This window comes from Neoarius graeffei, chromosome 15, assembly GCF_027579695.1.
Source record: "Neoarius graeffei isolate fNeoGra1 chromosome 15, fNeoGra1.pri, whole genome shotgun sequence".
Lineage (NCBI taxonomy): Eukaryota > Metazoa > Chordata > Actinopteri > Siluriformes > Ariidae > Neoarius > Neoarius graeffei.
Genome location: NC_083583.1, coordinates 37,192,701 through 37,264,499, shown reverse-complemented (window position 1 = coordinate 37,264,499; position 71,799 = coordinate 37,192,701). Strand labels below are relative to the sequence as shown.

General features: G+C 41.0%; 2 protein-coding genes across 2 annotated transcripts; one reads left to right on the top strand and one right to left on the bottom strand.

Annotated features, from left to right (window-relative positions):
* Nucleotides 1–15,469: 15,469 nt before the first annotated feature.
* On the bottom strand, nucleotides 15,470–22,347 carry mrpl54 (mitochondrial ribosomal protein L54). The gene is made up of 3 exons (XM_060940504.1): nucleotides 22,186–22,347; nucleotides 21,673–21,823; nucleotides 15,470–15,932 (listed from the first exon to the last, which is right to left on the bottom strand). The coding sequence occupies exons 1-3, from the start codon at nucleotides 22,319–22,321 to the stop codon at nucleotides 15,800–15,802; spliced, it is 420 nt and encodes a 139-aa protein (XP_060796487.1). The 5' UTR covers nucleotides 22,322–22,347; the 3' UTR covers nucleotides 15,470–15,799.
* A 228-nt stretch (nucleotides 22,348–22,575) lies between these two features.
* Nucleotides 22,576–32,688, top strand: fam32a (family with sequence similarity 32 member A). Its single transcript, XM_060941239.1, has 4 exons — nucleotides 22,576–22,681; nucleotides 28,225–28,366; nucleotides 28,833–28,886; nucleotides 31,872–32,688. The coding sequence occupies exons 1-4, from the start codon at nucleotides 22,608–22,610 to the stop codon at nucleotides 31,938–31,940; spliced, it is 339 nt and encodes a 112-aa protein (XP_060797222.1). The 5' UTR covers nucleotides 22,576–22,607; the 3' UTR covers nucleotides 31,941–32,688.
* Nucleotides 32,689–71,799: the final 39,111 nt, after the last annotated feature.

The following is a 71,799-nucleotide window of genomic DNA, read 5'->3' as shown; positions in this document are numbered from 1 at the left end:
GTGTGTGTGTGTGTGTGTGTGTGTGTGTGTGTGTGTATACAGTATATACATACAGTGCCTTGAAAAAGTATTCATACCCCTTGTGTGGAAAAATGTGAAAAAGTTCAAGGGGTATGAATACTTTTGCAAGGCACTGTACATACACATATATAATATTTTTTCCCCTCCACATCTGGGAGGGCGGCGCCCGAGCGCCCCCTATGGGCCAGCCGCCACTGCTTTATATCCATGTGCTCATGTTTACACCTTACCATTTCCATTGTAACTTGTACAGCAGATGCTCCATGTAAACTGATTAAAATGCGTGTAATCATTGATAGGGTGAAGTTTTCTCTCAGATATTTATTTAATATTTCTAGAAGTCAAGTTTGTTTGTATAGCGCTTTTACAGTGCCTTGCAAAAGTATTCATACCCCTTGAACTTTTTCACATTTTTCCACCTTACAACCACAAACTTAAAAGTTTTTTATTGAGCTTTTATGTGTTAGACCAACACAGAGTAGCACATAATTGTGAAGTGAAATGAAAATGATAAATGGTCTTAAATTTTAGACAAATAAAAATCTGAAAACTGTGATGTGCATTAGTATTCAGCCCCCCCTGCGTCAATACTTTGTAGAGCCACCTTTTGCTGCAATTACAGCTGCAAGTCTTTTGTGGTATGTCTCTAACAGCTTTGCACATCTAGACACTGACATTTTTTCCCATTCTTCTTTGCAAAATAGCTCAAGCTCAGCCAGATTGGATGGAGAGCGTCTGTGAACAGCAATTTTCAAGTCTTGCCACAGATGCTCAATGGGATTTAGGTCTGGACTTTGACTGGGCCATTCTAACACATGAATATTCTTTGATCTAAACCATTCCATTGTAGCTCTGGCTGTATGTTTAGGGTCATTGTCTTGCTGGAAGGTGAATCTCCTTCCCGGTCTCAAGTCTTTTGCAGCCTCCAACAGGTTTTCTTCCAGGATTGCCCTGTATTTAGCTCCATCCATCTTCCCATCAACTCTGACCAGCTTCCCTGTCCCTGCTGAAGAAAAGCATCCCCATAGCATGATGCTGCCACCACCATGTTTCACAGTGGGGATGGTGTGTGCAGGGTGATGAGCAGTGTTAGTTTTCCGCCACACATAGCGCTTTGCATTTAGGCCAAAAAGTTCAACTTTGGTCTCATCTGACCAAAGCACCTTCTTCCACATGTTTGCTGTGTCCCCTACATTTCTTATGCCTGTCTTTCAACAATAGCTTTCTTCTTGCCACTCTTCCAAAAAGGCCAGATTTGTGGAGTGTACAACTTATAGTTGTCCTGTGCACAGATTCTCCCACCTGAGCTGTGGATTTCTGCAGCACCTCCAGAGTGATCATGGGCCTCTTGGCTGCTTCTCTGACCAGTGCTCTCCTTGCTCGCTCTGTCAGTTTAGGTGGACGCCCATGTCTTGGTAGGTTTGCAGTTGTGTCATACTTTTTCCAGTTTTGAATGATGGATTGAACAGTGCTTCTTGAGATGTTCAGAGCTTGGGATATTTTTTTTATAACCAAACCCTGCTTTAAACTTCTCCAGAACTTTATCCCTAACCTGTCTGGTGAGTTATTTGGTCTTCATGATGCTGTTTGTTCTTCAGTGTTCTCTAACAAACCACTGAGGCCTTCACAGAACAAGTTTATTTATGCTGAGAGTAAATTACACACAGTAGGACTCTATTAACTAATTAGATGACTTCTGAAGGCAATTGATTGCACTGGATTGTATTTAGAGGTATCAGAGTACAGGGGGCTGAATACTAATGCACACCACATTTTTCAGATTTTTATTTGTTTAAAATTTTGAAGACCATTTATCATTTTCGTTTCACTTCACAATTATGAGCTGCTCTGTGTTGGTCTATCACATAAAATCTCAATAAAAAAACTTTTAAGTTCGTGGTTGTAAGGTGGAAAAATGTGAAAAAGTTCAAGGGGTATGAATACTTTTGCAAGGCACTGTAACAATAAACATTGTCGCAAATAGATCAACAACAACTGCTCAGCATGTACCCAGCATGTGGGTGGCGTTTGTCTAATGGTGTCAAGGCGGTATGCCAACTGTATTCAGTCTGCATCCAGGGTGTCAGAGAGGATCTTATCGGTCTCCTTCAATGGCAATCCGCAGGTAACGATCACAGTGGTATATGCCCCAACTGAGAGTGCTGATGAGCCAGATAAGGACAGATTCTATAAAGAGCTCTCTGAACACATTGAACAAACTCCAGTGCACAATGTCCATATCGTCTTGGGAGACTTTAATGCATGCATAGGAGCTGACAACCATGAATCATATCCAGAGGTGATAGGAAAACATTGCTTCCATCAAGACACAAACAGGAATGGGGAAAGACTTGTAAATCTAGGCACAGAGCTAAGATTCAGACCAGCACAAACAAGATTCCTTCAACCCTTGGGTAGACTGTGGACCTGGCAACACCCATCTGGAACAAAAGCCCAGCTGGATCATATACTCATCAACAGCAAGTGGTGCAATTCTCTTCATAACTGTAGAGCATACAATACAGTTGAACTGGACTCTGACCATCGCATCGTCAGTATCAGTCTTGCCATTAGCCTCAGAACATCAAAGGCAAACACATGCAAAATGAAGCATTTTAATTGGGAGACACTACAACATGAGGAGACAAAAGCCGAATTCCAGCTGGAACTGTCAAACAGATTCGCCTGTTTGTCCACAGATGAGGGAACTCCAATAACCTCTTGCTACAGTGAGTTTGAGAATGCAGTTCGTGAAGCTGCTGAAAAGACCATTGGCAAACATGTCCCCAGTGGTATGCCGAGCTGGGTAACTGCAAGGACCCTGGAGCTTAAAGCCAAGAGGGACAATGCCAAGACTCAATACTTGGCCCTTAAAAACCCGCATCAAATGCAGAAGTGGAAGGACCTGGCAGATGAACTATTAGCCTCATACCAGGAAGACCATGCAGCTATCCTAACGAAGAAACTGGAAGACCTCACCACAGCTGAGAAGCATGGAGACCACCACCTGGAAGATCATCAATGACATTGCTGGGAAAGACCTTCAGATGAGCAGAAAGGTTAAGCTTCAGGACGGTACAAATCATACCAACGAGGAAGAGTCACTAGCTGACTGGGCAAGGTATTTCAGCACTTTGCTGAACAACCAGAACAATTCCAGTGATGCAACACCACCTTCTGCAGAAAACAGCCTCCCAATTGGATGTGAGCCTCCCACTCTAGAGGAAACCAGGAAAGCTATCCACAGCCTCAAGAGGCGAAAAGCAGCTGCCATGGACAGTGGGATTACTCCCGAAGCTCTAAAAGACAGTGGTGAGGCCATGGTCGAACTCACCCATCGATTCTGCAAAGAAGTCTACATCAGTCGCATACCCCCAGCCCAGTGGATCACCAATCTCATAGTGCCAGGTCCTAAGAAAGGCGACCTGTCTCTAAAAACCAACTGCAGAGGTATCATGCTGATGTCAATCGCAGCTAAAGTGTACAACAAAATCCTCCTCAATAGGATTCATCCTTTGGTTGACTCTATACTAAGAAGGAACCAGGCTGGGTTTAGACCAGGACACAGCTGCTGCCAACAGATCCACATCCTCAGAAGAATATTTGAAGGCTTCATATGCAAACAGCTACCTCTTGTGGCAACCTTCATAGACTTTAAGAAGGCGTTTGATTCCATCAACAGGGAATATATGTTTGCCATCCTCCGTCACTATGGTATACCGCTGTGCATCGTCGAGGCCATTCGAGTTCTGTATGACAATTCAAAGAGTGCAGTCTTAGTGGATGGAAAAATATCTGACATGTTTTACATCACCACTGGTGTTTTGCAGGGAGATGTGCTTGCCCCTTTCCTTTTCATCATAGTGGTAGACCATCTCATGACCACAGCTACCAACAAGTGCAATTCCGGTTTTATTACTCATGAAAGGCAGTCACGAAGAATCCCCAAAGTCAAATTAAATGACCTGGACTTTGCTGACAATATATGCCTGCTAGAATCAACAATGGAGGGTGCCCAGAAACAACTAAGCGCCACAGTGAATGCAGCAAAATCAGTTGGGCTCAAGATAAGCGTTAACAAGACATGAGGTACATGACATACAGTATAACCTGTGCCCTCAGAACCACCTCCAGGTTAATGAGGAGGAAATCAATCATATCTTGGACTTCCGCTATTTAGGTTCCATGGTTGCTGACAGCAAAACTGATCTAAACCGGAGACGGGGATTAGCATGGTCAGTTTTTTGGAGGCTGGAGAAGATCTAGAAAAGTACCATGATCCCATTGAAATCAAAACTCGCCTTCTTTAGAACAACCTGTCTCTCCGTTCTCCTGTATGGCCTGTGAAACCTGGGTTATCTCACAAGGCATGAGTAATAAAATCAACTCGTACGCAACCTCATGTTACAGGATAATGCTTGACATCAAACACACTGACAGAGTCTCTAACCTGACCCTATACCAATGCCTGGAGGTGGAGCCACTCATTATCACTGTACAATGCCGCCAACTGTCCTTCCTCGGCCACCAACTTCGTCTGAACACAGGCGAGCCAGCAAGGACTTATGCCTTGTATTGTCATGGTCCTACCTGTGGGCTTCTCTCTACAGGTAACATCTCCACTCAGCATTACCGGCCACGCCCGCACTCACTTCCTCTTATTATCTTCAGTGACTGTCATTGGCTGTTGCCGATCACCTGCTTTCCCCCTGTGTGTATTTAAGCTGCAGTCCTCCCAAGCTTCTGTGTCAGATCGTCTGCAACTCTCAGCCTGATAACCTGCTCTGTGTTCCTACTACTCTGACTCCTGAAAATATCCTGTTCCGTCTGACTCTGTCTGCTCTCCAGCCCCGGTAACCTGATCTGCCTTCCGTTCTGTCAACTCTGCCTCTTGCCTGCCTCTCCTGTACCTCTGCCTGATCTCCAGCTCGCTCGGCCCTGCTGCTCGCCTGCCTCTCCATCTGCCTGGTGTGAGCAGCCCTGCCTGGAGCCCTACTCTTCAGCCCTGGTAACCTGACCCTGCATTTCTGTCCCCTATCTTGCTACCTGATTTGTGACTGTGTTCCAGCCTGCTCTCTAACTCCTGCCTGCTGAGGGTCTGCTTGCTGGGAGACTGCCTGAAACCCAAGTACTGTCAGCCTACAGCCACACCTCTCTGACAATGCCTGATCCTGTCAGATCTCAGCTACTAAGCAGGGTTGGGCCTGGCCAGTACTTGGATGGGAGACCTCAGATGTCACCACCAGCCATCCCTGCCTCTCAGTTCTCTTGCCACTGGACTTCACCCACACACATTCTCCCTTTTCCCCTGTTATTAATAAACTGTGGTTTGAGTGCATTTGATCTCCTCTCCTGTTTGGTCCCTGACAGAATGATCTGAACACTACATGGAGTCAGCGCCCGAACCCTCTGGCCTAGACTGGCTGCAGTGCACCGAAGGGGAGGTCAGTCGGATGTCTGCCGACATTACAGCCCTGATCCAGCTTGGTCATCAGCAGCAACAGCAATGACGACTAGACCAAGCACTCCAGCTGCTCACTGCCCTAGCACCCCCTGCTCCTCCGAGTCAACCACATCAGCCCCCGTCATACCCGCCGCTGACGTTCCAGCTCCGGAAGGTGCTCCTGCTACACTCGATGCCCCGGAACCCAAGGTCGGCAGTCCGGAGCATTTTGACGGTGATCCCTCCCAAGTCCGTGCTTTCCTGACCAGCTGCCGGTTGCTGTTCGACCTGCAGCCCAAAACCTTCGCATCGGAGGCAGCGAAGGTGGCCTTCATCATCACTTGTCTGACTGGCCACGCCTGCCTGTGGGGGACTGCAGAGCATGAACGCCGGACACTGGCGTGTGCCTCCTTCTCCCTGCTTGCAGCGGAGATGACCAAGGTCTTCGACCTGGGCTCGTCGTCAGTAGAGGCATCTGGAGGACTGATGAGTATTCGCCAAGGCGGACAAACAGTGGCTGACTACTCGATCGATTTCCGGACCTTGGCCCGGTGCAGCAAGTGGAACATGCAGGCGCTGGTGGACGCTTTTCTGCACAGCCTGGCCGACTACATGAAGGACAATTTGGTCTTGCACGAACAACCATCAACACTCGATGAGGCCATTGCCCTGGCCATCCGCATTGACCGCCGGGTCCGGACCCGTCGACGAGAGAGGGCCCGCCAGACTCAGTCAGTCACCAGCGCACGGAGTAACCCAGCCCCTTCTATGTCTCCTGCTGCTTCTCCGCCGAGCCTTCTGGACCAGTCAGAGCCCATGGAGATCGGCAGTGCTTCCCTCAGCCTGGCAGAGCGCCAGCGTCGGATCACCTCCAATCTGTGCCTGTACTGTGGGGGTGACGGTCACCGTGCTGCCTCTTGCTCAGTAAAAGCAACGAGCTCACCGGACACAGGAGGGGCCCGGCTGGGCTCAATGACCATCCAGTCCTCCACCAGCCAGAAACCTACGCTCCAAGTTTGTCTTCGTCTGTTGGATTCCACCCACACCCTGGCCGCCCTGATTGACTCTGGCGCCGAGGCTAACATCATGGACACCGAGCTTGCGTGCCAGTTGGGTCTGCAGAGCCATCTCTTATCCTCTCCTGTGCCAGCCAGGGCACTGGATGGCCACCTCCTTGGCACTGTCACCCGCCTCACTGCCCCTGTTCCGATGACTCTGTCAGGCAACCACCACGAAACCATCCAATTTCACCTGCTCCGTTCCCCCGGCCAACCCCTCATCCTGGGCTATCCATGGCTCCGCCAGCACAGTCCTCACCTCGACTGGGCCACTGGAGAGATAAGAGAATGGGGCAAGGACTGCCGCCGCACCTGGTCTCAAGCCCGCGCTGCACTCCAAGTCAGTCACCAGCTACTCTACTGGCGCCAACCGGCGGAGGACGCCTGCGCCCACCTACCGGGTGGGCCAGAAGGTGTGGCTATCTGCCAAGGACCTGCCCCTCTAGGTGGAGTCTCGTAAGCTAGCACCTCGGTTCGTTGGACCATTCCCTATCCAGAGGATCATCAGCCAGTCTGCTGTCCGGCTCCGACTGCCCAAATCTATGAGAGTGCACCCCACCTTCCACGTCTCTAAGATCAAGCCAGTGCACGAGAGCCTGCTGGTCCCAGCTGCACCTTCTCCTCCTCCTCCTCGTCTCATCGATGGTGGCCCGGTCTACTCCGTCCGGCGACTGCTGAAGTCACGACGCAGGGGCAGGGGCCTCCAATACCTGGTGGATTGGGAGGGCTATGGTCCTGAGGAGAGGATGTGGGTCCCTGCTGGGAGAATCTTAGACCGTACCCTCATCAGCACCTTTCATCGCCTGCATCCGGACCAGCCGGCCAACCGGAGGGGTCGACAAAAGGGGCCTTGTTGGAATGATGATGCGCCCACCGCTACTGTCCCTGAGTCTGATCCTGAGGCCTTGGACTCTGACCAGTCAGAGGAGTTCTAACCCTCCACCGGTATTCCCCCTCCTCCCGCCCGTCTTGGTGGATCTGTGGCTAGGGACTTCTGGAGCCGTCCCTTGAGGGGGGGTTCTGTCATGGTTCTACCTGTGGGCTTCTCTCTTCAGGTAACATCTCCACTCAGCATTACCGGCCACGCCCACACTCACTTCCTCTTATTATCTTTCAGTGACTGTCATTGGCTGTTGCCGATCACCTGCTTTCCCCCTGTGTGTATTTAAGCTGCAGTCCTCCCAAGCTTCTGTGTCAGATCATCTGCAACTCTCAGCCTGATAACCTGCTCTGTGTTCCTACTACTCTGACTCCTGAAAATATCCTGTTCCGTCTGACTCTGTCTGCTCTCCAGCCCCGGTAACCTGATCTGCCTTCCGTTCTGTCAACTCTGCCTCTTGCCTGCCTCTCCTGTACCTTCGCCTGATCTCCAGCTCGCTCGGCCCTGCTGCTCGTCTGCCTCTCCATCTGCCTGGTGTGAGCAGCCCTGCCTGGAGCCCTACTCTTCAGCCCTGGTAACCTGACCCTGCATTTCTGTCCCCTATCTTGCTACCTGATTTGTGACTGTGTTCCAGCCTGCTCTCTAAGGCTGCTGGGCCATAGAAGGTTCACGCTGCACGCTGCATGCTGCACGCTACACGTTCACGTGAAGAACCGGACCCTGGGCCATTAAACTTCATGCTTGGATGTTCACGTGTTGCGTCTGTTCTACTTTGACCGAGTAATACAACAATAACCAACAATATGGACTCTTCGGATGACGACGATTGCCTCATTCTGCTTTTACTGAGACAGAGGAAGAGAAAAAGGAACAGAATTTGGAGCCGAGAACACTTCCTTCTGAGAGAAACCCGTGGTGAATTTCACCGAACATTCTATAATCTGCTTGACAATCCTGATGAAGAACTATTTTTCAATTATACCATTCAATTATATTTTTTCTGAAGTTTTCCCCTGAAAGCATAGAGTTATCTCCCTAGACCCGTTCTGATTGGCTGGCGCGGCGGTGACCGCATGCATTGACTGGAATTTCCATCTTCACGCCTAGAAAAAAGTGTGCATGTTCATTTCATGCTTCACGCGTGAAGTGTGCAGCGTGCAACGTGAACGCCGTTCTATGGCCCAGAGCAAGTCATGCTACGTTTGTCCACTTTTCTTTACACGCGTGTAGCGTGTAGTGTGCAGCATGCAGCGTGAACCTTCTATGGCCCAGCAGCCTAACTCCTGCCTGCTGAGGGTCTGCTTGCTGGGAGACTGCCTGAAACCCAAGTACCATCAACCTACAGCCACACCTCTCTGACAATGCCTGATCCTGTCAGAAGCTAAGCAGGGTTGGGCCTGGTCAGTACTTGGATGGGAGACCTCAGATATCACCACCAGCCATCCCTGCCTCTCAGTTCTCTTGCCACTGGACTTCACCCACACACATTCTCCCAACTCCCTTTTATTAATAAACTGTGGTTTGAGTGCATTTGATCTCCTTTCCTGTTTGGTCCCTGACATGTATGTCCCACAACATAGCAAATGAAGGCCTGGTAGATAAGCCGCCTTATATCCAACCTACATCCGGAAAGTCATGGGTGAAGGATATGATTTCATTTCTGACAAGGAAATTGAATCCCTTGCCAATGACAAGCTGAAATGGAGGAAGCTAGTGGTCACCTGCTCCACAGCCGAACTATGATGATGATTGTCGCAAAGCAGCTTTCCAGAATTTAAATGACTTAAAACATGAGCTAATTTTATCCCTAATCTATCCCCAATGAGAAAGCCTGTGGCGACGGTGGCAAGGAAAAACTCCCTCAGATGACATGAGGAAGAAACCTTGAGAGGAACCAGACTCAAAAGGGAACCCATCCTCATTTGGGTGATAACAGACAACATGATTATAACATTAACAGTTTTAACATGAAGTCAGTTTCGTTGATGTTATAAACTCTTCACTGATGGAAACTTGAGTGCAGAACTGTTCATGACAACTGCAGTCCTAAAGTTAGCAAGTCAACTGTAGTCCTCAGCCATAAAAGCATTACTGTAAGTGTCCAGAGCGTCTTCCAAGTGTGACTTTCAACTGTCCATATGGGGCCGTCCTCCACAGGAGCAATATGATGAGACTCCAACAAGACATAGGGCATCAAGATGGATCAGGCAGGTCCGAGGAGCACAAGAGATCAGCATCTCGATCTCAGGATTGACATGTAACCCAGAGGGACAGGTTTTTTCTATCATGGATGCAAACGGCGCGCCTTTTGGCGGATGCCGCCTTTTTCACGGCTGTCTGGGGGACTTGTGTGAATCGCGCAGATCCGATGAGTTTTTTTTTTTTTGGGGGGGGGGGGGGGGTGTTGGAGTGTCTGATTATAATTTCATCAAAGTAAATTCTGTATTAAAATTACTAAATAAGCAAATGCCGTTACAGTCTATGAAACATAGGAAGTATAAGTATGAGAAGAAAACAGTAAATCAGAAAGCTGCACATGTAAAGCCAATTGGCTGCGCGCCATTATCTGCTGCTGGCTGCACTTCACTGCACGCGCAAGGATTTCCATCAGTCCAACGTAAGTTATGTAATTGGCTTTACGTGCACAGCTTTCTGATTTACTGTTTTCTTCTCATACTTATACTTCCTATGTTTCATGGACTGTAGCGGCATTTGCTTATTTCGTAATTTTAATACAGAATTTACTTTGATGAAATTATAATCAGACACTCCAACACCCCCCCCCAAAAAAAAAACCCCTCATCAGATCTGCGTGATTCACACAAGTCCCTCAGACAGCCGTGAAAAAGGCGGCATCCGCCAAAAGGCGCGCCGTTTGCATCCATGTTCTATTATTTATTTATTTTGGGGGGGGGGGGGGGGGAGTGAGAGAAAATACAGGTTGTTAGGTATGCCCAATGTCACCTGAATAAGTAGGAACAGTATACAGTGGGGCAAAAAAGTATTTAGTCAGCCACCAATTGTGCAAGTTCTCCCACTTAAAAAGATGAGAGAGGCCTGTAATTTTCATCATAGGTACACTTCAACTATGAGAGACAGAATGGGGGGAAAGAATCCAGGAAATCACATTGTAGGATTTTTAATGAATTAATTGGTAAATTCCTCAGTAAAATAAGTATTTGGTCACCTACAAACAAGCAAGATTTCTGGCTCTCACAGACCTGTAACTTCTTTAAGAGGCTCCTCTGTCCTCCACTCATTACCTGTATTAATGGCACCTGTTTGAACTCGTTATCAGTATAAAAGACACCTGTCCACAACCTCAAACAGTCACACTCCAAACTCCACTATGGCCAAGACCAAAGAGCTGCCAAAGGACACCAGAAACAAAATTGTAGACCTGCACCAGGCTGGGAAGACTGAATCTGCAATAGGTAAGCAGCTTGGTGTGAAGAAATCAACTGTGGGAGCAATTATTAGAAAATGGAAGACATATAAGACCACTGATAATCTCCCTCGATCTGGGGCTCAAAGCAAGATCTCACCCCGTGGGGTCAAAATGATCACAAGAACGGTGAGCAAAAATCCCAGAACCACACGGGGGGACCTAGTGAATGACCTGCAGAGAGCTGGGACCAAAGTAACAAAGGCTACCATCAGTAACACACTACACCGCCAGGGACTCAAATCCTGCAGTGCCAGATGTGTCCCCCTGCTTAAGCCAGTACATGTCCAGGCCCGTCTGAAGTTTGCTAGAGAGCATTTGGATAATCCAGAAGAGGATTGGGAGAATGTCATATGGCCAGATGAAACCAAAATAGAACTTTTTGGTAAAAACTCAACTTGTGTTTGGAAGAGAAAGAATGCTGAGTTGCATCCAAAGAACACCATACCTACTGTGAAGCATGGGGTGGAAACATCATGCTTTGGAGCTGTTTTTCTGCAAAGGGACCAGGATGACTGATCCGTGTAAAGGAAAGAATGAATGGGGCCATGTATCATGAGATTTTGAGTGAAAACCTCCTTCCATCAGCAAGGGCATTGAAGATGAAACGTGGCTGAGTCTTTCAGCATGACAATGATCCCAAACACACCACCCGGGCAACGAAGGAGTGGCTTTGTAAGAAGCATTTCAAGGTCCTGGAGTGGCCTAGCCAGTCTCCAGATCTCAACCCCATAGAAAATCTTTGGAGGGAGTTGAAAGTCCGTGTTGCCCAGCGATAGCCCCAAAACATCACTGCTCTAGAGGAGATCTGCATGGAGGAATGGGCCAAAATACCAGCAACAGTGTGTGAAAACCTTGTGAAGACTTACAGAAAACGTTTGACCTCTGTCATTGCCAACAAAGGGTATATAACAAAGTATTGAGATGAACTTTTGTTATTGACCAAATACTTACTGTATTTTCCACCATAATTTGCAAATAAATTCTTTAAAAATCAAACAATGTGATTTTCTGGATTTTTTTTTTCTCATTTTGTCTCTCATAGTTGAAGTGTACCTATGATGAAAATTACAGGCCTCTCTCATCTTTAAGTGGGAGAACTTGCACAATTGGTGACCAAATACTTTTTTGCCCCACTGTACATAGAAGTAGTCTGCAGTGTCAGTGCTTTGTAAGCTAGTTTTCCAACACGAGAAAGTCTTCAGGAAAGAGAAGTTCTCAGTAACATGAGGAGGGTTTTTTTTTGTCTTATTAATATCTTCAGGAGTGTTGAGGCTGGTGAGAGAATGACTGCTTATAGCTGCTACAGCATAATGAGAACAGGAACTAACTAGTTTCAAGGACACAAGATTAACTATGAATTGAAACAAACAAAAAAAATTATATTCTTTAATAATAATGCTAATCATTGGCAAACCCCTGTGGTACATGAGGAATAAAACATCAACATCTGTCACTAATTATTTTCCAGTAACAGCAAGCTCCCAAACATTTATTCCATATACAACAGGTTGTCCGTTTCTTTACAAAGAAAGCTTAAATCACCTTCCCGAATGGGCTCTTCAGTTTGTTCTCTAGGAAGGAACCCCTGAAGGTTTTCAACAAAGACCTTTACAATACAGGTGTTTCCTTGTCAGAGTGGATTTCAAGGATAAGTAAAGCCTCGCTCACAACACGCCATAAGTGTTTTGGACACGCACGGGTCACAGGGTTTGGTAGCTCGCAGCCATGCCGCAGGATCACGGTGAACCCGGGGGAAAGTTTGGGGGAGGAGTATGGGCAAAGTACTTGTCAAAGTACAGGTTGCACACCTGACTTCCTTGAGGCATGGGAAAAATTGCACCATTAGCCCATGGGAAGCGTATATTTGACGCACGTGATCAGTGCGTGTTGGGTGAGTGTGGAGTGTGCGAGATTTGGATTTTAACAGTTTCCTGCGCTACGAGTTTGGGCCGCACTTGTGAAGCATGTGATTAACACGTTACAATCACTCATAACTTGCGTGTGATGCAAGCCAGGAGTGGGTATAAAACCAGTGTGTCTGCAGCATTCTGCATTGGTCTTTAGACTGAAAAACATTGGATATTTTGTGGGAAAAATTTGAAAAATTTCACTTTAAAGTTCAGAAAATGGGACCCAAGAAGAAGCGAGCAAAAGTGAAGTAACCCTGCCTGCCTGCCTGAAACAGCAGATGGGAAGGAGGAGGAAGAATTTGATGATGATGGTAGCAGCACCGGCGAGCCCTGCACGGCAAGGGCGCAGATGGCACTGGGGACAGGGGGGACATGTCCCCCCCAGATTTATAATGACCCCTATCTGTCCCCCCCACCCACCATCCCTACGTAAGGCGCCAAACATAGGTAGAAAAAGTGAGGATTAAATGTTCCGTTAGTTAAGCTAACTTACATTGCAGCATAAAGTTGAAATGGTGGCAGCAGCAGTAGCCTTGTCTGTGATCAATCCACATTACACCGATTCAAGAAGGGGAAAGGCTGGAGCAGCCTTGCAGAGTTGGGAAAGCAAGGTGTTCAATTTTCCACGTAATTCCTGGTTAAGAACACTGCACAGCCGATCCATTTGATAGTAACGGTTTTTCTGCTACGACTAATGGTGCGTTCAATTGTACTCGTAAGTTGGAAGTTTGAAGTCGGAAAAGCATTGAAATCTAGCATCTACCAGCATAAACGTTGGGGTTTTTGTTTCATTTCATTAACTGTTCATTTTTTTTCGAATTCCATGTTCCATGATGTCCCAGTTTTTAAACTGGGAAGCGGCGGAGAGATGTTTTTGGGACCTATTGAGTCTGCTTCTAGACGGTAAATTTGTTTGGCTGCAGAAGGAAAATTTTTTTTTTGATCAGTTTTGTTTATTGGAAAAAATACTTTTTATTTTTATGAATCTGTTGTTCAAGTGTTTATACTTCTGTTTTCATACACGTTTTATGTTTCTAATCATTTACATGAAGGCACGAGTGTGAATCATTTCAATTTTATTTTGTTATTAATTTTTGGACATTCCCTTTTTGTTAGAAGTTACAGTTAAAGTTTCTGTGATGAGATTCTTCATCCTGCTGAGATCAGCAAATGTTTAAATAAAACATGCAGAAGACATGAAGTTTTGGAGCGTGATTAACATACCAGACAAATAACAATTTGATCATGTATGGCTAGTGTTGACCAGGTAGGCCTTTGTCTACCAATGTTCATTCAGTTAGAAAACTCACAATTCTAATGTATATTGAAGCTTCAGTGTGTGTGTGTATATACATATATATATATATATATATATATATATATATATATATATATATGCATTTACACAAAATGGAATCATTTGCTGACAGCTCAGTCCCAGTTCAAAAATCCTATCTACGCCCCTGCTGCATGGACAGGGAGAAGTACGTCTTCAAGCCGGCAGAAGGCACAGCACCCCGCCAGAGGTATTTCCACAGGTAAATACACATGCTTTAAACATTCATTTCAGTATCTATATGCTTATGTAATTAATATTACATATGCTGATTTTCATGTATGTTTCAGCTAATGACACCCAGAAGTGAGGACATTGCAATCCCATCAATGCTGTCAGGCCATTGTGCCATGCTCAGTGATGAGGACAAGGACATCCCAACACCCCATCCCACTACTCAGCAGGAGTAGGACAGTAGCTCGGAGTCAAAGTGTGTTTCAGTGCTCAAACTGTTGGGGTATTTAGTTCGGATTTTTTTTTTTTTTACAGTGTAATAAAATGCATTATTCTCTTATACTCATGTTTTTTTATTTGACATTTGCACGGTAAATTAAACATGTACTCAAAAACAGCAAATGAGGTAATCATCTTCCCTTCTACAATGCTACACGATCGGTTCCTTGGTTCCTCCCCAATATATATACCCAGAGTCTTTCCCCTCATGTCGCGTGCAGGTCGCGTGCGCCGTGTGCAGACCACACATAGGGGTAGAAAGTGAAATGTACTTCTGTCTTCTGGGCCACACAAATAACAAGTGTGGAATACTTGTGTAGTACTTCTGAGGCACGTCACTCATACAACGACCGTGCGTCACTCATGCATCTTACGGTCATCGCAAAAAGCCCCTACTAGCCGTGCTGCTGACTTGGTTCAGGCGTACAAAAGGAGTACAGGCCTTGTACGTAGTGTATACATTCTTGATTTGTTGGAAGACCTGTAGAATTTGCATGTGCAGGACCAAAAGTCTCCACGGCCAGTCTGCAACCTTCTACGGCACTGAACACATGCAAATGTCGTGCAAGTCTCAAGCATGGTTTTGCCAAATTTTTTACCGTAGAAGCACATACGGCGGGTTGTGAGTGAGGCTTAAGGGAATAATTTAGGATTCTGAAGGTGGTTGGTATGGGTGCTTAAGAGGAAAAATACCTTTTGATTTGCTATTTTATGAAATGCTTAACAAATAAATTTGTTATTGTTATTATAGGAAATGTGAAAAATGTGTTAAACACAATTTAACACACTTTTCACAAAACACTGCCCTTTTGGTGTACAAGAAAGAAATCATCAATCAATCACAGTACAGTTCTATCTGTACTACAACATTACATTATTCTACATTAATTAATTTAAGTCCAACTACCCCACTTGAGGAATAGGAAAAACAAACAGTGTTCAGTTTATTTACATACAAAAACATTATGATGTTGAATAAAGACACTTCATGTTTGGACAAAAACATTGGTGCGCATTCCAACTACATTTCCCTGCAGACTCTGTAATAGTTGCTCCTGAGGCAATGTGATAAATAAACAGAGCACTTGACATAAGTGTCGACCGACAAGCAAGTCTGACAGAACCAAACACTTCACATGATTAACAGATCAGAAAGTTGATCATGGCCTGAACTGCATCAATCCGGCGGCTGCTTCCCGTTATTGTCACAATGAAAGTTCCTCAAAGCTAAATAAGTATGCAAGAGTTTCTCAGAGTTTCTTTCCTTTATGAAGTTTATTGAAACGCCAGATGTGCTCCTTCCTCAAAAGCTTCCAGTATTCATAGCTCTCTGGATCCAGCTCGTGGAGTTTTTTGGGGGGACCAAGTTCCAACTCGAACAACCTGGAGACATTCACAAGTGTCACTTTAAACCAGTTCTAGATCTTTTTGGCACCCTCTCATATTTTCAGTGAAAAATTAAGCTAATTAACCACAAAGATATTCTCCCCCCCCCCAATATATTTACTAAAAGTGCCAATAATTCTGGAACTGACTATAATATACAGTGCTCAGTGTAAATGAGTCCACCCCCTTTGAAAAGTAACATTTTAAACAATATCTCAGTGAACACAATTTCCAAAATGTTGACAAGCCAAAGTTTAATATAACATCTGTTTAATTTATAACATGAAAAAGTAAGGTTAATAATATAACTTAGATTACACATTTTTCAGTTTTACTCAAATTACGGTGGTGCAAAAATGAGTACACCCCACAACAAAAACTACTACATCTAGTACTTTGTATGGCCTCCATGATTTTTAATGACAGGACCAAGTCTTCTAGGCATGGAATGAACAAGTTGGCGACATTTTGCGACATCAATCTTTTTCCGTTCAACAATGACCTCTTTGAGTGACTGGATGCTGGATGGAGAGTGATGCTCAACTTGTCTCTTCAGAATTCCCCAAAGAAAATAATTTCTTTACACCACAAAGGTGAAGGCTACAAGAAGATCAGCAAAGCTTTACTTGTCAGAATACTGTAGCAAAATTGGTACAAAAATTTAAGAAAGATGGAACTGCAACCATCTCACAGAGACGTCCACGTCGTCCATGGAAGTTAACACCTTGACAGGAGCGTCTTCTGATGAGAAGGGTTGAAGAAAATCGGCATGCAAGTTCACTGCAGTTATCTAAAGAAGTAGAAAGCCAAACTGGGGTGACTATTTCCCGTGACACAATACGGCGTACACTGCAGAGGAATGGCATGCATGGATGCCATCCACGAAAGAAGCCTCTCCTAAAGCCCAGGCACAAAAAAGCCCGCCTAGAGTTTGCCAGGGCCCATGCTGACAAAGATGAAGACTACTGGGACTCCATACTCTGGAGTGATGAGACCAAGATAAATGTTTTTGGAACTGATGGCTTCAAAACTGTATGGCATCGCAAAGGTGAGGAATACAAAGAAAAATGCATGGTACCTACAATGAAACATGGTGGTGGCAGTGTCCTTATGTGGGGCTGCATGAGTGCTGCTGGTGTCAGGGAGCTGCATTTTATTGATGGCATCATGAATTCAGATGTATTGCTCTATACTGAAAGATGCTACCATCACTCCGTGCCCTTGGTCGTTGTGCACTTTTCCAACATGACTAAACACACATCTAAGGCCACTGTTGGATTTCTGAAGAAGAACAGGGTGAAAGTGATTCAGTGGCCAAGTATGTCTCCTGATCTGAACCCAATCGAACACCTATGGGGAATTCTGAAGAGAAAAGTTGAGCAGCACTCTCCATCCAGCATCCAGTCACTCAAAGAGCTCATTGTTGAAGAATGGAAAAAGACTGATGTTGCAAAAAGTCGCCAACTTGTTCATTCCATGCCGAGAAGCCGTCATTGAAAATCATGGAGGCCATACAAAGTACTAGATGTAGTAGTTTTTGTTGTGGGGTGTACTCATTTTTGCACCACCCTAATTTGAGTAAAACTGAAAAATGTGTAATCCAAGTTATATTATTAACCTTACTTTCACGTTATAAATTAAACAGATGTTATATTAAACTTTGTCTTGTCAAAGTTTAATATAAAACTTTGGAAATTGTGTTCATTGAGATATTGTTTAAAATGTTACTTTTCAAAGGGGGTGTACTCATTTACACTGAGCACTGTATACCACCCCAAATCAGAAAAAGTTGGGATGATATGAAAAAATGCAAATAAAAATAAAAGCAGTGATTTTAAAAGTTTTGATTTGTATTTCATTGCAGACATTATGAACCCAAGATATTTCATGTTTTACCTGGTCAATTTCATTTCACTTGTTAATATACATCAATTCCTGCATTTCAGGCCTGCAACACTTTCCTTAAAAAGTTGGGATGAGGGCAATTTAGGGCTAGTAATGAGGTAAAACAATTAAATAATGTAATTTGAAACAGGTGATGTCAACAGGTGATTGTAAATCATGATTTGGTGCAAAATCAGAATCCAGGAGAGGACTAGTCTTTGAGGAGTAAAGATGGGCCGAGGATCTCCAGCTTGTCAAAAATGCATGAGAAAATTATTCATCTCATCTCATTATCTCTAGCCGCTTTATCCTGTTCTACAGGGTCGCAGGCAAGCTGGAGCCTATCCCAGCTGACTACGGGTGAAAGGCAGGGTACAGTGGTGCTTGAAAGTTTGTGAACCCTTTAGAATTTTCTATATTTCTGCATAAATATGACCTAAAACATCATCAGATTTTTCACACAAGTCCTAAAAGTAGATAAAGAGAACCCAGTTAAACAAATGAGACAAAAATATTATACTTGGTCATTTATTTATTGAGGAAAATGATCCAATATTACATATCTGTGAGTGGCAAAAGTATGTGAACCTTTGCTTTCAGTATCTGGTGTGACCCCCTTGTGCAGCAATAACTGCAGCTAAACGTTTGCAGTAACTGTTGATCAGTCCTGCACACTGGCTTGGAGGAATTTTAGCCCGTTCCTCCGTACAGAACAGCTTCAACTCTGGGATGTTGGTGGGTTTCTTCACATGAACTGCTCGCTTCAGGTCCTTCCACAACATTTCCATTGGATTAAGGTCAGGACTTTGACTTGGCCATTCCAAATCATTAACTTTATTCTTCTTTAATCATTCTTTGGTAGAACGACTTGTGTGCTTAGGGTCATTGTCTTGCTGCATGACCCACCTTCTCTTGAGATTCAGTTCATGGACAGATGTCCTGACATTTTCCTTTAGAATTCGCTGGTATAATTCGGAATTCATTGTTCCATCAATGACGGCAAGCTGTCCTGGCCCAGACGCAGCAAAACATGCCCAAACCATGATACTACCATCACCATGTTTCACAGATGGGATAAGGTTCTTATGCTGGAATGTAGTGTTTTCCTTTCTCCAAACATAACGCTACTCATTTAAACCAAAAAGTTCTATTTTGGTCTCATCCGTCCAGAAAACATTTTTCCAATAGCCTTCTGGTTTGTCCACGTGATCTTTAGCAAACTGCAGACGAGCAGCAATGTTCTTTTTGGAGAGCAGTGGCTTTCTCCTTGCAACCCTGCCATGCACACCATTGTTGTTCAGTGTTTTCCTGATGGTGGACTCATGAACATTAACATTAGCCAATGTGAGAGAGGTCTTCAGTTGCTTACAAGTTACCCTGGGGTCCTTTGTGACCTTGCCGAATATTACACGCCTTGCTCTTGGAGTGATCTTTGTTGGTGGACCACTCCTGGGGAGGGTAACAATGGTCTTGAATTTCCTCCATTTGTACACAATCTGTCTGACTGTGGATTGGAGGAGTCCAAACTCTTTAGAGATGGTTTTGTAACCTTTTCCAGCCTGATGAGCATCAACAACGCTTTTTCTGAGGTCCTCAGAAATCTCCTTTGTTCGTGCCATGATACACTTCCACAAACATGCGTTGTGAAGATCAGACTTTGATAGATCCCTATTCTTCAAATAAAACAGGGTGCCCACTCACACCTGATTGTCATCCCATTGATTGAAAACACCTGACTCTAATTTCACCTTCAAATTAACTGCTAATCCTAGAGGTTCACATACTTTTGCCACTCACATATGTAATATTGGATCATTTTCCTCAATAAATAAATGACCAAGTATAATATTTTTGTCTCATTTGTTTAACTGGGTTCTCTTTATCTACTTTTAGGACTTGTGTGAAAAATCTGATGATGTTTTAGGTCATATTTATGCAGAAATATAGAAAATTCTAAAGGGTTCACAAACTTTCAAGCACCACTGTACACCCTGGACAAGTCGCCAGGTCATCACAGGGCTGACAGACACAGACAACCATTCACACTCACACCTACAGTCAATTTAGAGTCACCAGTTAACCTAACCTGCATGTCTTTGGACTGTGGGGGAAACCAGAGCACCCGGAGGAAACCCACACGGACATGGGGAGAACACGCAAACTCCGCACAGAAAGGCCCTCGCCGGCCACGGGACCCGAACCTGGACCCTCTTGCTGTGAGGCGGCAGCACTAACCACTACACCACTGTGCCACCTGAGAAAATTATTGAAAACGTTTAAAGACAATGTTCCTCAAAGAAAGAGAGGAAAGGATTTGGATATTTCACCCCCTATGGTTCATAATATCATTAAATGAAATCAAGGAATCTGGAGGAATTTCAGTGCATCAAGGTCAAAGGCACAATCCTAAACTGAACACTCGTGATCTCCAATCCCTCAGACGGCATCAAGAACCGTCATTTATCTATAGCTGATATAACCACATGGGCTTGGGATTACTTTGGGAAACTTTTGTCAAGCACTACAATACAGAGTTACATCAACAAATGACAGTTAAAACTTTACTGTGCAAAAAAGGAAGCCTTATGTTAACAGTGTCCAGAAGCACTGTTGACTTCTCTGGGCTCGGAGGCATCTGGGATGGACCATCACACAGAGGAAACTTGTATTGTAGTCAGACAAATCAGTATTCCAGGTCTTTTTTGTAAGAAACAGTTGCCTTGTGCTCCAGACCAAAGAAAAAAAGTACCATCCAACCTGTTACCATCAACAAGTCTAAAAGCCAGGATCTGTCATGGTATGAGGTTGTGTCAGTGCCCTTGGCAAAGGTAACTTACACTTCTGTGATGGAGCATTAATGCAAAAAAGTACAATGAGATTTTGGAGAAACATATGCTGCCTTCAAAATGGCATCATCTCCAGGGATATTTCAACAAGACAATGCAAAATCACATTCTGCACACATTACAAAAGGCATGGCTGTGGAAGAAGGTGCCTGTCCCCAATAGAGAATGTGCGGTGAATTTTGAAACAGACAATATGACAACGATGACACTGTATTGTTGCACACCTTAAGTCCTGTTTGCAGGAAGAATGGGACAAAATAACACCTAAAAACACTTCATCACTTGGTGTCTTCAGTCCCTAAACATCTTTTAAGTGTTGTGAGAAGGAATGGCAACATGACAAAGTGGCAAATGCTTTATCGTCCCAACTTTCTTTGAAAGGTGTTTTAAGAATCAAAATTGAACTTTTTGTTTGTTTGTTTTCAGTTTTAATTTCAACATACTGCCAACTTTTTCCGATTTGGGGTTTTATAAACCTAGCTAACATGGACAATCCACAACAATCCAAGTATGCTGTTAATTCTAACTACTGAATGACTATTGTACCATACAATATAAGAGCCAATCATGTTTCAATATGCAAATTTCAGCAACAGCAGCATTTTCCCATAGGAAGAAGCAGGGCATGTATTGAATTCTTGTAAAAATGTCGATAAACTTTATTATTTCTCTTAAATGCTTTCATGACCGTTTACTTAGCTGAAAGGTTTTAACAGAACCAGTACATTCACTAATTTATGTGAGTTTTACAATAATTTAAATCCACAGAAACATACACCAGGAGAGCATTAATTTTTTTTTTAAGCTATATCACCACACAATATTAATAGACTCTTACAAGGCTCACCTTGATGTTATGGCCTAAAGCTCATTAATGTCTTCTAAGATACTTTCCATAACGTACAGCCCTTTTTCTTCAACTTTGCAGGCTTCAAATTTGCAACATCTCTGATGCATACATCAATCAATCAATGTAAATGATTTCATTAGGTCATGCTATGCTTTACCATGCTGGATATTCCTCTTTGGGTTTTAGTGGTGGATCTTCTCCTTGTTTGTAGATGTTTGCTCCCACAGCGTATGAGGTCAGCCTCACTGGGTCTTTACACACCTCTGGGCCCTTGAGTACATCCTTCACCATGCCTTTTCCTTTAGCAGCTGAGGAAACATGATCAAACATAAATGTATTACAGTAAGACAAATGGAGAAAATGCTGTGTTATGAATACACTAATACGTGCACTCAAATCTGAAACAATATCCTCGTAATTATAATTTTTACATTCCTTATTAACGTGTTAACAGTCAGCTTCATTACCAAATCAACAATATGCATCTATACAGTGTGTGTCTAGATAGATAGATAGATAGATAGATAGATAGATAGAACATGCATCACTTGCATTTATGTTGTATTTATCTTCTGTGAGCCAAGGTCAGGTCTAGGCTATGCATTTGTACCAGGACATTTGCTCGTTACCTAGAAACGTCGCATAAAAATAACATTTAAAAAAATCTTACCGGCTTTTTTAGCATATCCACGAATCTGAACGGAACTATTCACTGAAGCGCAAACACAAAATTGGGTGTGTGAACTAAAAAACTGGAGACGAGCTCCTGTTAATATCTTCAGGGTGTTACTAAGACTGAGAGCCATTTTCCTACACCATGCTGTAAACCATTGACACGTGACCAAAGCACTTCCGCCATGCGTACTGCGCATGCGCACTGTTCAAGTCGCTAACCGGATTTGACAAATATAACTGCTAATATATATATGATACTTGAGTCTAGAGCGAGCACATGATATAAATTTATATTTTTCTGTATGGAATTATACAAATAATAATACATTTTTAAAAAAGTGCTACGACGTTACACTACTTCCGCTAGGATACAAAACTTCCGGCTCGCGTTTGTTTTCTAGAGAAAACGTCAGCAAGATGGCGGAGTATGCGTCTGTTCAGAAAGGATCACTAAAACTCAAAGGAATTGGAGAGATTTCAGCGAGTAAAAAGTACGTATTTTGTTTACTGTTAAAATTCAATAATTAAAAAGTGGTTTGTTTTAGTATAAATAGCCAAGCATTTAGCTTTATTGCTAATTAGCGGCTTGGTTTTATTGCTAATAAGCTACTTGTCTAGCTGGTAGCTTGGCTAACATCGCTAAATCTTAAATACTTCTTAATATATGGTTATATAAGTGTTCTGTGTGAATTATAATGACTTTTCTACTCATATACTCAACGTGTAGCGTTTAAAAAAAAGAGATCCTTTTTGGTGCAATCAGAGTCAGAATGCCCTTTATTGTCATTGCATGTTTACATAGAAATTTGCTCACTAAAGGAAAAGCTGTAACCCATTCACTCACATTAAAAGAAGCTATCGGTTGAATGAGTAATAACTCGAAAATATGCTAGTATAAATAATAAAATAAAGTAGTCTATATAAAATGATTTAAAGTGACTTATGCAGTTATTGCACATTAGTGTATTACGATGGCACTTGAGGTAAAATTGTGGTGGTGGGAGGTGGAGGGGTGTGATGTTTTGATTTTATTTTTTTGGTGCTGTATTAATAACTCAAAGGAGCTGCTCTGTCTGCTGCTGAACAGTTTCCATACCAGGCCGTGTCGTGTCAAGTCAACTTTATTGTCAAATATGCTATACATGCTCGGCATACAGCACAGATGAAATTTCAGTCCTCTCTGACCCACGGTGCAAACAGGCAATGCAGTAAATAAAAAATAGAATAATTGAAATAAACAATACAAACAGTATAAACACTCTAGATAAGAACTAGACATAGACTAAATAAACCATACAAACAGTATAAATACTCTAGATAAGAACTAGACAGACTAAAAACACTCATACATGCACACACATAAATTGGAGCAAAAAAACAGTCAAGGGCAATTGAGGTATAGCAGGTAAACATGAAATAAGCTAGCTGTTAAGGTGAGGTAGTGCGGAATAGTGCAAATGAGTGAGGTAAAGTGAAATGTGTAGTCCCTGAGTTCAGTGTGTTAATGAATGTTGAGTGTGTGTGTGTTGGGGGGGACTGTGAGGGTGACATGTCAGATGCTGAAGGGGGGGTGCGAGCAGAATCTGTGGCAGGGGGCAGAGGAGGAGGGCCAGAACAGGGAGGGAGTTGAGCCTCCTGACCGCCTGGTGAAAGAAACTGTCCTTGAGCCTGCTGGTTTTGGCCCGGAGACTCCGCAGTCTCCTCCCCTGTCAGCCATGGTTACGCAGTATGTCATGCTCTCAACCGAGCAGAATGACTCCAGCAGCTTTGCAGAGAGGTTGGTCTTCCTCAGACTGAGTCCTTAGAAAGTAGAGTCTCTGTTGGGCCTTTTTGACGAGAGCAGTGACGTTAACCATCCATTTGAGGTCTTCATTGATGTAGGTACCCAGGAACTGAAAACTGGAGACCCTCATCACCACCTCTCCTCTTATTTCCAGTGGCAGAGGCTCCTCCTGATGCTGTCTAAAGTCTATAAGAAGCTCCTTTTGTCTTTTTGATGTTTAGTGACAGGTTGTTATCTGCACACTGTTCGGCCAGCTTGCACTGTTGGAGACCTCATCCCTATAAGCTGTCTCATCGCCATTAGAGATCAGTCCCACTACTGTTGTGTTGTCAGCAAATTTTATAGACTAGAATAGAATGCCTTTATTGTCACTGCACAAATGTACAATGAAATTTAGTTCCTCATAGGAGAGCAAAGCCGCTGTATACATGCACGCCGCCACTCTTGGGCACTTCAGCCCAAGGCTGACCCATGTTAACCTAACTGCATGTCTTTTGAACTGTGGGGGAAATCGGAGCACCTGGAGGAAACCCATGCAGACATGGGGAGAACATGCAAACTCCACACAGAAAGGCCCCCGTTGGCTGCTGGGCTCGAACCCAGAACCTTCTTGCTGTGAGGTGACAGTGCTAACCACTACACCACTGTGGAACTGTATCTTATAATTGTATTTGTGGGGTGAATGGGAGTAGAGGAGGGGAATTGGCACACACCCTTGTGGTGCTCCGGTGCTGACGGTGAGACTCAGGGAGACATGAGGACCAAGTTTCACCATCTGTGGGCGGTTGTTAAAGTCTTTGATCCATAAACTCAGCTTGTTGCTGAGGCCCAGGTCCAGCAGTTGTCCAACCAGTCTGCTGGGTACAATAGTATTAAATGCAGAGCTGTAATCAACAAAAAGCATTCTTGCATATGTCCCCTTCTGCTCCAGGTGGGTCAATGTCGTGTGGAGAGCTGCGTTTATGGCATCCTCTGTGGATCTATTTGGCCTGTATGCATACTGGTGCTGATCTAAAGTAGGGGAGAGGGTGGTTTTGATATGCAGCAGAACTAGTTTTTCAAAGCACTTCGATATGATGGGTGTGAGTGTGACTGGTCTGTGGTCACTGAGGGAGCTGATGTTGGTCTGTTTGGGCACCAGGATGATGGTGGCTTTTAGACAGGCTGGTACAGTAGCATATGCTAGGGAGAGGTTAAAGATGTTGGTGAAAACCTCTGCAAGCTGATGAGCGCAGTCTGTGAGCACACTGCCTGGGATCCCATTTGGGCCTGCTGCCTTGACGTTAACAGTTCTCAGGATTCGCTTAACCTGCAGGGTAAGCAGGTGGTCAGCAGTGTCCAGCTGGGGTGAAACTACACTGTCTGATCCTTTCTTGGATCGGACAAAGAAGCAGTTCAGCTCCTCAGCCAATTAGGCACTGTTTCCTGTCAGTGGGTCTCTGTTGCTCCTGAAGTTGGTCATGTGCTGAATGCCCTGCCACGTATGTGCTTGGGTCCCTGGAGGTGAAGTGACCCTCAATCTTCTCTTTGTATAAGATAAGACCTTTTTATTATCCCACAATGGGGAAATTTCCTGTTTGCAGCAGCACAGTGGATAGCAGCAGAAGAGGACATGTATCAAGCCACACAAATAAAAAATAAAAATAAAAAAATGCAGTCTTCACTGTTTTTATGCTTCTCTTGAGGTCGTGTCTTGTAATGCTGTACAGTTTTCTGTTGCCAGACTTGAAGGCCACATTACGGTCTCTCAGGAGAAGCTGGACCTCATTTGTCCTCCGTGGTTTCTTGTTTGGGTATACACGGATGCTTTTATTGATTGTGATGTTCTCAATGCAGCTTCTGATGTAGAAGTACAGTTGATGTATACAGTGGTGCTTGAAAGTTTGTGAACCCTTTAGAATTCTCTATTTCTGCATAAATATGACCAAAAACACCATCAGATTTTCACACAAGTCCTAAAAGTAGATAAAGAGAACCCAGTTAAACAAACGAGACAAAAATATTATACTTGGTCATTTTATTTATTGAGGAAAATGATCCAATATTACATATCTGTGAGTGGTAAAAGTATGTGAGCCTCTAGGATTAGCAGTTAATTTGAAGGTGACATTAGAGTCAGGTGTTTTCACTCAATGGGATGACAATCAGGTGGGAGTGGGCACCCTGTTTTATTTAAAGAACAGGGATCTATCAAAGTCTGATCTTCACAACACATGTTTGTGGAAGTGTATCATGGCACCAACAAAGGAGATTTCTGAGGACCTCAGAAAAAGCGTTGTTGATGCTCATCAGGCTGGAAAAGGTTACAAAACCATCTCTAAAGAGTTTGGACTCCCAATCCACAGTCAGACAGATTGTGTACAAATGGAGGAAATTCAAGACCATTGTTACCCTCCCCAGCAGTGGTCAACCAACAAAGATCACTCCAAGAGCAAGGCATGTAATAGTCGGCGAGGTCACAAAGGACCTCAGGGTAACTTCTAAGCAACTGAAGGCCTCTCTCATGTTGGCTAATGTTAATGTTCATGAGTCCACCATCAGGAGAACACTGAGCAACAGTGGTGTGCATGGCAGGGTTGCAAGGAGAAAGCCACTGCTCTTCAAAAAGAACATTGCTGCTCGTCTGCAGTTTGCTAAAGCTCATGTGGACAAGCCAGAAGGCTATTGGAAAAATGTTTTGTGGACGGATGAGACCAAAATAGAAGTTTTGGTTTCAATAAGAAGCATTATGTTTGGAGAAAGGAAAACACTGTATTCCAGCATAAGAACCTTATCCCATCTGTGAAACATGGTGGTGGTAGTATCATGGTTTGGGCCTGTTTTGCTGCATCTGGGCCAGGACGGCTTGCCATCATTGATGGAACAATGAATTGTGAATTATACCAGCGAATTCTAAAGGAAAATGTCAGGACATCTGTCCATGAACTGAATCTCAAGAGAAGGTGGGTCATGCAGCAAGACAACGACCCTAAGCACACAAGTCATTCTACCAAAGAATGGTTAAAGAAGAATAAAGTTAATGTTTTGGAATGGCCAAGTCAAAGTCCTGACCTTAATCCAATGGAAATGTTGTGGAAGGACCTGAAGCGAGCAGTTCATGTGAGGAAACCCACCAACATCCCAGAGTTGAAGCTGTTCTGTACGGAGGAACGGGCTAAAGTTCCTCCAAGCTGGTACAGGACTGATCAACAGTTACCGGAAACGTTTAGTTGCAGTTATTGCTGCACAAGGGGGTCACACCAGATACTGAAAGCAAAGGTTCACATACTTTTGCCACTCACAGATATGTAATATTGGATCATTTTCCTCAATAAATAAATGACCAAGTATAATATTTTTGTCTCATTTGTTTAACTGGGTTCTCTTTATCTACTTTTAGGACTTGTGTGAAAATCTGATGATGCTTTAGGTCATATTTATGCAGAAATAGAGAAAATTCTAAAGGGTTCACAAACTTTCAAGCACCACTGTATTCTTCTAGGGCCTGAGTGAAAAACAGACTCCAGTTTGTCTGTTTGAAAGCAGTCCTGCAGCTGTAGGGATGCTCCCTCAGGCTAGGTTTTAATTGTTCTGATGGTAGGCTGCTGTTTGTTGTTGTTGGGGCAGTAAGCTGGGGTTGGAAGAAGTGACTAGTGATCAGACTGTCCAAGATGCAGGAGGGGTGAGGCTCTGTATCCTTGGATGATATTAGAATATACACAGTCCAATGTGTTTTTTTTTTTTTTTTTTTTTTGTCTCGAGCCCAGAACCTTCTTGCTGTGAGGTGACAGTGCTAACCACTACACCACCATGCCACCGATAAACAGTCTTTCCCTCACCAGTCTTTTTTGAAGTTGGCTTATAAACTTTGAGAGGCTGGAGAGAATAACCATTTTATAGCTGCAATAATGTGATTACAGGAACTTTTTTTTCATGGACATAACATTAGCTGTAACTATAACCAGATTTTAAAAAATGGCCTGTTGTTCATTAATCATCTTTTGGCTGCTCCCGATTAGGGGTCGCCACAGTGGATCTTTCATCTCCATTGCTCCCTGTCTTCCGCATCCTTCTCTACCACACCTGCCACTTTCATGTCCTCTCTCAAAATCTTGCAATCATCGTCATTTGCAATAATCAACTTTACGGTGGTAATAGTAATTCTCTGCTTCATCATACCAACCTGCCATGGAGTATTTTTTTTTTTTATACCAGCATGATCTATTCCTGAATAGAACTTTTAATTAATATAACATTGTGCCATTTAAACAGGAAGAAGAAGAAGGGCAAGGAGTTAAAGCATTTGGAAAAGCAGGTCCTCACGACTTCAGCAGATGAGGAAACGACCAAGAAGGCTTATATTGATAAAAGAACACCAGCTCAAATCGCCTTCGACAAAATCCAGGAGAAGAGAGTGTGTATACCTTTTGTATGGTCTTTTTATAAACTGTAATTAGGCATATACTTGGAGGTGGTTTGTTTGTTTATTTTTTTGTTTAAAACACAGATGTAGCTGGACTCATTTAATGCTTAGCTCAATGTCAAATTACCCCATGCTCACTGTTGAAATGCATTATCTAGGGTGCAGGTCTGTGATGTAGGGCTACACCAACTAATGGATAAAATCAATAGAATTCAGTAGTAAAAAATGGTAGATAATGAAATTATTTACAGTTTGGTCAAAAAAAAAAAAAGCACTGAACTACTTCAAAAAGTGATGTTTCATGAGATGAGTGCTAAACTTGCAGCTCTGCTGGCCCATTTATTGATGATTGCACACCTTCTTCCCAGGAAAATGATGCTGATTTTATAATGTGTATTTAATATAATGAGCTAACTGTGTATTTAATTTACTTTTCTTCCCTGCTTGTTTTTATTAGCAAATGGAACGAATCTTGAACAAAGCCTCCAAGACACACAAACGAAGAGTTGAGGTAAGTGTATGTTCTTACAGTCTATATTGCTCTGTTATCTCCAGGCTCCTGCATTTCTTCTGTCCACGTGCTCTGATGGCTTTGAATTGCCAACATGTCAAATATGTCCTGAACAGTATTACCATCTCTGTTGCTAGATTTAGCGACACTTTTGTGGCAAATCCAGTTTCTGAGTAGATGTTAGCATCTGACCTCCGTTCAGTACGGCTCTCCAGCTTACATCACAGCTACTGCTTATATGAGCTGAGAGAACAGGTTCACTCAACTCACCACTAGCGTGTACAACCAATGACTGATCACTGGGCATGTAACAATTCATGGTTCAGTTAGATTCATGATATTGGGTTCACAAATTTTCCCTTTATATTTTTTTGGGGGAAAAATAAATGAAGGTTTTTTTGTTTTTAACCAAAAAATGCATAATTTATTTTCCTATTCTTTATTATTTTAAATATTCCTTTTGTGAAATAAAAATCATTTTCATATCCAACAATAATTATTTAAACTGTTGTATAGCATTTATTTATATATTAATCCTTTTTATTAAAAATGAAAGGTAGATAACAAATCGGCCTTTTGTTAATTACCATTTATGTACTACCTCCATTTGCTTCTCTTTCCTTTAGCTTTCGGGAATCCTGTAAAAAGAGAGCCCCCTTTTATTTATTTATTTGTTTTTTGATAAATTTGTTTGTACAGTCCATCGCACAACAGCTCTTTCCCATTTTAAATCTGTTGGCATTAGAACTGTTACATCCGCCTGCAGTGAAGTCATGCGCATTCCTTCTAGTGTACGTTATTGCACCCTCTTCTGTCTAAATGCATAATTACAGCTAGGAAAAACAGATGATGCAGCCTAAAAATAATGATTCATTTTTTATTTAATCAATTCAAATAATTATAAATTTGTGCCACGATTTATGGTCACATGATGTATCATTACATTCCGACTGATCACCATTGTTCACCATAACCATTTCCTTCACATCAATTTCCTGACTCCTCACTACCAATGCTTTTGGTTTGCCTGCATTGTTGATAGAATGATGTAATTTTGTAAATATGCTGTGACCAAAACCAACACCTTTCTAGAAGAAATGTTATAATCTATTATTTTCTACTCTGATAAAACTCAATTCTAAGTCTCTTCAGAAAATCGTCCTTCATAACACATTTGGATATGCATATGATCAAAGACAATTAAATGATTAAAGCCGCTAGCGGCCTTGACGGGCCCTCGCACGTGTGGTTCCGCAACCCAGGACATCCCGCCACCCAACAAAACAGTCACATTTCATATATTCATCAAATGTTCAAAGGTGATGTGCATGTTGCAAATGCCATGACTGCTTGACGGATGAGAGAGATAGACAAAGACTGTGTGTTTCTGTGGTGTGAAAATGTACATTTATATATGTACAAAACTATACATGTCTCCTCCTTATCTCTATCTCACGCTGTAATCTTAAGTTATCTTAGCTTTCCTGTGTCTACAGTGTGTGTGTGTGTGTGTGTGTACATGCAGAGTTTTCATATGTCTGCATCAAAATGCACAATGATGGCAGGTCACTTATTGTGTGTCTGTTTGTTAGAGGGAGGGAGAGAGAGAGAGAAGGTGTGTGTGTGTTTGTGAGAGAGTGTGCGCTCATAGATGTTGCGTGTGCATGTGAGTGCGTACGTGTGTGTGTGTGTGTGTGTGTGTGTGTGTGTGTGTGTGTATGCATAAATATGCATATGACTATGAGTGTGCACAGAATTGTATATCATCAGATTCACGATATCCAATATTTTGTAAAGTTACGATATGTGATTTGTAATGCAGTTTAATGAGGTGTAGTGTTTTGTTTTCACCACAGTGGGTTACAAGTCACAAGCCTGAAACTCATGTTGTGACACCACATTTTGTTTAGGACATGCCCAGGCGTGTTATGTTTGTAAAGAGATGAAGAGTTCAGAGTTATCCCCACCGTGACTAGAGAAGGTGTAAGATCGTGATTAACAAAGATGCCATAACGGCTAAAGAGCATCAGAATCCTATTACAAGATATCGAATTCAACATTCAGCAATATCTTGGCATATTATGTTATAATGTTTCAACATATTACAACATATCAATCCCTTCGCAATTCAACTTCAGCAATATCTTGGCATCATGTTTGCCAAGTTTGACATGAATCTAATGAACCGTCTAGGAGGAGTATGTTAAAAATGACCATGTGTCATCATCACTCCAAAGTTCTACCCATTCATTTCAATGGGAAATGGAAAAAGGGGCGCTATGAAGTCCCTGGGCCATGCCCGGGGCCAAACGTCTGTGGCTGAGAAGCGGTTACAATGATTGATGCGTGTATCAAATTTCATGAGTTTTCGTGCATGGCAAATGCCTCAATTTAAGGCCAAACGCGACAGAAAAATAATAATCCTTCGAAAAACAATAGGGTCTTTGCACCGGACGGTGCTCGGGGCCTAAATATGCATAATTAGTCCATGATGCTATCTGGAAACAACTTCTTACTAATGAAGAGTTACATATCATTAGCACATTTTCTGTAAGCCTCCTACAAGTCTAAACCCTAATCCTAACAAAAACAATACTGGACGACACATTAAACAGCCTGAGAAGCACTGTTAACTCCACCCCCTGGACCCAAGTAGGAGGAGCTGGATCAGGTCCAACTCTATCTTGTGAACTTTTTGTTCTTTAGCAAGAGGCACTTGGCATTTTGTTTCTGGCCCTGAGTTTATTATTCTATTTTGATCCCTAGGAGAATAATAGATTAATTTTTCAGTTCAATTCTGGTCTTTGATTTTTTTTAATTCGTAATGTGGATTCTAAATTCGTTTAATGGGCCACGTTCGAGCCTTTCAGGTTGCTCCCAGCCCACGGGCTGTATGATTGACACCCTGTCTGAAATGGAGCATGAAGTAAAGCTCATCAGGTCAATGTCGCTCAATTTGATTATAATATCTGTCTTTTTCTCTAGGAGTTCAACAGACACCTGGACACACTGACAGAGCATTATGATATTCCTAAAGTCAGCTGGACCAAATAACACACAACTCCTGTGGGTCGTCAGCAGGATGATGACATTCTCAGCTGTTGAGGATTTGACGTTTTCTACAATTGACCTACCATTTAAAATCAACGGATATTTAAGGCTCTGCAGACCTAGAAAGTCTACAGGTGCTGGATAATTGTGTAGATTTCCTGTCTTCTGTGTTTACACCGTCATCTGGAGTTGTGCCTTTTTTTTTTTTTTGGCAAGAGATACATTATATTATTTCCTTATGTACTTTTTTTAAATGTAGGTTTCATTCTGAAATTTCAAATTGAATTGATTGCTGTAAAATCCAGTACTTCTATATAACCACTGGTTTTAATTCAGTGTTATAACTGGTGATATTTTGTGACCAATATTATTGCTAATTTCTTCAGGCGCACACTTAATATAAAGTGACCATTGTTTGTTTGATTCTGCTTCTCTCTAATGTGCATAAATCTAGAAATTGTAACTAATGAAGGCCACCTGTTCTCTCTCTCTCACTCACACACACACACACACACACACACCCCCATCAGTTACGGTATATTTGTTAATTTAGATATGATTAAACATCTGCATTGCTGTTCAGAATAAGGTTCAACTATTTTGACTGGAAATTAAACTTCACTTTTCCTGTAGAAGTACAAATTGGTAGATGTTTTATGTCTAATATTTGTTAGATCATAACTACCAGTCTAATGTAGTACTCAAACACCAACTGTACATTAACAGTTTAATACAAAACTCATAGAACATCTCTGAGTTTCTGAGTGTGATCACTTATTGTTTTTGTAGGAACAGCTCAGAAGGACTGGTATGGCAAATGCTCCACATAAACTGATTAAAAAACCGTGTAATCTGCGAGATGTAGTTGGTAGGTGGCCTATGTAACATTTATGGAAGGAGTCTCCAGTCCAAGTGCAGTCTAAGTTAGAGTTTGCCCATATGTTCAGGCCAGAGGACTTTGCTTTTTTTTTTTTTGGTCGTCTTATTGACATTGAAAGAAAATGTAAGAGAGGCTGGTGAGAAAATGACTGTTTATAGTTGCTATAATATAAGTGAGGATACTCCACAATATTAAATGTAACTATGAAGGGGGTAAGCAAAATTAGTTCATGATGCTATCTGGAGACTTCTTACTAATGAACTGTTACATATTATTCGCACATTTTGTGAGCAGACCCAAAAGCCTAGGGAATGAAGCTAGATCTGACCCAACTATTGACCCCTTGCATATGATAACACACATCACGTGATAATTATACCTAGGGGTCAAACAGATACTTTCATGTTAGTAAGGCTTAAAATATATATTTTTTTAATTGAAAGTCAGATGGGAGGATGGAAGAGTTTGTTTAAGAATCTCGTTTTATTTCTTCTGCTCGCATTCGAGTTAGCTTCTTCATGAAAGTGTTTTTTGTACAGATGAACCAGCTTCCTTATTCAACATGGAAAACCCAGATTGGTTTCAAACAACTTAGCCATAAATCAGTAAAAAAAAAAAAAACTAAGAGCGACATGCACGGTATATCCTGAATGAACAGAAAAGATTAAGAACAGAGAGTGCTGAAGCTTTGTTTCTGTTATCAGAGGAACACAGTCCTGTGCAAAATGTCACCATGGAACCAGTGTAGTAATGAACCTACAGTCTGAGAGAGTTCTACACACACACTGAACTTTACAATAGCTACACACATGTGAAATGGAAATAAATTGACTCAGGCAGGAAAAACTCTTTGGGATAAAATTGTTAGTGTCTGTTACACGCTTATCAACCTGTGTGACTCAGTTGTGCCTTTTGAATCAAGAATAAATGAAGAGGGAACTGAACATTAACTGATTAAATTAGATTAGATAGAACTTTATTGATCCCTTGGTTTGGGCGGGTTCCCTCAGGGAAATTAAAATTCCAGCAACATCATTACAGGATAAACAGAATAGAAAATAGAGAAAAACTTCTAGATAAATTAAGTATTTACATATACAAATATAAAAAAGAATAAGATGGGGGGGGGGGGGGGGTTAGAGAAAAAAAGCCAGCAGGAGAGGTATTGCACATTATATTGCACATTGTTTATTGAAATTATCACAAGGGTGATAGTTACTGTATGACTCCAGCTACAACTGGAATGTGCTGATTCTGTTAGCGTTTGTAATTATTGTACCATCCACTATTATTAGGTAAAATTAAAATCTTACAATATTGAAAATCTAGAGCAAGATATTTTATTTTACAAATAATCGCACTTCAGATATTGTTTTAACAATAATAAGTATCACTGTATAAATGATAGTGTAAATAGCTGTGTAACTAGATGTCCTTGGGGTTGATGAGACATGGAGGGGTGGGAATACCATCTAGCCCACAGTTTAGGTCAGAGCCCTTTGAGAGTAAATGCTTTGGCTTTCACAACATCCTGTTACCAAAAGCTGATGTCGGGAAAATTTCTTTAAACGAAGGTTTTCTTGCTTTTGTCGTTTTTTTAACTGTTCTTCCGGAAAAATAATGTATATTCCAACATGTAGCTAATGCTAACGTTAGGCCACAAATCTGCACCGTTACTCCAGTTGTTTCGAGGAATTTTGTACGGATCATAACCGCTAATAAACTCTAATTTCTGCATATATCTATCCTTCGCCTCTTTCTGACTAAGATTATCCAAATAATCCAGTAGTAGAAAATTTTTAACTGTAGTTTTCTTTGGACAACAGCAACAGACACCAGACATTTCCGCTTGGCTTCAGTATATGAACTGTATGTAAACAAAGTTCGCTTGTCCCCCAGGTATAGGGTAGCGATGGTTGCTGATTTAAATGTGACGTCAGTGCAAGCATAACCCCCTAACCCAAACTTACACTATGGCTACGTTTACATTACGTCGAATCAGCGGATCATCAGATTAACGTTCTTAAAACGATTCGCGTTTACACTAAAACCGTTAGCCGTGCACACAGCAACACCAATACACGGATACGCTCGGCTCCGCAGGCATCCTGCGCTCCAAATCACTCCGCCCTGAACAGCGAGTGCCCTCTGGAGGGTGTGCACTCCGGCCCTGCACAGCTCACAAAGCGCGCGAGTGAAGTGCACAAGCCACGATTCGGGACTGAGCCGCTGTGTGTGTGATCCCAGCGCATATCACTTACTACTTGCAAGTGGAAGGATGGCAAGCCTAAAGACAATCATAACTACACAATGGGCAGTATTTGCATCAGTATTTGCAGTATTTTCATACTTTTATACTCTTTAATGAAAGGTGATACAAGGGGGAAGTCCGCGTCGTTTTTCAGCAGTCGCGTCACATGACCAACGCCAGCGAATCAGGAAGGTGGATGTCACAGTGACGTCCAATGAGGACGCCAGCTAGAGCTCAGCACAGCGTATTCGCGTATCTCAATGTTTACACAGCACCGGACCAGATACGATCTAGATTGAATACGTGGACGCTGGCGGATTCCCGTTTCCCGGCTTTTCCAGGTGGTTTAATGTAAACGGACAGTGCATCCGCGAAGAAAACGAGACAGATACGGTCTAATGTAAACGTAGCCTATGTGAATTCAGACACAGCACAGTACTGGAAAGTGTCATAACTGTAAGTGGACACCAGAACATACACAATGTGAATTCAGACTCAGCACAGGACTGGAAAGTGTCATAACTGTAAGTGGACACCAGGTGGTGGTGTTGGATCTTTGCTAAATTTTTTTTTTTTTTTGCATCAGCACCAGTGTGTGGTGAAGCCTGTTTCATGTTGAGAGAGATGGCAAAACAGCTGGTGTTCATCGTATGTGTGCTTAGACAGTTAAGAATCTGTCATTAGGAATGGTTGATATGACAAAAATATCACATCATGAAGCCATTTTTTACACTACACGATATGTATCAGGGCCTGTACAGTAAGACTAATAACCAAACTGCCATTAAAATGTTAATACTACATAATAAAGGGGTTATTTGTAAAGAAAATAACACAGCAGTGAAGGAATTTGTCAAGATCAATTTAGTCACATGATAAAGATGCTTGAAAATAGGCTAACTTCCCAGTTTAAGATGGTTTACCTCAGTGACCAGGATGGATTGTGAGCTGGTCAGACCAAGCTGGATTTTTCAGCAGTACTCACCACCACAGTCCATAAAAAAGTTAGGAGAAAAGCTGAATGCTAAAAAAAGATAAATAAGAAAACCATTCAACATCAAACCTAAAAACCTTTGTTCCTACCAGTAATGATCTGCACCACAGTTATTTTAGGCAAGGATCAAAACCTTTTTTTGGGGGGGGCTGCATGGTTCAGTTGTTTGATGTGCTGTCAAAATGGACCAAACTAAAGAAAAAGTTTGATAGATCCACACTAAACAAGGCAGGTGTGAAAGCAACAGTTGTTGGAGCACTGATGAATGTTCATGCGGTCTCATGCATGGAACAACAGAACATTGTTGGCCCTGGTCAGTAAGGTAAGATCCTGATAATGAATATTCATGATACCATTCCTGTCAATCAGAGCAACACTGGCCAATCATGGGAGTCTGTGAGCTCATGTATGCGGAAGAGGGCAGATGGTGCTTTCCTCTGTGTGTGTTATGCTACCAGGTGACACAACATGAGCAATAGTGAGAAAAGATGCAGTTAGCCGACCTCACGTTTCTCAGAGGAAGCATGTCATAGCCTTCACTCTCCCCTGGTATCTGTCATATGATGGGGAGAGCTGGATGGTGGGTGGGAATTGGCAAATGATCAAATTGGGCAGAAAATGGGATGGAGTCAGTTAAAATTTTTAAAATAAGAATAGAAAAACTCCTATCTGTTTACAAAAAGTGTTTGCAAGCTTGTGATATCTATCAAATTGTTGCTGACCATGTGTACTACTCAGACCACAATTTTCCCAAACTAGTTCCATGAATACATTGAGTCAAGGAAACTTCAATGGCCTCTCCAGCCTCCAGGTCTGAATCCAGTAGAATACCTTTGAGATGTGGTAGAACAGGAGAGTCACAGCTGGAAAAAACCTGTAGCAGTTATGTGATGCAATTATGTCAACATGGAACAGAATCCCAAAGGAACATTTCCAACATCTTGTGGAATCCACGCCATGAAGAACAGATGCTGTTCTAAGAGCAAAGGTCTATTAGGATGGTGTTCCTAATAAAGTTGATGGTGAGTGTATATGCATACAATCTACCTTATTACCCCTGTGTTGTTTTAAACTTTCAGACCATTCAGAAGGAAGTGAAGATGAAGCCTGAACATGCAGTGACCCCCAGCACAATGATTTAATGAGTCCTCTGAAAGTCAGAGAGAGAGATCATTCATTCATGATCATTCAACCAGGCATTTGTGTCTCTTGTGTCTTCAGAAAGGTGAAGTCGTCCCATAAGGCAATGCACCTGGCCAGAGTGATATCTAAAAGCCCTGTTCCTTTAATTATGGCCTGGTTGTAAATTATTTCAGAGCAGTTTGCCCTGCTGAGAAGATGAGTACTGAGTCTGACTCACAGTCATTTTTCCCATATGGTTCTAATGAAAACAATGATTTTGTGATGTTATCAGTATTACTGAATTACTCTTTCATGCATATTTGCCTTATCTTAAAGATTTACAACATGAGTCGCAATTTAGGCTTTTGAAGAATGACATCAGTGTCAAGATCTGCATTTAAAATCAAAGCAGTTTGGAGATGGTCAAGAGATCTAAGAGCTATCATTTAACCACATTTCTATTTTTTTTTTTGGACAAGTACACGCACAGACATGCTTTAATCCTACAAGAGTGCCTTGCATAAGTATTCACCCCCTTAAACTTTTCCACATTTTGTAGTGTTACAACCTGGAACAGAAATTAATTGGGCTTATATGCAATGAAACTACATAAAATAATCAATAATATTGAAATGGAGGAAATCAGTATACTGTAGTTGCAAGATTATAGCCCAGTATAGCCTATATTGTACCAGTCAAATGTTTGGACACACCTAATTCAGTGTTTTTTCTTTATTTTTATTAATTAAAAGGCCATTCCTATCTTAAAGTAATGATGGATGTCATTCCTCTTTACTTAGTTGAGCAGTTCTTGACATAACATGGATTAGTACAGTTGTGGAATAAGACTATTTATTGTATTTTTATTATTTACTATTTACTGTTTGTTCTTGAACATTAAAAAGGCAAGAAATTGCACTAATTAACTTTTGACAAGGCATAGCTGTTAATTGAAAAGCATTCCAGATGACTACCTCATGAAGCTGGTTAAGATAATGCCAATAGTGTGCAAAGTGTTGTCAAGGTAAACAGTAGCTACTTTGAAGAATCTACAATAGGAAACATATTTTTAACATTTTTTTATTTACTATATAATTCTATACATGTTCCATACTGTATGTTATTTCATAGTTTTGATGTCTTCAGTATTGTTCTACAATGTAGAAAATAGTCAAAATACAGAAAAACCTATGAATGAGCAGGTGTGTCCAAACTTTTGACTGGTATTGTATAACATAAACCATGAAATATTTGATTATTTGGTGTTATAATAATGTTTTTTGGATATTTATGTCTTTCTGAAAGGTGGTGTAGTGGTTAGCACTGTCGCCTCACAGCAAGAAGGTTCTGGGTTCGAGCCCAGTGGCCAACAGCGGCCTTTCTGTGGAGAGTTTACATGTTTGTGTCTGTGTGGGTTTCCTTCGGCTGCTCCGGTTTCCCCCACACGCCAAAGACATGCAGCTAGGTTAACTGGCTACTCTAAATTGCCCATAGGTGTCAATGGTTGTTTCCCAAGCCCAGAAATGAGAGGGTTGTAGCAGGAAGGGCATCTGGTGTAAAAATATGACATGTGGCTCAATAGGGTCCACGTGGCACTGACCCCACACACTTAAGTGGGACAAGCTGGAAGAAGTGAATGAGTTCAAAATAAAGAATAAAATGAAATAGAGCAGAAAAAAATTATAATGCTGATCATTATTATTTTTATACACTCATTTATCTAAATAATAATAATAATAATAATAATCATCATCATCATCATCATCATCATCTATTGAGGAAGCCAACTTCATTGGGGGTGATTTACAGAGGGGTCCTCCAAAATAAACATATAAACAATATAAATAGATAATAATTTAAATATAAATAATAATACATTAAAAATAAATTATAACTAAAACTAAATTCTACATTAAATTCTATATCACTATCCAAAAATAAAATAAGATCACTGCAATCATACTACCCTACCATTAATCACTATCAACAGAATCCCTTTCAGCTTATCTTAAAGATAAACTAAAAAGGACCCTGTTGACATGAATAATACAATAGCAATGACCTTAAATATACTCACTGATACATTAAATCAGGGGTTTTCAAAGTGTGGGAGAGTCAGCCCCCCCTCAGAGAGCAAATAAACAACAGCGCCCCCTCCCTCACAATTTTTGTTGTTGCCCTTCGCAGTAAACATCATTCATACGTAAGCGGAAATTGCGCGCGCAGCCTGGACCCAAAAAAGACTCAGAAATGCCTAGTTGTTGTGTTGTCGGGTGTCAGAATCGTAGCAGTGATGGGGTTAAAATGTTCAGAATTCCAGCAGGATCTCACCCATTCCAAAAAAATCACCGACGTCTATGGCTACAAGCCATCAAATGTGTAGACTGGGATGAAAGCACTATCAAAAATGCACAGGTTTGCAGCGCCCACTTCATCACAGGTAAGATCAGGCTATTTATTAAACCTTTCTTTTTTATTCTTTCTAGTCTTCGTTTATTGATGTAGCAAAATACTTTGGTAACGTTTGTCTGATTAGCTGGGTCATAGTTACACAATGTAATGAATATTGTTAGCATGTTAACTTAGCTTTGCATGCAATTTTGTTTGTAGGAGAGGTCTCGCTTGACTCAAGCAGTCCAGATTTTGTGCCATCATTATTTGTGTATGCCGAAAATCACAATTTTAAAGCAAGGATGGAAAGGTAAAATTGTGTGCCCTCACTCTAAATGCCAACATACGTTGACTGCTCTAACCTAGCTCCCGCCCCGTTCAGTTTCATTTCTGGTCTCTGCCTCTCGCTTTTTACGCAGCTCTGATTTCTCTTAGCTGCACTCTTTACACTATCATTCCTTTCATGCCATTACCTCCTGCAAATTGCTGTTTAGTGTTGGGATTTGCTGTTGTAGCTAAAGCCACATTGCCATCACACCACTGGCATAATTTGATTAAAACAAAATGAATATGAATGTCCCATTGTTAATCAAGTTGTACATGCCCGCACATAACATAATCATATGCGTCTAAAGACTTGAGGGTAGAGCCCTGCACTCCCGCGGGAGACTCGCGGGACCCGCCGCAAAGCAGTGCGGCGCGGGACAAATTTTGAAAGCTCATTGCGGGCGCGGGTGGGAGCGGTGATAAGCTGCAGTCTCGCTAACTAAAAACGTGCTTGAAATAAAATTTATAAACTATTAATTTATGTCTATCATATATAATTTGTGCTGGATATTTTATTTTTGCATTAATAAAAACATTTTAAGATGCCTAAATTTGCAGAGAAAGTCAGATTGCCGGATTGAGTGAGAAATAGTATTTTAAACTTGCCATTGACCACCGTAAGGGAAAATCCTTTAATCACTCTAATGACTCGCAATTCATACCCAGCTAGCAAGAGAAGCATGAGTGAATTGATTTACTTGTTGCGTTAGTCTACAACTTTAACCAGAGAGACAGGTTACACAGTGACGGTAGGCTTGAGTCAATGCTATCCCAGAAATCCTTCCTGTAATATGCAAATTTGGCTGTCCAATCAGAGGCGGCCAAATTTGCATATTACAGGAAGGATTTCTGGGATGGCATTGAGTCAAGCCTACCGTCACTGTGTAACATGTCTCTCTGATTAAAGTTGTAGACTAACGCAAGCAAGACACTAATTCATTTCTTTTACTAGCTCTGCTTTGCAATAAAAAAAAAAACAAAAACATTGGTATAAAGCAAGCCCGTTCATTTTTTTATACTGATCAGAGAATTACAATGGTTTTTCATATGATAAAAATGTGTGATTTGCAATTAAATACTTTAATTGTTTGACAGCGCTTATTATTATTAGAGATACTACATGCTGAATTCAGAAATAAGGTAAACAATAACCAACGTGAGCTGTACATATTTATACTCAAATCCACTCAAAGTAGGGGGCGGGGCATCATCACGCTGTGTCAAGACAAGAACTTTCCTGAGAAATAACGTGAACAGTCTGCATCATGCGGGATTTGCGGGCGGGAGTGGGACAAAATATGGCAGATATGGCAGGCGCGGGCGGGAGCGGGACTGAAAATCATAATTCTTTGCGGGCGCGGCAGGAGTGGGACGCACAATGCGGGCGCGGGCAGGAGTGGGACTGCACAATGCGGGCGGGAGCGGGACTGAAAAATCCGACCCGCGCAGACCTCTACTTGAGGGCACGAAGTTTTTTGTGGGTGTACACTGAAGTCTGGTCAATAAGGTACGAGTATATATCTGGCCATTGTATACCAGGGAACTTACTAACATCGTCCGTCCACTCTTTAATTAAATGCGGATCCGGTAGGCGATGTCCACTTGTTAGAGTTAACTTATTTATGTAGCATTCTCGATCTTGTAACGACAATTGTTTGGCATAATCTGACAGCTCATAATGCCGGTCTATGGGCAGCGCCATTGTTTCTGAGTCCAGGCTGCGCGCGCATCCTGGCAACGGTCGGTTTGTTTACAAACATGCGAAGGGGTCTATACTTAATGTTCCATTCGTATTTAAAAAAATGGTTGTTGTACACATTTTTATTTTTTTCTTTTACACATTTTAAACATCTGTGCTTTTCTTTTTAAAACATCTTGTTTTACACATTTTAAACATCTCATAGCATCGTTAGCTAGCACCTCTTGGCAGACAACACACTGTGGCAGTGGAGCATCTTCAGATCCAGTCCATGAAAATCCAAACTTTAAATAATCATGGTCATACTTCCTTCTTTTTTCAGTCCCCCCAGGATTCCACGAGCCTTTTTTGTGATTGTTGCAGGCTAAAATGTCTGATGTTGCGGGGGTTTTCCAAAAAATTGCGATGAAAGTTGCAGTGTTTTTTAGGTTTTTGTTGTGATTACATTGCGGGAGGAAGTGAAAGTTGCGAGAAATTGTTGCGATTTTCTCTTTTTGTGATTAAAATTGAGTGATATGTTAAATATTAAGTTATTACTGAAAAACACGGGCGATTGCTCTAAGACAACGAGGGAGGCTCAGCCTCCTCTAAAAATGACGAACATCGTGTAGGATGAATTGCGTTAGGCTTATGTTATAGCCGACCTTATAACATTGCTATTTCAGATCCAGAATCATAGAAATATATGTGCTCAACCCACTACAGTGCGAAATCATTCCCTTATAACTTTCCCCAGTTCGCCTAATGTGTGCGTGAGTTTTCCCCCTCGTGACAGCGCGATGCAGCCCAGCCTCAGTGGATTGGGAGCTATGTGCTTGTCAATCTCAAAATGCAAGACGATTATTGGACAAATACTGCGAAAATGCCCGCCCACTGAGTCTCACGGACTCCCAGCCTCAATGGACTTCAACGGCATTTGGGAGCGATGCGTTTTTCAGTCTCAAAATGCAAGACGGTTATTGGACAAATACTGAGAAAATGCCTGCCCACGGACTCTGAGCCTCACATGGGAGGGACATGGCAGTTTCCGTGAGGAGACTGGTGATTGGTGAAAGCAGCCGGATATTTTCTTTGATTGAAAGCTCATTTCAACTATAGACAGGCAGCACAGTGTTGCCAGATTGGGCGGTTTTAAGTGCATTTTGGTGGGTTTTGAACATATTTTGGGCTGGATAACGTCAGCAGTATCTGGCAACATCAGTTCAGTCCCATGCGGATTCGCAAGTGCTGTGGTGTATTGTAAGAGATCGGCTTACATTTCGATTTCATTAATTACATACGGTTTCTACCAGCTTTTTTAGTTTGTATATATTTTCATTGTAAATAAAGTGTAAATATAGTGTTGTCAAGTTTGCTATCTTAGTTCCATAAATTTTGTTTTGAGTGACTGGACTTGAACTTGAGGGGGCTAGTCAGCTAGCAAGAAAGCTGCGCACGGATGCCAAGCATTGCTGATTTAATTTTGGCGAAGCCATTTGCCAGTCTTCCTTTCGAGGAAAAAATTAAAATTAAAAAGCAGGGTAGACCAATGCCTCAAATTGACTTGGTGAAAAAGGTAGGGAATAATACTCGTTCCTTTCAGCTCTCCTGGTACGAGAAAGTGAATTGGCTAACAGCAAGTGACCCACATCAACAACAGTAAATAGGCTACTTTAGTAATATGTCATGGATGGACCAAAAATATAGAATCTATTTAAAATGTTTATGCTGAGTATATTATATTGGAATATATGTTTTTCTGGATATGCATTAAACACAGCTACAATTTGGAAAACATTTTTAAACAAAAACACAGCCGAGGTCAATTTTTAAACAACATGCCACAATTTTAAAATATAAAATGTTAAAATATACCCCCCCCCCAACACCACCATCATGTATATTGGACAGTAGGCTAATGGGCCAAAAGAACCTGTTGTTTCACAGTTTGTGACCCTGCCAACAATCAGCCAGATCAGAGGCAAGAGTATGGGCAAAATTGATGTGTTTTTTCTTTTAAAATCTGGAAATATCGTAACCGACCAGCCTCCCCTGTTTGAAAGACTACCAGCCGCCACTGCTGAAAAACTATTGATTAAAAAAACAGACACTGAGAAATGGTCCTATAAACAACTTTACCAATATAAAAGATTACCAGGACTACAAAAATGCAGAAAAATAGGCTTTACTTATCCAAATACACCTGTTGGTTCAAAAGTTAAAGTGCATAGAACCTCACAGCACAACATGAAGTTACTTTAAAATATAATATAAATGCCTCAGCTTTCATGTAGGAAAAAAACACTATTAATACTAGTACTGTGTGCAGGCAGTCTCTCCTGAAGACTAAATTAAACAATAATTATAAACTAATAAAATAAATGGCTCAGGCTTCATAGAAGAAAAAAAAACAATTTGAACAGAATCTCACAGTATGATGCTGAAGCTGCCTAAACAATGGAAAATAAAATACCATTTTGGCAAAAATGTTGGCATCCATTAATTTCTTGTATTAAGTAAAAAAATAATGTAAAGTGCACACAGTCCTTCACTGTAAACATAACACACTTTCAGTAAGAGAATTTAAGCCTATATAAACATTGTCTCACACATGCAGTATTGCCAGATACTGCTGACGTTTTCCAGTCCAAAATATGTTCAAAATCCTCCAAAATGCATTTAAAACCGCCCAATCTGGCAACACTGCGCGCAGGCGGAAGGTAGTTTGTCGACGTCACCTCAAGACGATGCCAACGATTGGTCAAATTTGCGGGAAGGTTGCGGTGATTGGATATAATTGCAACACCGCCCTGAATTCGCGGGGATTGGTTGAATCGCAACATCACGAAATCCTGGAGGGTCTGTTTTTTTGCTTGGCCCAGACTCTGTCTCCTTACTCACTGTAGCTTTAGGTACTAAAAATCGATCCATTTTGTCTCTGGCAAAGGCTAGCTGAAGTTCGCTAAATGTCCGCAATAGTAACTTATTCTGGCTTATGTTTCCTCACATTGCGCCCCCCCTGAAGAACTCTGGCGCCCCCCAGGGGAGGCGCGCCCCACACTTTGAAAAACCCTGCTAAATTAAAGCTCTAGCTGGGCCACATTTGAAAGCTGCTAAAGTAATGTAGGTGCTTCTCTAAGAGAGAGGTCTAAGGAGTTCCAGCCACTGGCAGCAAAATTAATGGTAGACCAATGTCCCCATCTCCTGTTAGCAGTGGTTTTATGAATGTTATTTCTAGACCTAGTATTATAGTTATGAAAATTCTTATTGAATGAACGCTGAAAGGGGTGTAAAAGACAATTGTTAATTGACTTATAAACAAAAATAGCATGATGTTCAGCCCTACAACACTGTAATGGCTTTCAGTGAAGCTTCCCAAGCGCATTACTGGCAGAGGTGCATGTGGGGAGATCTAAAATAAGTCACGCAGCCTTATTATGTAGAGTTTGCAGCTCAGCTATTAAAGTTGTGTTCCCTAGGTCACCCCAAATAATATCCCCATAATCAAAAAGTGGCAACACATAGCTATTAAAAAACAATTCTAACATTAAAAGGTAAATATGATTTGATGCGGCGGCACGGTGGTGTAGTGGTTAGCACTGTCGCCTCACAGCAAGAAGGTCCTGGGTTCAAGCCCAGCGGCTGGCAAGGGCCTTTCTGTGTGGAGTTTGCATGTTCTCCCCGTGTCTGTGTGGGTTTCCTCCGGGCGCTCCGGTTTCCCCCACAGTCCAAAGACATGCAGGTTAGGCTAATTGGTGGCTCTAAATTGACCGTAGGTGTGAATGTGAGTGTGAATGGTTGTTTGCCTCTATCTGTCAGCCCTGCGATAACCTGGCGACTTGTCCAGGGTGTACCCCACCTCTCGCCCATAGTCAGCTGGGATAGGCTCCAGCTTGCCTGCAACCCCGTAGAACAGGATAAGCGGCTACAAATAATGGATGGATAGATGATTTGATGCGCCTTAAAAGATCCAGTTTCTTATTAATCTTACTACGGATATGCTCTAAATGATCACCCCATGTGAGGTTCTTATTAATAACTATTCCCTGATATATGAAAGATTGAACTTCATCCAAGGCGCAATCATTAGGAAAAATCGGCGCAATCATTAGCAAAAATTTCAGTTGAGTTGACATAGGTGCGCATTACTGCCAATTAACATGAATTTTGATTTTTTAACATTTAATGTGAGTTGGTTATCCAGCAACCAAGTACAGACCCGCCTAGGATTAGAATCCAACTTGCATTCAATTTCAGAAATAGATTTAAAGGTTATATATAAAACAGTATCATCAGTATATAAAGTTACATCACAAAACTGTAGTAGATCTGGCAAGTCATTCATATAAATGATGAACAGCAGCAGTCCAAGTATGGAGCCTTGAGCAACTCCAATGGAAATTGCAGCTGTATCAGATTTAGCATTGTTACAGCAAGTCACTTGATTCCTGTTGGAAAAGAATGACTCAAACCAATTACGTGACGCATCATTGAGACCAAGGTTGGAGAGCTTTCATACCAAGATAGAGTGATTGACTGTGTCAAATGCCTTAGTGAAATCCAAAAAATCAGCTCCAGTAATTGTACCATTGTCCATGCCATTATAGATTTGATCAGTGAACTGTGCACATGCAATAACTGTAGAAGACTTGTTTCTGAATCCAAACTGCTTTGGAGAAATTAAATAGTTTTCGGTGAGAAGAGTAAAACTGAATGTGAACAGCCTTGTCTAAAATCTTATTGAGTGTTGGGAGTATGGAGAGCAGTCCATAGTTAGCAATATCTTGTTTATCGCCCTTCTTAAACAACGGTATTACTTTGGCTTTTTTCCAAATGGATGGAAAAGTTCCTGTCTGAAGAGACATGTTGAATAGTGTAGTCAGTCAGTGTGTTTACATGCACATAGAGAGAATCGAATTTCTGCCGTTGCTCGACTGAAATCGAAGTTCAAAATGCCATGTATACACCTTAAAGACCCACTGACACAACTTTTTACACCACGTAATATGTATATTTATTGTTTTATTGCTGTATTGTGAAATAAAATATCCAAAACTCAACTTGAATAAAGGGTCGTCTTTGTAGAAAATCAAGAATTTCAGAGCCGATTTTGTGTTTTTTGCCCCGGCTTCTACAAGCGCCATGAGCCATTTACCCGTTTTTGCCACTAGGGCGAGTGACGTCACATCAGTGTATGTCGTTCTGGATTGCATGAAAACAAATCACAAGTAATCTAAATCACAAAGTAATTCTTTTAAGAAATATTTTTGGTATGACATCACAACCATATAATTTAGATTCATGAATTTAAATTTACATTTTGATTTTCCAGATAGATGGACTCTGGTCTTCTTATTTCTTCATCCAATTTTGGGGTCTGTTTGGCTTGCAGTTTCTGTGAAAAAGTCTCTACAATTCTGAAATATAACAGCCAATATATCAAAATAATTCACAAGCTACATGCATGTGAAATAATTCAAAAGTATTTTGATGAGGCAATAGAGATGCCACAAAACAACAATTCAATTCAATTTTATTTAACACTTTCATGTACAACATACATGTTAACAACAAAATATTAATACAAAAATAAGAATAACATAAAGAGACAAAAGAACATTTGAACAATTTCATGGCATGTAGAAGTTGAAAACAATGTCTGCATGGTCTGTGACAAACCTCAGATTCAATATTTGGTATAACCTCCTCTGCATGATCTGGCACATGTACATTGGGTTCTGAGGCTTCTATTTCTTGGAGCGTCTAATTTGAAGAAAGTTGCATTATATTATAGTCTGCCAGTATTTCGATTTCTATAATAAGGCACGGAGGAGGGGGTGATGAAAGGAATTTGTTGTAATTTTTTTTCTTTTATGGTATAGGAAAAAACATGCCGGATGACATCTTATATCTATCACTCCACACATATATCATGTATATTATCCTAACTAAATATGTGAAACAAGGTATTGGCCTTTCAGTTGTTGTACATTACTAGTATTAGCTGCTTTGGCCTATTGATAAGTAATATGCAATGGTAAAAGACGCATTTGTGACGTTACAACAAATTTTAAACTACATACATGTATTGAATAACAACACATAGCCACGTACCCTGGCTCGTTCTCTTTTGGCAAAGGCACCACCGGACTTTCGCTTTTTGACCGCCCCTTCGGGGGGTCTGCTGTCATCTGTTTCTCTCAGGGTTCGAATTATAAATTTGACCCTACGGGGGTCTCTATTTAAAAAAAAAAAAAAAGCAATGCATACTCGCTCTCCTGGACCAGTGCACTTTTGTGCACTGCAGTGCACAGCTTTCACACACAGGCACGCGCATGCACGCACGGCACACACACACACGGTGTTGCATATATATTGTTAAACAAATTATATATATATATATATATATATATATATATTGTGTATATATATATATATATATATATATATATATATATATATATATATATATATATATATAGTTAAACAAAGGAAGATCGTTGTGAGATAGAGGACAATTCTTCTTCGGACTTAACTTCACATTCGATTTCGCAGGCTGCAAATTTCAGTTTGCGCGCATAATGGTGTGGTGGTGAAGTACAGCCGTACATGTTGTGGTTTAATAACACGTTCAATACAAAGTTATGGCTGCATGGTGATCAGAAATGAAACGAGTTTTATTTATATGGTGATATAGGCTATTCAAGCTTATTATGGTGATATATGACGTATTTGAGAGACTTCCACAGAAAATTAAGTTTGCTTCTTTCATGGGAGCCTGAGGGAATGGGAGCTCAGCTCCCATTGGCTCCCACATAATTCGAACTATGGTTTCTCTTTTGACAGATTGATTCGGCCCGGGCCTGTCAAACAACGTCGGCACAGCTGACTCCTCCAACACCAGTGGATAAGTTGGATCAAACGTTCTTCAAGTTCTGGATGACAAAGTGAAACAGTGCTCCTCGAAATGTGCTGAACAGAGACGTGACCATTTTGTTGACTTCCAGTTCGCACGCGTTTTGGAAACGTTTCTTTCCCACTCTTTTGCTATTTCAGGGTGTTTTTTCCAAGGAAAGGAATGGAGTTTCACTCCTTCCGATGTGGTGTTAGAACACCCGTAAGCCACACATATAATCCCTTTTTGGTTAGACGCCATTTAACTTTTTCACACAAGGAAATCACAACAAAACCACAGCTCAATATCACAAGATTTGTGAGAACTGAACCAACATAGTGACTTGTAAACAAAAACGACACACTGATGTGACGTCACTTCTGGCATCTCTGAATGAGCCCAGGTCAATCTCCCTGCGCGAAATTTAAAATTACTTCTGATGTTTAAAACGGACAGTTAAACCAAGAATTAAAACCAGAATTTATCTTTGGAGTCATATATTGTTTGTTTAAAAACTAATACGAAATGACTGTCAGTGGGTCTTTAATTCGGCTGAAATTGAACCGAACTTGATTTCTCGGAATCGAGCTACACGACCTAGATTATGCGATTTCTGCCGAGCTACTTAGTGCATGTATACCCTATCGAGCTACGTAGTCGAGCTACTTACTTCAGCACTGCCCCTTCCGGAAGTGACGAGTGATGAGACCACAAGCGGGAAACACAACAGCCTTGGTCGGCATGACAACGGCATGAATCTTTTCTTTTTGTGGCATTGTTTGCACTGTTAAAATTTAGCTCACTTACTGTATCACCAAATACATCTGTACAGCTGTTGCATAGCTGTGAATTGTGTACATAAACAAGTCACTGTATTTGTGTGTGTATATATAGATGTCCAACATCTGAAGAATGTCAATAAAAACAAAACAATTGAACTTTTTGTGTGTTTATTAAGACATAAGTTAAATTGTAGCAAAAAATGGACTTTAGAAAAATATTTTTTGTAAGCAAAAAATGGACTTTAGAAAAATATACAATTGTGCAAAATAAGTTGTCTTACAAAACAGTGGTCTGCGCAGGACAGTTTGTAGCCATACAGTCTGTTAGAGCAAGCCTAACAGCTTGAGCACGGAACTTGTGAACACAGAACTACCAGTGTTGCCAGATTGGGCAGTTTTAAGTGCATTTTGGCGGATTTGAACATGTTTTGGGCTGGATAACGTCAGCAGTATCTGGCAACACTGCTGATAACTTTGTTTATACTCTTGAATAGCTCTTCTTCATGACGACAACCGGAAGTGTACCAACACGATGGGGCATGTAGCGCCACCTGTGGCTCGGGTGCACAATGTACCTCACACAATAGCTCGATTTCCTTGTGTGCATGTAGGATTGGATTTCTCTGGCACCCCTGCTGGGACCCTTAGCTCGATTACCGACAGTAGCTCGATTTGGATGTGCATGTAAATGCACTGAGTGACAGTGCGATGACATCTACAGTACAGAATCTTTAGGCAGTCGCACGCTGATCTTATCCAACCCACTAGTCTTGTTAGTTTTAAGGTGTTTAATAGTATTAACAACAAAGTCCACAGAGACTGCTTGAAATGAAAAAAACAGTACTAGATGAATGAGAAATTACTTGACTAAAAGAAAAGTGTGTTGAAAATGTTTTAGGAAGTTCACTACTGTGCGGCACGGTGGTATAGTGGTTAGCTCTGTCGCCTCACAGCAAGAAGGTTCCGGGTTCGAGCCCCGTGGCCGGTGAGGGCCTTTCTGTGCAGAGTTTGCATGTTCTCCCCATGTCCGCGTGGGTTTCCTCCGGGTGCTCCGGTTTCCCCCACAGTCCAAAGACATGCAGGTTAGGTTAACTGGTGACTCTAAATTGACCGTAGGTGTGAATGTGAGTGTGAATGGTTGTCTGTGTCTATGTGTCAGCCCTGTGATGACCTGGCGACTTGTCCAGGGTGTACCCTGCCTTTCGCCCGTAGTCAGCTGGGATAGGCTCCAGCTTGCCTGCGACCCTGTAGAACAGGATAAAGTGGCTAGAGATAATGAGATGAGATGAGAAGTTCACTACCAATATTGACAAAAAATGAGTTGAAAGCTGAAGCAATGGATAGAGCTGATGTGAAGAGAGTCCCATCAACAGAGAAACTTATAATTGAAGAGGAAACTTTGAACGAAGATATAATTTATTTCATGGCATTCCAGAGCTCTTTGGTGTTTCCTTTACAGTCCTTGATCAAACTGGTATAGTATTCAGCTTTGGCTTTTTTGATGCTTCGGTGAACTTTATTTCTAAATTTGTGATAAAATTTCCAGAGTTGCCCAGACTTGTTTCATTTAGCTTTCTTTAGATGATAATCGCAATTTTTCACAAGAGATATAATATCAGAGTTCATCCATGGAGCCAAAGTCCCCTTAACTCTGCAGATCTTAGTTGGAGCATGAGACTCAGCAACATCTAAAAACAGCTTATTCCAGGTATCGACACACTCATCAATGTTGTTCGTAGTATTAAAAGCAATATGCCAAGGAACTTGTTGAAGGTCATTAACAAATGACTGTTGGTTATAGTTCTTGAAGCAATGAAATTCGATTGTCTTGGGAGGAGCACAAACCACCACATTTTAGGATGCAATAAACAAGTGAGTGATCACTTAAACCAGGATCAAAAAGCCTGACTTCAATTATTTTTTCTTTGACATTAGTAAAGACTAAGTCAATTAAAGACTTAGAATTTTCAGTAATACGTGTTGCTGACTGTATCATTTGCTTGAGATCATAAAGACGAGAAATTCCCTGGAGTTTTTGTTTTAAACTCAAGTTTGCATTTTTTTCTCCCCAGATGTAAAGTCAACATTAAAATCTCCAAGAACAACTTTGTTGAAGTCAGTATTGATTCCCAACAGGGATTCATCCATATTTCCCAAAAAAAGAGTCAACAGGCTGCTTGGGGATCTATAGACACAACCAACAATAAGTGGTTTGCATCAATGTCTATTTACTTGAATCCACAAAAATTTATTTGCGTTGTTTAGATCTTGATGCACTGAGTATGTAAGACCATCGCTGCAATAGATAGCAACACTGCCACCTGTTTTGCCCTCTCGGTCACGTCTAATACAGGAATAACCTGATAGATATAGTTCTTGGTCTACAATACTGCTTTCAAGCCATGTTTCTGAGATAGTTAATATACCAAAGGATTTGTTAATGACAAATTTCAACTGGTCAAGTTTTCCATATAAACTGCAAATGTTCAAGTGTGCTATTGCAAGACCTCTTACTTTTATCTTGATTGTTGGAAAATCAGAAAATTTGGAGTCCTGAATTACAGGTCCTGGATTTTTACAAACGTCCCCAGCCAGGAGAATTAAATAGGAGGCAGTTAATGTTGAGTTTAACAAATGAAGGCCAGCTTTCATTTTATAAAATGGTGGAACTCCGCTATCATGATAACACCAATATCAACCATTTGAATTTTGGCTAGGATAGATCAATTGGTCCAATTTAAGGGCAATGATAACTGACAGATGATCATTTTAGGTCCTTTTCAGTAATTTTGGGAGGTTAAAATCCAGAAACAGTGTGAAAACTAGAACTAATATGGTAGAACTACTAAAGGTTCAACCGCTCGCCATGGCTCCAGTATTTCCCAATGTTTCACTCCAAAGACGTCCTCGCTCAAATAAAACACACCATGCCATTATATAGGAAAATAATCAATGATGTGATGGTACAATGAAGCAGAGTTATTATCACACCAAAGTTGATTATTTACCTGTAATGGCAAGTCACAAAAGTGATTTATTCATCTGAAACTTCAGTAAATTAACAATTAGATTTTTTTTTTTAATTAAAGAACAACACATCATACTTCTTATTTGTTAGGGCCCGAGCACCGAGGTGCACGGGGCCGCATCGGCCTTGTGCACCGGTCGGTGCGAAGCCCTATTGTATTTGGAAGGATTATTATTATTATTCCCTTTTTTCCTGCCTCGTTTGGCCTTTTTTGAGCTGGTTCCCATGGTTCAAAACGAACAAAATTTGGTGCACACATCAGTCATTGTAACCGCTACTCAACCACAGAGATTTGGCCCCGGGCGTGGCTCAGGAACTCCATAGCGCCCCCTAATGTCATGGAGTCCCCTGATCGGCATATAGTTTCAGCAACACATACCAAATTCGTGTGTGTTATTCGTGTGTGTTACTTATATGCATTTGGACACATTGTCAATTTTAATATACTCCTCCTAGACGGTTCATCAGATTCATTTCATTCATTTCTGCTTGGCCAGGTGGTGGCATTATAACAGGCAGGTTCATTGAGTGTCTATATGTCATCATAATCATAACATCTATTAAACTAAGACGTTTCTGACCATACATTCAATGCACTGTGCCTTTCTGACACATTTCCTATATATGTGGCAAGATATTAAAATCATAAGGCCATTTCAACATATTACAAGATATGTTGAAATAGCCTTATGATTGCAAACATATGTATCTTGAAACATATCATATGTAATATGTTTCAAGATATGTAATATGTTTCATTCAGAAACTTGGTATACATGATGCCAAGATGTTGCTGATGTTAAATTGTGAAGGGATTTTTGATATGTTGTAATATGTTGAAATGGCAATATTATGAATTTTAATATCTTGCCACATAAACAGGAAATATGTCAAAAGGTCATAGTACAGTTAAGGATTTGTCTGAAACTTCTCAGGTTAGTAGATAACGTGATTATGATAACATGTAGACACCCAATATGCCTTTCTGGTATAGCGCCACCAACTGGCCAAGGAAAGAATAGCGTTTTGAATATGCGTGTTTTGACACATGATCAGTTTTAAGATACTCCTCCTAGACGGTTCATCAGATTCATGTGAAAGAAATTTGGCATACATGATGACGAGATGTTGCTGATGTTAAATTGCGAAGGGATTTTTGATATCTTGTAATATGTTGAAATGGCCTTATGATTTTAGCATCTTGCCACATATATAGGAAATGTGTCAGAAAGGTACAGTGCATTGAATGTATGGTCAGAAACGTCTTAGTTTAATAGATGTTATGATTATGATGATATATAGACACTCAATGGACCTGCCTGTTATAGCGCCACCACCTGGCCAAGCAGAAAATATGCCAGAAATTGGCATTGCCTTAACTGATTGATCGAAAACTTTATAAAATATTGTGTCATGATTGTGATGATGTTCCCATGTGTAATCCACATGCCTAGGACAGCGCCACCATCTGGCCAAGTAGGAAATTGCAAAAAAAATAATAATAATTGATGGATTTACAGTTGAACCAGAACTTTACATACACATGCTAAAGTTGACTAAAACGAGGAATTAAAAGAATCATCTTTTGGGAATTGATATTAATATAATGTCTTAATTGAAAAATGAGGAAAAATCCAACCTTTAAGGACACCAATTTTCTTTGTGAATGAATAATGTATTGTTATTACTGCCATCATTGTGCATTTTGTTGCAGACATATGAAAACTCTGCATGTATATATATATATACACACACACACACTGCGGACACAGGAAAGCTAAGATGACTTAAGATTACAGCGTAAGATGGAGATAAGGTGGAGACACATGTATGGTTTTGTGCATATACAAATGTACATTTTTACACCACACACACACACACACACACACACACTTACTGTCTTTGTCTGTTTATCTCTCATCCGTCAAGCAGTCATAGCATTTGCAACATGCACATCACCTTTGAACATTTGATGAATATATGACATGTGACTGTTTTATTAGGTGGCGGAATGTCCTGGGTTGCGGAACCACACGTGCGAGGCCCCGTCAAGGCCGCTAGCAGCTTTAATTTATAGTTATACTTGCATTTCATGGTGTGGAACAAACAAAACAAGACTGAAAAACAAATCAGTTCCCCTTATCACTTACATTACAGTGGCTTAATATTAGTTTCCTAATTAGCCTCTGTTTTTCTCTCTCTTGAAGTTAATAATAAAAAAACAGCTTATTATGTTACAGAGAATATGTAAAATAAAACCTCTGCTACAAAGTGCTGACACAAGACATTCCTTACAAAATTGTGAAATAAACATCTACTTCACAACATTTTAATAATTTTACATTTATAAAATTTTGTTCACTTTATAGTATACTACATCATGTGGCATGATGTGTTTCTATAGTAACAATAAGCTGTTAATTCAATAACCCTGTAGTGTACAGAATTAATCTACATTACTGTGACCAGTAAATTTCCTGCTACTCTTCTCTCTCTCTCTCGCCCTCTCTCTCAACTGTAAAGCAAGCTCCAGATGTCCATTCTAAACATGACGTCTGACCTCCCACCAACAGGGATGTATCACTGCTCACGCACAGCCTCTAATCAGGAGCTCTGAGCCACAGACATAAAACAAATTTTGCAACTGCAATCACAGAACAGCAGCTGGTGAAAAACAGGGTTTTGTCTACATCAGAGAATATCGTCCTCGTGTCAGGATCTTTCTCATATTTGTTTCTGTGATGTAGCATCCTGATAAAACTCTCTATGATAACTAGATTAACAGATCAGATAATGGCAGCAGGAACATTGAGACCAGTGTGGGTGCAGCTGAGTGCCAGACAAAGGCATTTCAACAAGGAACACACTATTAAAGGAAATAGTGTGTCAAGAAATCAAATTTGCACAACTTTCCGCATCCACCAAATGAAGTCAGTTATCAAAGGCATTACCTTTTTTTAGTTTTGCACTGGAGAGACACGGTTAATGTAGCTAACAAGTAGTAGAACTTTAAGCCATCCAAAATCTTTTTTGTGTGACTCTCTGCCTCAAATCCCAACCTGGTCTTCAGCAATGTCACATATACTTGGCCATTTAAGACACAGTGTGATTTGAAGCCGCCTTCACATGTATACAGATTTTTCTGAAAACAGTTTTTATGCCTCTGTTTTCAAAAACGGAAAAATTCTACACAAGAAGAATTTCCAAGAATATCTCTAACCAAACTGAAAGCAAAAATTATTTGAAAACATGTTAGAAAAAAATTCAAACTATCCTATAAATAAGAACAAATCATCATAGTGTAGAATGTTATTAGGTGGCCATCTTGGACAACCAGACTCACTTCAGTCCTCAGAGGAGTTTGCCATCATTCTGCCCTCTCGGTCCTGCCTCCCAAAGTTTGAAGTGATGCATCTCATTATCTCATTATCTCTAGCCGCTTTATCCTGTTCTACAGGGTCGCAGGCAAGCTGGAGCCTATCCCAGCTGACTACGGGCGAGAGGCGGGGTACACCCTGGACAAGTCGCCAGGTCATCACAGGGCTGAAACATAGACACAGACAACCATTCACACTCACATTCACACCTACAGTCAATTTCGAGTCACCAGTTAACCTAACCTGCATGTCTTTGGACTGTGGGGGAAACCGGAGCACCCGGAGGAAACCCACGCGGACACGGGGAGAACATGCAAACTCCACACAGAAAGGCCCTCGCCGAACACGGGGCTCAAACCCAGGACCTTCTTGCTGTGAGGCGACAGCGCTAACCACTACACCACCGTGCCGCCCGAAGTGATGCAGATGGTAATATAGTTCCTTTTTGAAAATAAAACCCAAAATCATTTATTTAAAACTGAGATTTTGTTGTGTAATAGTCTTAATTTACTGAAGTACATGAAGATTTGGGCTTGCATTTAGTATGTGGAAGAAAGACTGTGAATGTAGTGTATGGGTAAGACTACCACTATGGGTGAGACTACCATTATTCGTTACCTACCGTACATTCACCTTTTAGCAGCAATCCAAAAGTGCTTAGAAAAGGAACCATCAGATGCTCAACATGTCTTGATTGAGTACTTGATTGAGGTAAGTGGGAAATTTTAACTGTATATTTGATTTTTTTTGTCAAACCTTTCCTTTAAACCTTATCAAATATCTACACTGACGCAAACTGAGAAGCAAATGCAAACTAGGCTACATCCACACGACAACGGCAATGAGATTTTATTTAAAAAAAAATCGCGTCCACATGGGCAACGGATCAGTAAAATATCAGGTACATATGGCAACGCAACGCTTGCTGAAAACGATGCAATACACATGCCACACCTCTACATGCGCTGTAAGACGGTCCCATCGGAGACACCAGAACAATAGAAGAAGTAGGACGCATGCGCATAAACCTCTTCTTCTACCCGGCGTGAAGCACTCACAGGAACAAGCACACAACAACAAGAAGAAGATGGCTGCGACTACGCAAGGAAATCGTGCCTTCTGTGTGTACAAATTAGTTTTATTGGTGTGCATAGTTTTATATAACTTAATTTTCTTATTGTGTGTGAACATTTTGGAAAGCATTTTTATATAATTTATATAACTTTTTATATTGTGTTTTAACATTTTGAAAAGCAGTCTTATCCAATAAAAAAAAGAAATTCAAGAAATGGTTTAGTTACTTGTTTATTTAAAAGAAAAGCTGTATACAAAAGTGAATGCAATGCAGTGGTTCATACAAAACAGCGAGACTGCTGCTTGTTCTAGTCATGTGGTTGTGACGTCATCGTAAACAAATCTGTTCTCCTCATCCAGACGACTTCGCAACGGCGCCGTTGCCAGATTTTTCCACTCTGGAACCCGTTCTCGTTTTGGGGCACCCAAAATGCCGGTGCCATGTGGACACCAGACCGAAACGATAAACAATTTTATCAGATTCACCTGAATCCGTTGCCGTGTGGACAGCCTCTAAGAAAGGAGTCAATACACGAGGCCCACATTATGCATGGAAAGAAACAAATACGTCCTTCGCTTCTAGACACGTGCCTCTCATTAGTGCCTGCTGATAAAACTAATTTGTGTGGAATTCCCCCCACATGATAAATATTGGTTTAACAGACCAGACAGGAACTCCTAATGAAATCCGGACATTATTTATGACACTTTGGTTGACATTGACCCTGTAAGATGGTTGGAGAGGAAAGACTCAGATTACAAATTAAACCAGAGGAGTTTCACTTTGCTAGAGGAAAGCAAATAGTCTGAAAGACGTAAGGTAGACATCTAAATGCACACCATGTCAATGTTATCTCTAACAGGAGTGCATTAAATCAAGAGAACAATAGAGGGAAACAAAGAAAGTGCAGAGGAACACTGAGTGATCTGGTGTCAAACTGACTCTGTGAAGGGAAGGGCTGCGATGCCGCCTGCCAATGACTCTGACCTGTACAGCGCTGGGTCAAGGGTCACAGGGTCAGCTGATGATGAATGTGCATCACCCAGTGGGGCTCTGAACCTGCCTTGGCACTTCACACTGTTTATGTTTCAGTTCTATGCCTTTGGGTCTCTGTTGATATGTTTGACAAATTATCCATTACAAACATACGTACATTACATACCGGTAAAGCAAAAACACATGACAGTCATTATGTAATTCACCACAAGCATTGCTATCCTTCAAGGCAAAGACCAGAAAAGGTATTTTCACCTCAAATATAGTAAATGTAAATGACTTTAGCTGCAATTACCTAGTTAGTTAGCTGACTTAGTTGGCAGGAGGATATGGAGGCTTTTCCAATTTTGATATTCATGTAAACTCATTGAATTGTATTTTCAGTAATGGTGTTAAAAGGTTTCTGTGCCATTTCAGACACTTTAATGATATAAGCCTGTTTCCAAACAAGTTGAGATGCTGTGTAAAATATTAATAAAAACAGAATACAAATATGTTTTGTTCTGGAACAAATTTACATGAGTTAGAAAACATAATCTTTTCAGAATTGTGCAGGTTAAAAAGTTGGTTTGATTGAAATAAATTATCATTAAATCTGTCTAAACAAAAATCATGTTATTTAATAATTATAAAATAAATAAGGCAATAAATGTACAAGTAGATGGTGTTGATATTGAAAGAGTTTCTAATAATAAATTTCTTGGGGTAATAATAGATGATAGAATTACTTGGAAATCACATATAAAATACATACTAATGAAACTATCAAGAAGCATATTTGTGTTGAGTAAAGCTAAGCATGTCCTGGACTATAATTCACTCTGCATTCTTTACTGTTCCTTGGTTTTACCGTACTTAAATTACTGCTCAGTGGTGTGGGGAAATACGTATAAATGCTCACTTCATGCAATAACTATACTTCAAAAAAGAGCTATAAGAATAATTCATAGTGCTGGTTACCGAGATCATACTAATTCACTATTCTTAAATTCAAAATGTTTAAAATTCAGGGATATTATAGAATATAAAACTGCCTTAATAATGTACAAAGTAAGGAATTATAAAGTAAGGAATATCCAAACAATGTTCTCGAATAGAGGGGGGGGGCTATAATATTAGGGGGGAATTGAAATTTAAAATGGGCGGCACGGTGGTGTAGTGGTTAGCGCTGTCGCCTCACAGCAAGAAGGTCCTGGGTTTGAGCCCCGTGTTCGGCGAGGGCCTTTCTGTGTGGAGTTTGCATGTTCTCCCCGTGTCCGCGTGGGTTTCCTCCGGGTGCTCCGGTTTCCCCCACAGTCCAAAGACATGCAGGTTAGGTTAACTGGTGACTCTAAATTGACCGTAGGTGTGAATGTGAGTGTGAATGGTTGTCTGTGTCTGTGTCAGCCCTGTGATGACCTGGCGACTTGTCCAGGGTGTACCCCGCCTTTCGCCCGTAGTCAGCTGGGATAGGCTCCAGCTTGCCTGCGACCCTGTAGAAGGATAAAGCGGCTAGAGAGAATGAGAATGAAATTTAAAATTCACAGTGCTAGGACAATGTTAAAAATGTTCAGTATCTCTATTTGTGGAGTAAAGCTATGGAACAGTTTGAATGTGGAGCTCATGAAATGTACAACTATAAACCAGTTCAAAAAAAGGTATAAGGAACAAATTTTTATGAGGTATAGGGAGGAGGAATTACAATAACATTCTATTGATAATATAAGTGTATATATGTGGGTATGGGTACATACGGATATATATATTATATAAAATGTGAATATTTATGTGTATATATATGCATATGCATAATTGTATATAATATATATGCATAATATGCATTATTATGATATTATGGGTGTCTGTGTAAGTATGGATATGCATAGTTATAGGTATGTGTATATATGTATATGTGTACTGTATATATGTATTGTGTGTATATATGCATAACATAAGTATCTGTATATTTGATTTGGTCGATATTATACCATCTTGGTATGTCTTGGTATGTTGGTATGTTTTCTTTTTTGTTTGTTGCTTTTGTTTTTTTTTGCATATATAGTTTATTATGGCGGAAAGTGGCATTTGATTAGCGGTGGTATAGAGGGTTAGGATTTGATAAGTTATTTACTTCTTCCTAATCCTTTCCGAACATTGTTATGTTACTGCCTTGTGGCTACGCTATTCTGTTTGTTTATGATGATGTTTTGATTATTGCATTTTTTTATTTTTTTTTTGTTTTTATATCTTCTTTACTGTTCAGAATAAAGCAATCAAGCAATCAATCAATCAATTTGCAAATCATGGAAACCCTACTGTGGCAGCAGGGGCGTGGTCAAGTGCCAGTTTGTGAATGGAGGGTGAGGCCAGGGAAGGTGAGTGGCAAGTGATCACACCTGTGTTGTATTACTTGTGTGTGTGTGTGTGTGTGTGTGTGTGTGTGTGTGTGTGTGTGTGTGTGTTGCAGTGAGAGCTGAGGGTTTATATGGTGGGAGGAAGCAGAGAGGAGGAGAGCTTCCCTGCGTGCTGTGCGTGCACGTGTATTTAAGCCAAAACGTCAAAATAAAAGAAGTGTTTAGAATTCACCAGCCTGTCATAGTGCTTCAGTGTTTCACCCCACTGCAGGGACTGTTACACATACATTTCACTGAAAATAGTACAAAGACAACATATCAAATGTTGAAACTGAGAAATTTTATATTGTTTTTTGAAAAATATATGTTCATTTTGAATTTGATGTCAGCAACACATTTCAAAACAGTTGGGACAGGGGCATGTTTACCACTGTGTTGCATCACCTCTACTTTTAACAACACTCTGTAAACATTTGGGAACTGAGGAGACCAGTTGCTGTAGTTTTGAAAGTGAAATGTTGTCCCATTCTTGCCTGATATACAATTTCAGTTGCTCAACAGTTCGGGGTCTCTTTTTTTGTCATATTTTTCATTTCATAATGTGCCAACTGTTTTTAATGGGAAACAGACGTCCATTATTTCCAAAAAGAATTTCAAATTTCATTTCGTCAGACCTCGGGACAATTTTCCACTTCATCTCAGTCCATCGTAAAAGAGCTAGGGCCCAGAAAAAGCAGCAGTGTTTCTGGATATTGTTTATATCTGGTTTTAACTTGCATTTGTGGATGCAGTAATGAACTGTTTTCACAGACTATGGTTTTCTGAAGTGTTCCTGAGCCCATACAGTGATTTCCACTACAGACACATGTCTGCTTTTAATGCAGGGTCACCTGAGGGCCTGAAGATCACAGGCATCCAATATTGGTTTTCACCAGTTGTTTTTTTTTTAAGCATGACACAACTCCAGTCTTTTTTTTTGCCCCGTCACAACTTTTTTGGAACATGTTGTTAGCATTGAAAATGAGCATATATTTAAAAAAATTCTCAGTTTCAACATTTGATGTTGTCTTTGTACCATTTTCAATGATAGGGTTTCCATGATTTGCAAATCATCATGTTTTGTTTTTATTTACATTTTACACAGCATCCCCAATTTTTTAGTAACGTATTTTAATCTTACACACTGAGCTAGTTTATAGGTATTTACCTTATCAGATAGTAATTAAGCTAATTTGGATGGCAGGAAGATATGAACGGTTTTCTTTTTTTTTCCTCCCCGAACTGCATATTCATCCATATTCTGGAGTAGAAAGATTCATATAGCAATTCAGTCATTTTGTGGACATTGTAATGGTATTTTAATATTACACATTTAGCTAGTTTATTAGCTGTTACCTCGTCAGGAATCTAAGTGAATTAATTTGCCGAACTGGGATGGCAGGACGCTACAGAGGCTTTTTTTTCTTTGAATATTCTTGTATATTCATAGAACTTTGCAATTTCAATGGTGTACATATTCCTAAAACATTTCAGTCATTGTTTGGATATTATAACAAATTTATCTGGATTATTATCAGTTACCTAGCCAGCTACAAATGTTAGCTAATTATGCTATTTGGAATGGCAGACATTTTTCAGTTTGCATGTTACATTTTCCACAGTGGAATTCCCAGGATATCTGGTGATTTGCTGTTGAATTGTGCACTATTTCTTTTGCTGCTCAGCACTGTTTGCCTCAAGCCAGTCTTCTGTAATGATGCGTCTCACTTACTTACACCTCTTTAATTACAGCTCACCATTAATCAAGGAACAGGAACGTATACAACATCCAGATATCAAACGCAGCCGGAAATCATAACAGCACTAATCGCCACCTACAGTGAGTACATCAAGACGAAGGAAAAAGCCATTACATGCTCTCAGATGTGTTTGACATATTTACCCACAGTGCAGGAAGGCGAACACTTTGATGATGCCGCTGTCAGTCAGTTTCATTTGCATTTTGGTCTGATCTCATATCAGCGGGGACTGTGGTTTGTAACTGTGATGGGATCTCTGTAATTTTTCTCAGGCTTAGTTTATATAATGGTCTCATAGTCTTAACATGCATAGATGCTGATATATGATTATGCAAAAGCAAAATAAATAAATAAAAATCCTTTTCAATCTATGGGATGCAACAGTTTGATTTGCATAAAATGCATTAAATATAATAGTTGAGGTGCATATGTGTGTGATGGATCTCTGATTTACCCCTCTTGGTGTGTATAATGAGTGGTGGTGGTGGGGGACTTGTGAAACCAAATTACAGCCCTTCCACTGACAGCTAGTTAAAGTAGGCAGACTATCAATTACTCACACGCACAAGCCTTAAACATTAAGCTCCTCTCTTTTTACCCTTTTAATGTTTCTGTCCAACAGCTCCCACCGGTAGCCTCACACACGTTTGATGCTTCAGAGGACAGTCATTTTACCGGATCCTTCAGTACACCGGAAACAACTATTTAGATCCATTGTCTAGACTAGCTGCTGCCTGAAGCATGGTAAAAATGTTACGACGAGTTTTAAATGTTTAATCTGACACACATCAGCCACACGCTGAGGTGGAAAAAATGGTAATATACCCCATTGACAGAAAAATTGGGATATTTTCCAAAATGCAATAAAAACAAAAAATCTGTGATTTGTTAATTTACATGAATTATTTAATTGACAAAAGTACAAAGAAAAGATTTTCAATAGTTTTACTGACCAACTTAATTGTTTTTTGTAAATATAAATGAAGTTAGAATTTGATGCCTGGAACACACTCAAAAAAAATTGGGACAAAAGCATTATTACCATTGTATTACATCAGTTTTTCTTTAATAACACTTTTTAATCATATGGGACCTGAGGATACTAATCGTTGCAGTTGATTGAAACTAATTGAACAAGTTGCTTGATACAAGACTTCAGCTGTGCAAGAGTCCATGGTCGCCGTTGTCTGATTCTCCTCTTCATGATGCACCACACATTCTCAATAGGAGACAGATCTGAACTGGCAGCAGGCCAGTCAAGCACATGCATTCTATGTCGACAAAGCCACGCTGTTGTACCCTGTGCAGAATGAGGACTGGCACTGTCCTACTGAAATAAGCATGGACTTTCCAGGAAGAGATCTTGCCTTGATTAATACGTCTCTCTAAAATTCCAATATATGCCCCAATATATCAATGATACCTTCACACACATGCAACTCACCCATGTCATGGGCACTGATGTCCCCATACCATCACAGATGCTGGCTTTTGCACTTTTTCTTGGATGACTAACTGGATGGCCGTATTCACCTTTGGTACTGAGAACTTGATGTCTGGTTTTCCTGAAAACAAGCTGAAATGTGGACTCTTCTGACCACAGGATGTTTCCACTGTCTTTCGGTCCATCTGAGATGAGTTTTTGCCCAGAGAAATTAGCAGTGTTTCTGCATAGAATTGATGAACGACTTCCTCTTTGCATAATACAGTTTCAGGTTGCATTTCTGGATGCAGTGGCGGACTGTGTTAAGTGACAACAGTTTTCCCAAGTACTCCCAAGCCCATGTGGCTATATTTGTCACATTAGCACGACAGTTTCTCAGGCAGTGCCACCTGAGGGCTTGAAGGTTACGCACATTCAACAGTGGTTTCTGACCTTCCCTTTACGCACTGAGATGTGTCCGAATTCCCTGAATTTTTTCACAATATTATACTGTAGATTTTGAATGGCCTAAAATCTTGCATTGGGTAATGTTCTTTTTGAATTGACTAACAATTCTCTCATGAATTTTTGCACAAAGGAGTGAGCTGTAACCCATCCTTGCTTGCAAAGACTGACCCTTTGGTGCTGCTCCTCTTATACCCAATCATGTTACCAATTAACCTGCTTATTGTGGAGACTTCCAAAATGGTGCTACTTGAATATCCTATAAACTTTTCAGTTCTATTTTGCCTCTTTCCCAACTATTTTTGAGTGTGTTGCAGGCTGTTGAATTCTCCGTCCAGATTGGTCAGAAGGTGGCAAACATCTTTCTCTGGTGCCAGTAGTGCAGTTGTGAAACAAATCACATATATGTTTTTATATGTTATTGTTTCTACAGTAACAACACAGTCATTGATAGGGTGAAGCTTTCTGTGAGGAGACATTTATTTAATATTTATTTATACATTTATTACAACATTTAACATACAGAATTAAAACTGTAACTTCCTTTTTTCCAAGAGAGGAAAGTCTTCAGAATGTCTTATTACCTTCAAGAGAAAGTGAAGGAATGACTGTTAGCTGCTATAGCATAAGTGATTACAGGAACTAACTTGTTTTACAGATGTTCCACATCATTAATTGTAATTATAATTGGATTAAAAAAACCTTTCAAATAGCTGTAGTATAAGAGGAATAAAACAGTTTGGGACATACAGTTATAGGAAAATAATCCAATTCAGGCTGGTTACAGTAATTATGCTTCATGAACGTATGTCTTTTTTTCACATTCAGTAGAGATTCCACCTTTAATATCATTATGTTTCGTGGCTACCTAAACACTATACATTAGTAATGAAATTATTTGACAAAAAAAACCCAACAAAATTTTACATCATTTTTCCTTAACCTCAGATGTCATCAATTTATCCAGTAAGGAATAAAATACTCTTTGTTGTATTTTTATAGGAAAATAATCAATGACAGGGTTGTGTGATGGAGTGAAACTATTTTTACCGCCCTGAAGTTGGTTATTTTCCTCAAACTGTTTTATTCCTCTTTTCCACAGCAATTGTTTTTTACTGATTAAAGAATATATCTTAATTTTTTATCTGTTTATAGTTATAATTATTACTGTGGAATATCTGCAAAAGAATTTCAGTGTGAAATTTTTTGCTTCTTTAGTTTTGGACCGGAGTGCTAATGCTTCAGACAATATTCTAGGCTACATAATCTCTTTTCAAAATTTTGTAAAATAGCAGGATTTTTTGTACTTACACCCACAAAGAACTACATTTACAATCATATCGTTGCATTGTGAATCAACATAGAATCCTAAATACCAAACACTAATGCTGAAACACTCTGTCCTAATGCTAATATAACCACAAACATTATTCATCGTGGTTTAACCAGATGGAGTTAATGTTTTTGACGTGTGTGGAGGCGAATGGACCTCAGACTGAAATCTCACACAAAATCTCCCAGAATCCTGGTGAGCTGTTTGCATGTCTGATTATGGCTGTTTGAGCTGAATGCCGTCTCATGGACATTTCCGCTGAGTATTATGGCATTATCTAATCTCTGTGTCTCACTTTGGTATGTGCTGTGCTCCATGTCTGGGTGGCCACACACATACATACACACACACTAAATGTGTTTTTCAGAAGAGGAAAGATGGTGAGGACTGTTGTCAAACATTTCACCTGAGAGGTTTCAGGGAATCAGAAGAGCATGTGAGGTTGATAATAAAATGCATATATATATATATATATATATATATATATATATATATATATATATATATATATATATATATAATTGTGGCAGTGGGGGAATGGCTAAGCATCGGTTTGTGAATGGAGGGCGGGGCCAGGGAAGGTGAGTGGCAAAGTTAGTACACCTGTGGTCAATTAATGTTGTGTCTGTGTGTGTTTTGCAGTGAGGATGGAAGGTAGAAAAGGAGGGAGAGAGCAATGAGGGAGGATCTCTCCCAACCAGAGCACATATCTGTGTGTTGTGTGCATGTGTGTGACTGAACAAGTCGAGCAAAAGCTGAAAAGCAAAAGTGAAGAGAATTACACTAAAGTCTGTGTTAACATCATCTCCCGCCTGCTGCACTTCAGTATTCCACCCACATCAGGGACTTACTACAGTGGTGCCGAAACCCAGGATTGAACCAGGGAACCACACATGGAGTCCTCCCCACTTAAGGACCTTATCCATGCCCTTGCTGCTGCCCAGCAGAGCCAGCACCAAGTGCTGATCGCCCTCCAAAAGGAACAGGAACAATGCTTTGAAGCCTTGCTGGTGGCCCAGCAGGAAGATCGCCAGGTGTTCCAACACCTGCTTGTGTCGACGGGGTCCCTGACCACCACTGCAGCGGACCCTCCCCACGTCACCCTCACCAAGATGGGGCCACAAGATGATCCAGAAGCCTTCATAGCACTCTTTGAGCAAGCGCCTGAAGCGTGGGGGTGGCCGGTTGCGCAACACGTGGCGCGCCTATTACTGCTACTGTCTGGAAAAACACAGCTCGCCGCACAGCAGCTCCCCACCAATAGTCAGCTCATCTATGCAGACCTGAAGCAAGCCATCCTGCAGCATGTCGGCCGCTCCCCAGAACAACATCACCAGCGCCTCTGGACGTTGACATTGGAGGAAGTCAGCTGGCTGTTTGCATTCAGCCAACAGCTTTGGGACGTCTGCCCAAAGGTTTAGAGGTGTGGCTGCGGGTGGACGACCACAACGCCAAGGGGATCATCGACCTGGTGACACTGGAGCAGTTCATCGCGTGACTTCCAGATGGAACAGTGGAGTGGATCCAGTGCCACCATCTGGCATCGCTAAATCAAGCCATTGAGTTAGCGGAGGACCATTTGGCAGTGGTTCCAGCAGCAGGTGGACATTCTGACTCTTCTCCTTTTCTCACTCTTTCTCCTTCCTCCCCTCTCTCCTCTTCCTGTCCCGCCCCATTCCCCCACTGCGTAGGCGGGGGCTGGCTCCCCCCAGCTGGCCCTTCACACCCATGCTGTCTCCCGCCCATCTTCCCCTTCTGTGTCTGTATTTTCTCCCCCCCAGGTGAGTGACTCCCATATCGCCGGTGCAGAGGTGTAGCCTGGGCCGGTATGCTGGTGTTGTGGGGAGCCTGGGCATCTCCAGGGCCAGTGCTCTGCGATGGAGGTGGGAGCTGTGGTCTGGATCCCCGATGCACCACAGACTGCCCTCAATTGGGCTAGAGCATATTGTATACCAGTGAGTGTTTAAGGGGATACATACAACCCCGATTCCAAAAAAGTTGGGACAAAGTACAAATTGTAAATAAAAATGGAATGCAATAATTTACAAATCTCAAAAACTGATATTGTATTCACAATAGAACATAGAGAACATATCAAATGTCGAAAGTGAGACATTTTGAAATTTCATGCCAAATATTGACTCATTTGAAATTTCATGACAGCAACACATCTCAAAAAAGTTGGGACAGGGGCAATAAGAGGCTGGAAAAGTTAAAGGTACAAAAAAGGAACAGCTGGAGGAACAAATTGCAACTCATTAGGTCAATTGGCAATAGGTCATTAACATGATTGGGTAGAAAAAGAGCATCTTGGAGTGGCAGTGGCTCTCAGAAGTAAAGATGGGAAGAGGATCACCAATCCCGCTAATTCTGCGCCGACAAATAGTGGAGCAATATCAGAAAGGAGTTCGACAGTATAAAATTGCAAAGAGTTTGAACATGTCATCATCTACAGTGCATAATATAATCAAAAGATTCAGAGAATCTGGAAGAATCTCTGTGCGTAAGGGTCAAGGCCGGAAAACCATACTGGGTGCCCGTGATCTTCGGGCCCTTAGACGGCACTGCATCACATACAGGCATGCTTCTGTATTGGAAATCACAAAATGGGCTCAGGAATATTTCCAGGGAACATTATCCGTGAACACAATTCACTGTGCCATCCGCCGTTGCCAGCTAAAACTCTGTAGTTCAAAGAAGAAGCCGTATCTAAACATGATCCAGAAGCGCAGATGTCTTCTCTGGGCCAAGGCTCATTTAAAATGGACTGTGGCAAAGTGGAAAACTGTTCTGTGGTCAGACGAATCAAAACTTGAAGTTCTTTATGGAAATCAGGGACGCCGTGTCATTCGGACTAAAGAGGAGAAGGACGACCCAAGTTGTTATCAGCGCTCAGTTCAGAAGCCTGCATCTCTGATGGTATGGGGTTGCATTAGTGCGTGTGGCATGGGCAGCTTACACATCTGGAAAGACACCATCAATACTGAAAGGTATATCCAGGTTCTAGAGCAACATATGCTCCCATCCAGATGATGTCTCTTTCAGGGAAGACCTTGCATTTTCCAACATGACAATGCCAAACCACATACTGCATCAATTACAACATCATGGCTGCATAGAAGAAGGGTCCGGGTACTGAACTGGCCAGTCTGCAGTCCAGATCTTTCACCAATAGAAAACATTTAGCGCATCATAAAACGGAACATATGACAAAGAAGACCTAAGACAGTTGAGCAACTAGAATCCTACATTAGACAAGAATGGGTTAACATTCCTATCCCTAAACTTGAGCAACTTGTCTCCTCAGTCCTCAGACATTTACAGACTGTTGTAAAGAGAAAAGGGGATGTCTCACAGTGGTAAACATGGCCTTGTCCCAACTTTTTTGAGATGTGTTGTTGTCATGAAATTTAAAATCACCTAATTTTTCTCTTTAAATGATACATTTCCTCAGTTTAAACATTTGATATGTCATCTATGTTCTATTCTGAATAAAATATGGAATTTTGAAACTTCCACATTATTGCATTCCGTTTTTATTTACAATTTGTACTTTGTCCCAACTTTTTTGGAATCGGGGTTGTATCATGTGTTAATGGAGTCCAGCTGTAATCAGACCTCAATCCACCAAAGCCTGGTGTAAGATGAGGCATTGGGGGATGCACAAATGGTGAAGGTTCTGTGTGTGCATGGGGATGTTCACAAATATCCACTAGTGTCCATCGACATTCTGTTTTGGGGGAAAAGCATAGTGTAAAGGTGGCAGTTAACCCACGTCTCAACCGCCCACTGATTCTGGGAACTGATTGACCAGAATTTAGAGGTTTAATGGAGCACAAAGTAGTGGACAGGTCCTGCAGCAACACATCACAGGGGGATCCTGGTGTGGCATTGACTGGGGAAGCTGTCACAGAACCGTCTACGTCAGCACCACGTCAGGGCAATGCGAGAAGTGGGGAGCAGCCCCCCCTTCCTCCCTCTCTCAGGGCTTCCCTCGAGGGTTTCCCATTAGAGCAGATGTGAGATGAGACTCTGTGAGAGTAATCAATGATCAACTCCTCCAGCCAAATGCGAAACCCTCCTTCCTGTACTTTGCAGTTATTAAAGATAGGCTGTACCAAGTGATGCAGGACACTCAAACTGGTGAACAGATAACCCAGTTGTTAATCCCAAAGAGCTGTAGGGAAATCGTATTCCATGTGGCTCACTTTAATCCGATGGCCGGACATTTAGGTCAGGGTAAAACACTTGCCTGCACTGAAAAAAATTAACCTTGGCTCAAATTAAAAAAATTGAGGTAATCGATCACACCTAATATTGTAGTGTTATACAATATAAATAATTCATTTGATTTGACCTGAAATATTTAACTTCATGTAAACCAATTTCTGATGGTTGAACCAAAGCAATTTTTTCAGATTTTCCTAAATTAAAATAAATACATTGGGTTTTTTTAAAAGAATTTTTTGGGGGCTTTTTTCACCTTTATTGGATAGGACAGCGTAGAGACAGGAAATGAGCTGGAGAGAGAGATGGGGAGGGATCAGAAAATGACTTCAGGTCAGAATCGAACCCGGGTCCCTGGATTTATGGTATGGCACCTTAGTCAACTGAGCCACAGTGCCCCCAAATGCATTGGTTTTATTACTTAATGTAAATAATCTTTGTTAAACCTGAATATTTTAAATTCATTTAAACAACTTTTGAATATGGGAGCAAACTATTTTTTTATTCACTGGAATGAAAACAAATACATTAAATGAACAACAGCTTTGTTTCGCTTTTTTCAGTGTGAATAATGGCCTGATTCTATTGGCCAGGGATTCGCAAGGATGTCCATCAGTGGTGTGTGGCATGCCGTGAATGCCAACTAGTAAATCCAGCAGCCACCCCAAAAGCACCTTTGCACCCTTGCCCCTAATTAAAACAGGGTGCCCACTCACACCTGATTGTCACCCCATTGATTGAAAACTCCTGACTCTAATTTCACCTTCAAATTAACTGATAATCCTAGAGGTTCACATTGTTGATGCTCATCAGGCTGGAAAAGGTTACAAAACCATCTCTAAAGAGTTTGGACTCCACCAACCCACAGTCAGACAGATTGTGTACAAAAATTGAGGAAATTCAAGACCATTGTTACCCTCCCCAGGAGTGCTCGACCAACAAAGATCACTCCAAGAGCAAAGGACCCCAGGGTAACTTCTAAGCAACTGAAGGCCTCTCTCACATTGGCTAATGTTAATGTTCATGAGTCCACCATCAGGAGAACACTGAACAACAATGGTGTGCATGGCAAGAGTGCAAGGAGATAGCCACTACTCTCCAAAAAGAACATTGCTGCTCATCTGCAGTTTGCTAAAGATCACATGGACAAGCCAGAAGGCTATTGGAAAAATGCTTTGTGGACAGATGAGACCAAAATAGAACTTATTGGTTTAAATGAGAAGCATTATGTTTGGAGAAAGGAAAACACTGCATTCCAGCATAAGAACCTTATCCCATCTGTGAAACATGGTGATGGTAGTAGTATCATGGTTTGGGCCTGTTTTGCTGCATCTGGGCCAGGATGGCTTGCCATCATTGATGAAACAATGAATTCTGAATTATACCAGCAAATTCTAAAGGAAAATGTCAGGACATCTGTCCATGAACTGAATCTCAAGAGAAGGTGGGTCATGCAGCAAGACAATGACCCTAAGCACAGAAGTCATTCTACCAAAGAATGGTTAAAGAAGAATAAAGTTAATGTTTTGGAATGGCCAAGTCAAAGTCCTGACCTTAATCCACTTGAAATGTTGTGGAAGGACCTGAAGCGAGCAGTTCATGTGAGGAAACCCAACAACATCCCAGAGTTGAAGCTGTTCTGTACAGAGTAATGGGCTAAAATTCCTCCAAGCTGGTGTGCAGGACTGATCAACAGTTACTGGAATCATTTAGTTGCAGTTATTGCTGCACGAGGGGGTTCACACCAGATACTGAAAGCAAAGGTTCACATACTTTTGCCACTCACAGCTATGTAATATTGGATCATTTTCCTCAATAAATAAATGACCAAGTATAATATTTTTGTCTCATTTGTTTAACTGGGTTCTCTTTATCTACTTTTAGGACTTGTGTGAAAATCTGATGATGTTTTAGGTCATATTTATGCAGAAATATAGAAAATTCTAAAGGGTTCACAAACTTTCAAGCACCACTGTATCTAATGAAGTTTTGGTAGCCTTTTGGGTATTTAATGCATCTTTCTCTTTCCTGGTGAACAAAGAAATGATTGTGCACATGCACAGCAAAAAAGTTTCTCATTGGATATTCACGATCCGGCATGTGACATTGTGTTGTTTTGACAATATGCAATATCGTAACAATATTGCACACTCATTCTCCATTGGGTAGAGTAGCGTAATACACGTAGGACAAGCGATATGCTAATAATATTGCATGCTATCAGGCCAAATAAAGGAAACCCGCTAGAAGGGAATAGAAAACATTTTTATTCCATCAAAAAGTGTCTTGTGTGTATAATAATTCCTAATATTTCACTCCCAGTGTTTTCCTGCTGACTAGATGCACGTTGGCCAAATGGCGAACCGGTTCAAAATTAAAATTATTTTGATTAACTTGCAAAATTTTTTTATGGTCGTGTCAAGATAATAAAAAGAACATTAAGATATTACATGGTCGTGAGAAGATATGAAGCTTATGTTCTTGTG

Bases quoted from the DNA above. Each gene is read 5' to 3' on its own strand.
- mrpl54 (XM_060940504.1), bottom strand. From the start codon at position 22,321: ATGGCTCTCAGTCTTAGTAACACCCTGAAGATATTAACAGGAGCTCGT. The intron at 21,824-22,185 runs GTAAGATTTTTT...ATGTTTCCTCAG, and splicing joins TGGATATGCTAAAAAAGCCG to CTGCTAAAGGAAAAGGCATG. The intron at 15,933-21,672 runs GTAAAGCATAGC...GAATGTCTCCAG, and splicing joins AAAGAGGAATATCCAGCATG to GTTGTTCGAGTTGGAACTTG.
- fam32a (XM_060941239.1), top strand. From the start codon at position 22,608: ATGGCGGAGTATGCGTCTGTTCAGAAAGGATCACTAAAACTCAAAGGA. The intron at 22,682-28,224 runs GTACGTATTTTG...CCATTTAAACAG, and splicing joins GAGATTTCAGCGAGTAAAAA to GAAGAAGAAGAAGGGCAAGG. The intron at 28,367-28,832 runs GTGTGTATACCT...TGTTTTTATTAG, and splicing joins ACAAAATCCAGGAGAAGAGA to CAAATGGAACGAATCTTGAA.